We start from the raw sequence: 70,647 nt of genomic DNA on the forward strand, positions 1-70,647 counted from the left end.
CTTCAAAGAGTATGCTATAAAATATTTTAAATATTCTATAAAAATATGTTTTTAAATCAATAAAAATAGTATAAATATAAATCTCTTGGATTTTAACGGCATACTTCATAATTTTCACTTAAAAATAATGAGGAAAATAAGTAAGAGAGAGAGAGAGAGGAACAGTGGAGTATTACTACAGTGCCAGTAGTTGATATTTTTATTTTTATTATGTCTTAAAAGAAGAGGATTTTTATTTATTTAAGAGTCAAAAAAAACATTTGTTTATATTTTTGTTTGTGGAGCTTTTGGACTCTTGCATGATCCAAAAGGTTGCTGTGGCTTTTCTCCTCCTTCTCTCTCCTCTGAACTTTCTCTCTCTAGCTTTTGTTTTGTTTTGTTTTGCTTCTGTGCTTCCATGGCGTTTTATCTTGTGTTGTGTCGGCCATTGAGCTGTCGATTGAATCTCTGAACCACGACGAAGAAGATTCATTCACCGGCCAACCGAAAAAACAATCCAAAAGGTTGTAGAAAACTTCTGAGAGTTAGTTTTTGTTCTTCTGGAATTCTCGAGCTTGAAGAAGAAGAAGACGAATCGCTCGTGTTTTTCCTTTCTTGTTTCGCGTCTTATTTTTGGATTCTGATTTTGACGCGGATCTTCGAATTCGGTTTTCTGTAAAGTTTGACGACGAAATTGGAATTTTTTTTTTTTTTTTTTTTTTTGGGCGAAAGGAAAGATTCCGGTGGATTCTGGACTCGTTCAGTGAGGAGATACTTAGGGCTTTGGGGAGTGTTTCCATGGCGGAAGCTTCTGAAGAGAAGCAAAGTTCAGTTTTTGCGGTGTACTAATGGTGAGTGTGAGGAAGAAATTGACGCGTTGAATTGAGAAGAAACCGAGAAAATTGAAGTTTGGAATTTTTTCCCCTGTTCCGGGTGGAAAAAATGTTGGGATACTTTGGAATTATTACAGGTTTTGGATCTTCTTCTCTATAAGGTAAGAGAAATGCATCAAAAACTGTACTTCCATTTATTGAACTCATAATTACTTTCCTTATAAGAATAATTCTTCTATTTCTGTGATTTTCACTTTTTTTTCCATCATTTGTAGAATATGTTCTGACCATGATGAACTTTATATTGTCACAGACTTCTCTGAGATAGGAATCACAAAGTTAAAGGTGGATTTTTTTTTCTTCTGAGAGCTGGAAATTGGAAAACTACTGTTGTGATTGTACAAAACTGGTGGTTTGTCCTTTTTTTTTTTTTGGGTTGAGTGGAATTAAGAATTGAGATGATTACGTTTATGGATTCAAAAGAGAAAATGAAGGAGGTGGAGAAGTGCTTAGACCCTCAGCTATGGCATGCCTGCGCCGGAGGGATGGTTCAGATGCCTCCGGTGAATTCGAAGGTCTTCTACTTCCCTCAGGGGCACTCTGAACACGCCTGTGGACCTGTCGATTTTCGAAATTGCCCGAGGGTTTCGCCTTGTAATCTTTGCAGGGTTTCCTCCATTAAGTTCATGGCTGATCCTGAGACTGATGAGGTCTATGCCAAGCTAAGATTGGTCCCTCTTAGTTGCAATGAGCTTGGATATGATGATGATGGTATTGGAGGGCTTAATGGGTCCGAAACTCAAGAGAAACCAGCCTCATTTGCAAAGACTTTGACGCAGTCGGATGCAAACAATGGGGGTGGTTTCTCAGTCCCTCGGTATTGCGCGGAGACGATCTTCCCCCGTTTGGATTACTCCGCTGATCCCCCTGTTCAGACCATCCTTGCCAAGGATGTTCATGGAGAGACATGGAAATTTAGGCATATTTATAGAGGGACGCCTAGGCGGCATCTTTTGACCACGGGATGGAGTACTTTTGTGAACCATAAGAAGCTTGTTGCTGGCGATTCAATTGTGTTTCTCAGGGCTGAAAATGGCGATCTGTGTGTAGGGATTCGGCGAGCAAAGAGGGGAATAGGAGGTGGGCCAGAAACTTCGTCGGGTTGGAATCCTGCTGGTGGAAATTGTGCCATGCCTTATGGAGGGTTCTCTACGTTTTTGAGGGAGGACGAGAACAAGCTCTTGAGGAATGGCAATGGTAACGGCTCAAGCTTGAATGGTGGTCTGATGGGGAAGGGTAAGGTGAGGCCTGAATCAGTAATTGAAGCTGCAACACTTGCTTCCAGTGGGCAGCCCTTTGAGGTCGTTTACTACCCTCGAGCAAGCACGCCAGAGTTTTGCGTGAAAGCCTCGTTGGTAAAAGCGGCATTGCAGATCCGATGGTGTCCGGGAATGAGGTTCAAGATGGCCTTTGAAACGGAGGACTCTTCGCGAATCAGTTGGTTCATGGGCACTATATCTTCTGTTCAGGTTGCGGATTCCCTGCGCTGGCCTGATTCACCTTGGAGGCTTCTCCAGGTACTACCTATCTTGTCTCATATCAAAGTTGTCTGTATTTTTCGATCAACAGATTCCTTTTGTTTCTAGTTTAAAATCAGCTTTTCAATCCCCTGTTACAGCCTGTGTTTGCCGGTGTCAGTTCCAGCTAGAAAAAGAACAGAGAAAATTTGTGAGCATCAGTTTTTCATTGAACATTTAGGATGTTTCCCCTTACAGAATTCATACAGCAGTTTAATAAATTCAAAGCTTTCTGAAATGCATAGTTACGAGCTTCAGAATTTCGCTGAGCTAGTAGAAGCTTTTGCAATTCAGATCTGTTGCATTTCTTGAACTCGCGATAACAACTGTTTACCTTGATAACCTGTTGTTCTATATTGGCTTGTGTTTGCTCAATTTTCTCTAATTTGCGGGAGCATTTATCTGCAGGTCACATGGGACGAACCTGATTTACTTCAAAACGTGAAACGCGTTAGTCCGTGGTTGGTAGAATTGGTCTCTAACATGCCGGCCATTCATCTATCTCCCTTCTCACCACCGAGGAAGAAGTTGAGATTGCCGCAGCATTCAGATTTCCCCTTTGACGGCCATATCCCGATTCCAACATTCTCCGGGAATCTCCTTGGGCACAGCAACCCCTTTGGTTGTCTGTCCGAAAATACTCCTGCTGGCATGCAGGGAGCCAGGCATGCTCATTATGGTCTATCTATATCAGATCTCCACCTCAATAAACTGCAATCAGGTCTATTTCCGGTTGGTTTCCCGCCGTTCGATCATGTTGCTGCGGCCACAAAATTCTCCAGTAACACAATGAACTACAAGCCTAACTTGAATGAAAAAGTGTCTTGCTTGTTGACGATGGCACATGCCACACAGGCTCCAAAGAAGCCTGATGATGTGAAGCCAACACCGCTCATACTCTTCGGTCAACCTATACTCACAGAGCATCAGATTTCTTTGAGCTGTTCTGGCGATACAGTCTCGCCAGTTCTTACTGGCAATAGTTCATCAGATGGGAATGGTGATAAAACAGCAAACTTTTCTGATGGCTCTGGATCTGCCCTTCATCAACAAGGGCCTCTGGAGCGCTCATTGGGTGAAGGGTTCCAATGGTACAAGGATAATAGGCAAGAAACTGAGCCGAATTTGGAAACTGGTCACTGTAAAGTTTTTATGGAGTCGGAAGATGTAGGTCGCACCCTCGATCTCTCATTGCTCGGGTCTTATGACGAATTGTACAGAAAACTAGCAGACATGTTTGGTATAGAAAACTCCGAGACACTGAGCCATGCTCTCTATCGCGATGGTACAGGTGCAGTCAAGCACATTGGAGATGAACCATTCAGGTATTTAGCTGATTCCCATTCCCTTCTAGTTCTCTTCTTTTCAGTTTCAAATATTTTCTTTGCTGTTTTATGGTGTTCAAACTGTTTACAATTCCTTTATTAACATGTCAGTGACTTCACAAGAACAGCAAGGAGGTTGACGATTCTAATGGATTCAGGCAGCGACAACATAGGCATGTAAAAACAGACAAAACACTGATTCAATTTGTGCAGCTGGTTGATTTAATCCTTAGTTCCTATGCTGACCATTTACCCTTCTTGAGGAGCCACTCTGATTCGATTTTTGAACTTCCAACTTCTTGAGAAGCCACTCTGATTGATTTTTGAACTTCCAACTTCTTGAGGAGCCACTCTGATTCGATTTTTGAACTTCCAATCTAAGTCGTTCCTTTTCTCGCTTTCGTTCCTTTGTTCGGAGAAAAATTCTTCGAATCTCCAAGTTTCAATTTCCATTGCAGTTTTGTTGGCTTTGGCTTTAGGTTTCCCTACCCTTTACAAATTACAGCTCCCAAATCCTACATGTATAAGGTGGTTTTGTAGGACGTGGTTTATATTCTAAAAAGTCTTTTAGTAATTATTTCTAGTCTTGTAAGAAGGCAGTTTTTTGATTGGAAATGTAAATTTCTACAAGCAAACCGAGTTTTGAGCAAAAGAGTCCTCTTTGTTGGCTCTTTCTTTTATACTGTATAGTTTAAACTCGCAAGAAAGTGCATGCATTTACTAAAAGTCTTTCTTGATAATCTTATTTTAAGTTTGAACTACATATGCCCCTTTTCTTTTGTTGTTGTATTCTAAAAAACAGCGAAAGAAACCTCAACGAGAAAAACTTTGCTAAAGTTTGAACTAGAAAATTATCACTGTATACGAAATAAGAAAATTATTACTGTAATAAAAAAGTTTGAATTACGATTTTAATCTACAAAATAAGAAAATTATCATAAAAAGGTTTAAACTGCGATTTAAATTTTCAAAATAATTGAGACTAGACCATGATGCAATTGCTGTTTTCTGATGGGAAAAGGGGTGAGAAGAGGTTTGTTCCTGTCAAATAGTTATGTTTCCACAGAAGAGGGAAAGAAGTGATGCATCTTTTGGAAATTAGTTGTTCCGTGCATGACCAACAAAACTCATAAAGAAAAGAAACAACGAGTTAGTTACAGGTCTAATCATCCTATAAATAAAAGTGGTTGAGTTTGACTTAATTCCCAAGTGTGTGTTAAAATGGTATCAGATGTTTCACACGACGAGATTCTACCCAAATATTGTCATGATCTCAGTTGGACTTGGATCAAGAAATCAAATATTTTTTTTTGTTTAATTCCCAAAAGAAAATGAAAAATAACAAATAAATGATAGGTAACTTGTAAAATTATTTACTCAAGAGAAAAATCCCATCATGGGGATTGCAAAACAAAAATTGTCCAAACGCATCATCGAAAGGTTAAAAACTAACCCCCCGTTCGGTAACGTTTTTAAAATTATTTTGTTTTTACTATAAAAGTAAAAATGAGATTATTTTGAGAATCATTCTGAGATCAATTCTGAAATTATGTTTAGTTAGTTTTTTAAGAGATTGTTTTGAGTATAATAAAAAAGTGAAATCGTGTTTGGTTATAATTATTAATTAATACATTATAATATTATTGATAAATACTAAAAAATGAAAACATAAAAGAAAAAATAACTTTTAATCGTTTTTTAATTCCTTCACAAAAATTATTATCATTGTTTTTTTATTTTATTTTTATTTTCAAAATATTTACTAAACGAATACGGTTTATAGATCGTTTTTATTTTTATATCTTAAAAAACGTGTAAAAACGTTTTTAAAAATAAACAAAAATTAATTCTAAATGCACCCTCAGAGCAAATGCGGGGAAAAAGGAACAAAAATGTCAAAAACGAAGAAGTGAATAAAAAAGAGTATAAAACGACAGAGGTAAAAGAGGTGGAAAAGCAGAAAGAACAACAAACAAAACACATTCTGTATTTCTAACCTAATTTGCCGCACGTGAGAGTTGTGGGACCCACACAATGAGGTCAAAATTGGAGTTTTGGCAACATTCACGTGCGGGCAACGTCAGCTGAGACTTATTTGAGAGAGAGAGAGAGATTTGCATATGTTGCGGCGTTTTGGTGACTGGGCTGTTTCTTTGTCCTTTTTTTTTTTTTTTTTTTTTTTCCTCATTTTGGCAATTTCCAGTTCATGGGTTTGGAGCTTTGACTACAATAACGACACCCATTTGTCGGGTCGGACCCACTTACCATTTCTTAATGACTTTGGTTGTCCCGGATTTTCTGTTTTCTGTTTCTATACCACTTCTTGAATAAGTGAATTTTGAGTTTACTAATACATCACACAAAAAGAAAAAAAAAAAAAAAAACACTACGTAACAATTTTTTAAAATTTAAAAAATAGAGTGAAAGAGATCAAATAACAACTATATTTGACAAAAGGAGAGTTAATTTAAACTTATTGGGTTGCCTATATTTTAGGGTAAACGAATATCTATAATGCTGAATAATCTTTTCAACAATCTCATTGTTATCTTTTTCACTTTTTCGTTCTTCATAATGATCATGTGTTAAAATAATGAAAAAAAGAGAAATGGAAAACGAAATATGATTATCTTGTCAAACCTAATATGTGGAAATCAGATCTGCCACCAACCACTTGTTTGTATATTTTATTTTTACGTATTTATGTGCCTATATTCCAAAGGGAGCAACGATATATCAGAAGAAAAGAAAAGAAACCAAACTTCTTTAATTATTACAGCAGTTTTAATTCATATATATATATATATGTGTGTGTGTGTATATATATATATATATATATATATATATATATATTATAATGGACACCGACAAGAAACACAACCCAAAACACAGCATCTTTTGATGACCAGATCTTGAGTTGGATCATGTGAATCTGAAACCGTATGATCAACGGCTTCTCTTCTGTTATATTGTCGTCCTCACTAGAACAATAAGAAAACATATATTATTGTTATCATCCCTTTTCTTTAATCTAAATAATAATAAAATAAAAAAACTTTTCCTTTTCTTAATTTGAAAGAAATTTAACTCTTCTCTGTATATATATACACCTTAACAGTCAAGGAATTAAGATAGTAATTACAACGCGTACAACATGCATGATATGTGCATGCGTTAGCACAACATATAGTATATATCAGAACTCAATATATATCATGAGAAGATTTTGCATTTGAGAACATGCAATATATACATGTTTCTTATAATATATATATATATATAGAGAGAGAGAGAGATATATATAGTACTTATAATCAATATATACATCAAAGTCTTCAATAGTATTTTTTTAAACACCTTATAATTAATCTTCCTTTTGGCAAGTGGGGCGCATTTAGTTTCACACAGCTACATCGACATGACCAGAACAAACAAATAGTCAAACAAACCTTTGGTTACGCACAAACAGATAGAGAGAAATGGGAGACAAAAAACCATTCCCGAAACATATTATTATTATTTGGTTTTTTTTTTTTTTAATGTGTGTGTGTGTGTCTATATATATATATATATCGTTTACTTTGTTTTCAGTTCCCACAGTTTCCCACCACATTATAAGGCATGGTTTCTACCTAGAAGATCAATAAACAAAACAGTATAGTACTACGTAGTAACATGAAATTAATCAAATCGAACAGATGATCAAGTATAAAACAATATTTAATATTAAGCCTTCCCTAGGGATTACCTGCCTGGGATTACCTGCCTTTATATTTACGTCAAGAAAACTGTCAGGTTTATGGTGCACTGAAAAAGCTAAATATATTAACGTCCCGTTTATTTCACCGATTCGAGTTTAGAATTTGAGTTTTGCTACAGTAAAAAGTTCTCAGAAACAGTCAAATTTAATTTTTTTGTTACAGTAAAAAGCTCTCACATAACGTCATATTTTAATTCGAATTAAAAACTCGAATTAACAAACTAAACGGACCATGAGATTATAAACTTGGGATTTTCGATGGATCCATATGTCTCGCAAAAAGGAGAAATATCTTTGATATGCTGGGACATCTATATACGTCATCATCAATATATTGAATAATCTAACAATATTTCTTAAAACGATCAGCTTTTACGTTTGACTTTATCGCTTTTGATATTGCTATGCACTACCACGTCCTTTTCTGAATTTTCCACACCCAATATTTTCTATTAATTAAAGTTTATTAATTTGGCCGTTGTTAGTTCTATCTTCTATGTGAGAATGTATACTGTACATAGACTTATATTAGCTGATCTTCATTCCTTATCCATTATATAATTAAAATGCATTAAAGTTGAATTTAATATAAATATATGTATTCTTATAAATATTTGGTAATTACAAAATATTATTATACGCCTAATTTGTTAATGTCGATAGCAATAAAATTGTGAAAAAGAAAAGTGGTTGCAGGCATAACCTAGTGGTAATCATACCATATTTAACTTCACCACATGGTTAGGGTCCAAACCCCTCATTTCAAGTTCAAAAAAAAAAAAAAAAAAAAACAAACAAACAAAGAAAGAAAGAAAGACAAACATTAAATTACAAGAGCATTAAAAAATAAAATTTTATAGTGATTTAACATTAATGTGAAAGTTACGTCTAACCCACGTCTTAAATTTCACTGTGCTTTCTCTAACTTCTTTCCTAACCCTAAAATAATCCCCCCCTCAGTAATAAATAAAACTAAGGCAACCGGAATTAGATACGTGAAAAACCCAAAAATTTCCCAAACTATTTCAAGATAATGATTAGGTTACACAACTTAACAACCTTAGCCATTACATTAATATTTCTTTTTTTTTTTTCCTTATTCTATATTATAGTGATCGGTATTTGGTTGTGAACTAACAAAGGTATGGTTTTTTTTTTTTTTTTTGGAATCTGAAAGATGATGCATTAAAGAAGATGTGTTTGTATTCTTTCTCTGGGCGATTCGACAGAATAAAAAACTATTCGGGGAGGTTTAGATTAGAGAAGGAGTCATCCTTGCGTAGACTTATCAAACCTGGTGTTTTCCTCATATAAATAGTTATGTACTGTTTCCACGTCTGACTATATATTTGTATTTGTGTATATGCGAGTGTGTGTATAATATACATATATATATATATATATATCTGTATGTATGCATTCCAGCAATCATTTTCGAATGGGCTACATCATTGGGATTCATTTCCTTTCCTCTTAGTGCAAAGTTGTTATGTAGAGCTGCTGACAGCGGGTGCTATATATGGCGCCAAATAATTATGACAATATATCAAAATAATTAACTCCAAAATCTCATTAAGCAAAAAAGATTAATAGTATACCCTTTTACTCTAATTATAAGTGACTCAGGCATCGTTGACTTTGCAGATTCGAGTTTTCAATTTGAGCTGAAATGTGACATTTTCTTAGAGTTTTTAACTGTAGCAGAAAAAGTTAGATGTGACATTTTCTGAGAGTTTTTAACTGTAAAAATTTAGAACTGAAAACTTAAATCAGTGAAATAAACGAAGTCTCAACTTTTTAAAACGGTGTACTTAATTACTATTCGATCAGTTCACAATATACAAAGTATACATGAAGAAATAGAAAAATTAAGTTGGCAAGATGATCAATTCACAAAATTATCCAAATGTTCAACAAAAACCAGAGCTTAACATATATAGACTTTTTCTGGTTAAAGCTCCTTAAAAAAAGGTTATATATAAGGCTAACAATTCGAATAGTGACACGACTCGAAACCCGCACGAACTTAGTGAGTTTGAGTTTACTATAAATGGATTTGAATCATAATCGAGTTGACACGATTAATAAATGGGTTGGGTTAGTGTTGACCTCCTAACATGAAGTGACACGAATTGATACGATTAACTATGTGTGTCATCTGTAATCTAATGATATCTAATATATCATGAAAGTTTATACGACAAATAGCATACAAATAATGTGAATTTTAATATTTGTAGGTAAAATTCATTTAATAGAAAAAGAAAATTTACTAATATATATGTTAAACTTGTATTGACCGTGTTAAATAAGTCATTATTATATTAATTATTTATTTAATATATTAATTTAAACGGATTATACGGGTTGACAAGATCAATTCAATTAACAAATGGATCGTATTTTAATTAATATTTTTAACACATTTAATAAATAAATTATATTTAAATTAATATTTTTTAACATAATTAATAAATAAATTGACACGAATACAATTTACTAACATAAATTGTCACCCTTAATTATATTATGGTTCCATTCTCAGCACTGGTCGACGTGTATAGTTTTTCCTTTTTTTTTTTTTCTTTTTTCTTTTATATAAAAATAAATCTCTCTCTATCTGTCAAGGTCAAGTGGGTCTCTATCAGCTAAGGGTCCATGCGTGGACGGAGTGTGATGAAAAAGTCCAAACCAAAAATGGGAAAAACGACAGAGATTCGAATGACTTGGCAATGCAACAAGCCCACGCCCGTGCGGTGGGCCCGTCCGGTGGGCCCCCACACGGGCTTTGTGACTGTTTGTGTGTCGTCTGAATCTGAATCTCTCTCTCTCTCTCTCGACCGACATCCATTGTCTTACGTCACTCACTCACCTACCTTCTTGCTACTTCCCTAGACCCTCCCCATGATTACGACATACTACCAGTTATCAGGCTTGGGCTATGAGCTACCTAGCCCATCTCATACATGTTTCTGATGGACCCACTTAATAGGCCCAAGGCCACACCTAATGGGCCTATTTGAAGATAAAGTTGGGTTCTGACTTCGACTCCAGTACTGTCTTTTTGCATTTTGGATCACCGAGAGCTCGGGAATAGTCTTAAATGGATACACATTTGCTGGAGATTTTTTTTTTTTTTTTTCAAAAAATATAAAAGGGTAATAGTGGAATCCTCATGTCCCCTGCTTAACGGTTACTTGACAGTCTACTGAGATCACAGACAAAACATGGAAAAATTTCACTCATACTTTCATGAATTAGCATACAATAAGTTTCGAAGTCACGTAAGCCCAAGCCATATTTGGCATGTCAATAAGAGATATAGGACGCGTTTAGAACTCATTTTAAAATAATTTTATTTTTTGTATGAAAATGAAAATAAAAATGTTTTTAATCTCAGACGGAAATCATTTTTAAAAATGCATTTAGTAGTTTTATCAAGAGATTATTTTCAGTATAAAAACCCATTAATGTCTATATTTCTCTCTCTCTCTACTCGAGAGAGGAGAAAACGAAAACAAAAAATAAAAAATGACTAAAAGTCATTTTTTATTTCTCTCTCATTTTACACTAAATTAAAAAATCATTTTCATTTCCGTTTTTGGTATTTATTGCGCCAAACGCCGTTTTGAAAACGTTTTCATTTTTTTCTTGAAAAACGAAATCAATTCCAAACACGACCATAATTTCAGCCTAACAATGAATAATGTGAATTAGTTCTTAGATGATAGGTTAGAGAGCCTTGGTGGGTCATTTTTTATTGTTATACCACCACATTAGTGATTTAAAAAAAAAAAAAGAATCAGTGGTGTTCTCACGCCCTAAATTAATAGTCACTTGACAATCTATTATGACTTTTGGAGAGGTTACTAGTAATGCAAATCTACCAATCTTTATAGGCATTTTCACCAAGTTATGAAAAGTCTTCTTTATTAGGCTTGGAATAATATAATTTAAAACTTTGCTTTATTCATAGGGCTTTGTCTTGAGATGCTTTGCACTTGACAATTCTCAAAAGCTTTAAAGTCAGTCTAATATAATTGGATCCCTTATCTTCTTTAATCCAACAAAAAAGTAATGCTCAAGAAGTTCATCAAGTTACGCAATCTAGATATATAGAGAGGAAAGTGTTATTTATGATTCGGTAAAAGAAGAAAAAAGATTAAATAATTACTTTGCTTCTTACAAAAGAAAAACATGTACGATTACTTTTTTTTCTTTGTGAAACGAATAAAGAAGATAGGATAATATATATAATTATTGGTTAACTTTCAGAACGTAGAAAAGATTATGTATTCATTGTGGAGAAAACTTCCGCGAAGGTGCATTAACGATGTATGTGCATATATATATATATATATATATATATATATATATGCGTGTGTTTGTGTGTGTTCTATATATATATATATGCTTGTGTTTGTGTGTGTTCTAGTGCATTTCCGCTATGGATGTTATGAAACCCATAAAATTCGATTTCTTAGGTCAACCTCTCTTTAAACATTTTAGTCATGACCATTTGACGAAATTTTATGAGATCTTCCCAGAAGATGAAGCGTTTTGCTTTGCATGTCAATCGCCATGTCTTGGCGGTGCAGCCTATTTATGTCACATATGGAATTGTAAGTATTATTTTCTTGACCACGAAAAGATCATTGATCATTGTGAATCTTGTGAAAGAAATATTTGTTTGTTTGTTTTCAAATGTTCAGAATCACGCAACGATCATTGGAACCTGTGTATTGATTGTTATTTGCTGCCCAAACATCTTGACAAGTAGTATTTTCATTCTCACGATGATCATCCTAATCTTACCTTGTCCATGAGTCCTGATTCTGCACAGTTCACGTGTACCTTATGTCACATGAACAACTTCAAAAGTAGTACTCCTCCCCGCTTTGGATGTACTGAATGCGCCCTAACACCTCCAATAAAGCATGAAGGCGAAGGGCAATTTTGACATTTCACTCATCCGCATCCGATGACTCTTGTCAACGAAAACGATGATCGCGGCGGCAAAGATCATGATGGAGTTGATCATAAATATTATTGCTTTGCGTCAGTGGTGGAGCCAGTCTTTTACTTCAGTGGGGGCACGCTAAACAAATTATTTTATTGGGAGCATATAAAAAAATATATTTATTTTAATAGGGGCATATATTATTTCAGTGGGGGTTTAAGTATAAAATTTTAAAATTTTTAAAGGTAATATTTTTTAAAAAAAAATTTAAGTGGAGGCGACTGTCCCTGCTCATCTTCAAGTGGCTCCACCACTACTTTGCAAATCAGTTACCTTGCACATCAGGTCTAGCCCATTTCTCATGCACACAAATTGTAAATATTTTTTTTATTCATAAATCATGTGCAGAGTTGCCTCTAATTGTTGATTCGCTCGTCGAAGGTGATTCAGGCGAATATTACTGTGACATTTGTGAAACAGAAAGAGATCCAACAGTATGTGTTTATTACTGTCAAGAGTGCCAATACATAGCCCATATACACTGCCTTTATTCTCAGGTATGTCTATGTTTACTCTCTCTCTCTCTCTCTCTCTCTCTCTCTCTATATATATATATATAAGAATTTCATTTAATTACTCCCTTCTTCAAATAGTAGGTACATGTGTTAAACTTTAATTATAAATATGATTTTAATCGCTATATTCATAAATCCCATTCCAAGAACCATCATACTAAATTGCCAAGAAAAATATAGAAAGTGTACATGAATTCATAATAACAACAATCGATACTTTTACAGAATTACTATAACGATTGGTGGACCGGTTATTGTCTTCCTTTGTAAAATCACCAGAGTTTCTTCATGGGGTGTTTCTCTCTAGATGGAAAAGAAGAAAAAGCGGTCAAATGATTTGATGTATTGAATACTATAACCTATAAGTCTTTATATACTTATTGTTGCCTAAAATTGTGAATCTAGAATCTCGCAAGTGCACGAGTCAACAAGTAGTAAAATGATGAATAACCAAGTATCGTCCCACAGGAATTGAGTGTTTTTGAAATCAAATTACTAAGTTAATTCTATTCAAGTTTTTAAGAAGAAAACTAAAGTTGATTTTAAGGTATTAAAAACTAATAATAATCTGACTGTAAGAAAATGAACAACAAAAATAAAACTAATTAATAACAAAATGTGCAAATAAAATTGGCCAAAGTCACTGTGCGTGGCTCTCAATTGCTAAACTGTCTCCTATCAATGTTGCACGATGCTGCAGCAACGGACGGCAACAAAGACTTCTTGTTAACCAGATTTACTAAACCATGGATTTTCCAATCCTCTGTCTACCGATCTTAAAGCTAAATCCCACAAATCTCTTTGCAAATCTAGACTCTAAAATCAAAGAATGAAGCTCTAAATCATATGGTTATGCAAGACACAATATATTCCTATATCATGTGAATCAAAAATCTAAAACAAGATCTAAGAACTTGCACTATTCAAGCTGTGTCCACTCAACTAAATCTTTCCAGATCTAATCAAAGCTATACTCCCCTCTTATGATTTCCCAATCACAGTTAAGGCACAAATTCAGCTCACTTGAATAAACAAAGAAATAATCATCAGATCCATTCAACATCAACTAACATTTCAATATTAAACAACTCAACAATCTCAGCCAGCAAATCATAATCTCATAGAGTTATATATGGATTCGAGTTCAGATTTATAGAGGAACGTAAATATTCTTTAACAAAATAAAACAGAGTATTGAGAGTAAGAAAAACTAAAGTGAAGAGGGGAGAATCAGAATCCCCCTTTTCCAAGGTTTCTTCTAAACGCTTCCTTCATCAGCAATGGACCTTCCTTTATGTTCAACACCCTATGACGTTTCCTTCTTCTTCTTTCTAGTACTAGAGCTGGTACTTGATCAGAGAAATGGAGGTGGTTTCCTTTTCCAAGTTCAGCCGCCTCTACGTTACAAAATATGACCAAGGACACCTTCTTTCTTCTCAGCTGCAGGTACTTATTGTACCCTAATTCCACGTGGCAGCACATGAGAAAGCCTCCAATGAGTGGTTCAATCAGCACCCTTCACGGATAAAATCAGCCCATTAACCAGCTCAGGTCCAGCTGTCAGCAAAATACACGTATGGCCCAGCTTGTCTTGCTGCAACAATGCACAACAATGCTGACTAGGATTCCTTCATACTCCAAAAATGAAAAGCTGCTCAAAGCTCCAAACGACCACGTTTTCTTAAAGCTAAGATTAACCACAAAGCGCACCTGAATTAGCTCTTTTTAAATGCTAATCACGAGAGAGAGAATTTATGAATCACAAATAACTAAAAACAATTAACAAGATAAAATATAGGAGAACACTAATACTAATTACCCTATAGGTAATAATTTAAGCTTGGGAAATGCTCAATTAACTCTATTTTCATAGAGTTATCACTTATCCATTAGGCTCCCATTAAACTTAATTAGATAAGTATTGAGTATCCACTCATTTATCCCACATCTAATTAGAAGTCTTATTGAGCTTTCCTAAATAGACCACTTATAAAAGCCCATTATAGTATAATAACCTCAGTATAATTGTTAATTAAATATGTGGCCCACATTAAATATTGGGAATTAATCGTGAAAATCTAAACAATTTCACACTTGGGCTATATATTATTCCTGAAACAATTATATCACATGTTCCTTGAGCATACTTTATGTATGCTATTTATCCTTATACTTCACCTTACAATCTGGTCCCTCTACTATATTAGTATGAAATCATTGCGGCTTTCGTCACACTCAAACGTAACAAAACCTTCCATCGTCACCATACCAACATATTCATGACATAGATCGAGTATGGATGAGTGACATGAAAATTACATGCAATGTGATCTCCAACATGCCTATTTTCAACTGGTCCTGCTTTAGTCTTTAGTGAGATCAATCTAAAACTTTCTAAACTTAATGCAAAACTGCAAATAGAAAGCAAATAAGCTCAGAGATAAACCTAATCCATCTTATTTATTTTGCGAAAACAAACATAAAAATGTGTTTTAAGCAAAAGAACATCAAAATAAAAACTCCAACTAAAACACACACATCGTCAAATAAGACAGCACCTTTATGAGTAGTATGCTCGTGAAAGGTCTTGTACGGTACACCCTTAGTTTGTGGATCCACAATCATAGAGTTTGTCCCAATATGTTCTATAGACACTTGAAAACTCTAAGCTCTTTATTTAACAGCAAGAACTCAAAGTCTATGTGCTTTAACTTCGAAGAGTTCTTTTTGTTATTGGAATATAGCAAGCCCAAATTATTGTCACAAATATCGTTAGCGGCCTTATAATACCATTTACCACACGCATCCTAGTGACAAAGTTTCACAACTATATCCCATGAATGGATGCCTCCTAACAGGTTATGAATGTCACTATCGCAGTGGAATAAGCTATGAGTGTCTGCTTAACACTTTTCCAGAAAATAGCTCCCTCGACCAGAAGGTAAATATAGCCCTACATGGATCTTCTACCGTATTGGCATCTAGTAAAATCAGAAAAAGAATACCTAATGATCTCCCAAAGATCTAATTTTTGATAAGTGAGCATTTAATCATTTATTCTCTATAAATATTGTATAACCCATTTGGCTACTTTCCAATGATCCATTTCCTATGTTCCTTAAACATCTGCCCAAAACTCCTATACATACGCTATATCCAGACTCATACATACCTGAACACATACAAAACTTCATACTTGTCATGCCCCGAAGCCGGGGTTAGTGATGTGGAGGCTCGTTTAGGAGTTAAACGGGATTAGAAAGGTGATTAAACATTTATAATCATGATAATAAAAAACAAAAGTAAAATATTAAAGAAATTTCTAAATGAGCCCCATTATTTGGCTGAAAATAAATTACAAGAGAGTTACGGGGTCACCCACACTTTCTGATTACAAGAGGCTAAAACTCAAGCCTCTAACATCGTTCAGGGCTTCACCCACAGGATATGCAGTATTGTACATACATGAACATGTAAATAAAATTACAAAGATCAACCACAGTCTAGTAATCCAAAGTTCAGAGTTTACAATCCTTACATTTATGCATAAGGAGGATGCACACAATCCTCTCTTAATCAGATGGTAGCAATCTAACTCAGCTACTCCGCACTGCTTCTAGAGTTGCCTGGGAGGGGTTAATATTTATAAAATAGGTAAAACGTGAGCGAAAGGCCCAGTATGATGTAATTTGAAATAACTTTATAAACAAGTAAATAAATGAGTGAGCAAGTAAATAAATAAATGAGTAAGTAAATAAGACATTCAGTTCCAACACAATAGCCTAAATCTCACATCCTTTTTTTGAAAGGAAATATAACTGAAAATCTCTATATTACAGGCATCAGTAAGTAATTTATACTGTGATAAATTACTTACACAACCACAAGCACAAGCCTTATCACTCCCGGACTGAGTTTCGGGTTATGCCCCCAAGGAAACACTCTCCATATCCTATTTAGGTGATCATCCGGTTTACCGATTCACAATATCTCTTGTCTTAAGAAATCATTCATTAAACTTTCTGAAATAGTTCATTATGATTCCAATAACTAATATCAAGCTATTATTTTTGAAATGTTTTTCTTTCGCAAACATGCCCTTTCTTTAAAACATTTGAAAGGCCAAAACTCTTTTGAAAACAGGCTAACAAAGAAAGGGATAAGAAATCATGCCTCGTAAGTACCAAACATGTGGCTAGCGTTGATCTATTCCCGCTTTCGCTTCCTTAAGGCCTTCAGTCAACTCCTCAGCTAGCATTGATACAAAACAACACTTTAGGATCCATTCCTAAAGCAATTTAATCTCAATTATACCCTTTGATTTCCTATTAGTGTGCCTTAATCAAATTTCAACTTTCATAAACCATCTCATGTTTCAAAACATCATTCCACAGTTTTAATGCCAAAACATGGATTAAAGATGCTAATCCATCTACTCTAGATCCTCAAATGAAGCTAATTTGGGATCTCTTCAAAAATTGAGGTCAAAACAGGGTTTTTTTAACAAAACAGGGGTTTTCAACAAAATAGGGACAAATCCCGTGTACACCGGTCGACCGCTGATAGAGCAGTACAACACCACCAGTCGACTGGTGGTGTGCAATTCGGTCGATCGCACAAGTTGGCCTGGTGGAGTGCAATCCGGTCGACCGCATAGGTTAACCGGTGGAGAACAGCAATGCGAGGAAACTCGCTAAATCTGTCCAAAAACCTACAATTTTGAGTTCCAATTCAAAATATTTCAAGGGAGATCTCCCAATCCAGGTTCCAAATGACAAATCAAATCCAAAGAATAAAAAATCCCCAATTTCTACCGGGATTTTACTCAAAATCTATTTCGAGCCAAAATAGGTTTTCTAATAAACAAATCTGAGATTCAAGAGAGGGTTTTTTAGAAATCTTACCTCAAATCCTTCTCTTGGCGTTGAAAACTTCTTGAAATTCTTCTTTGGTTCGAAATTCGGTTAATTTGAAGCAAAAATAGGAGAGAGAGAGTGAGAGAACGAGAGAGAAGAGAGAGAGTATGAGGTGCACGGAAAGGAAAAGGAAAGAAGGAAAAGAAAAAAAAAAGGAAAAGAAAAGAAAAAGAAAACAGGTGTCACAAAATTAAAAGACAGTCCAGAAAGTGTCTACACCCACTTCTGGGGTAAAAATATAATTACTGAAAATATTTAAATACCTTTGAATTATTTAAATTTACACGTCAGAAATATTTATTAATCAATAATTAATTATTTAAACCAGGTTATGCACACTAATAAATCTTAATTACCTTAACTAATCTCATTTAATTTCTCGAGGTGTTACAATACTGCTGACGCATAAGGAATCTTTTGTATTTCTTTAACTTCAAAGTCATTCTTAGTGCACTGAATGTGACTGAACTTGTCTTCCTTAGCAAAGGGCGTATTTCATGGTCTATTTTCCTTCATGACGCTTATAACTAGAATTCTTTCAATATAGCTCTTTTGTGATAACCCAAGGATCCCTTGAGAGCGATCTCGATGCATCTATTTGCCTAATACAAAAGAGACTTTCCCAAGAAGTTTCATCTCAAAGTCGTTAGTTAGAAATATTTTGGTTTTGTGCAACAAGCCTATATCACTGCTAGCAAGCAGTATTCATCGACATATAACACCAGAAATATGTATTTACTCCCACTGAAATTATAGTATGCATAATTATTGATTTTATTTATCTCAAGACCATACGAGATGATAACCTAATAAAAATTGTGATACGATTAACGGGAAGCCTTAGATGAATTTCTTTAGTTTGAAACCCATATCATTTGAATTATCGGATACAGAGTTTTTATGGTTACACCATATGTATCGTTTCATCAATGTCGCCATTGAGAAATGTAGTCTTTATATCCATCTGATGTAGCTCCATATCAGAATGAGCCACAAGTGCCATAATAATCCTGAAAGAGTCTTTTGTTAAAACTGAAAAAAAGTCTCTTTATAGTTAATACCTTTTTTCTGAGTGAATCCCTTAGTTACTAAACGAACCTTATATCTCTTAGCATTACCTTTCGAATCTCATTTAGTCTTGAATATCCATTTATAATCAATGGGCTTCGCACCTACAGAAAATTTGACGAGATTCCAAACGTCATCTTCATGGATTTCTTATATTCTTTCATGGCATCAATCCACTATTGAAAATTAGAACTCTTCATGGCTTGATGGAAGTTGATACGATCATTTTCCTTTATACCTATATTAACCTTATGTTCTTGGAGAAAGACGACATAGTCAATCGAAATCGCACTTCTCCTTTCTCTAATGGATATCCTTGATGGCACTTTTTTATTGAGGCTATTGAGTTTGCTCATTAGGAGCAACTACTTGATTTAGGACAGAGAGTTCCTCATAATTGTCTTGATCCGGATCTGCATCTTAAACAATGTCAGGTATTGAAACCTGGTCATTATCACTAGCAACTAAAGGAAGAGAAACGAATTTCTCTTCAAAGACAACATCTATAGCTTTATCTCTCTCCCCCCAAACTCAACATCCATAAGGAATCTTGCATTTCCCATCTCGAAATTGGACCTAATCGTGGGACCAAAACTTGTAACCCTTTGACCGTTCAAAGTACCCAACAAAGTAGCAGCTTATAGTTCTTGAGCTACTTTCCTTTCATTCGACCTGTAAGGCCTTGCCTCAGTTGGATAACCCCAAATGTGTAAAATGCCTTATGTTAGGCTTCTTGCCTATCCTTAGTTCATAAGGGATTTTAGCTACCACTTTGTTTGGCACCCTATTAAGGATATATGCCACAGTCTTTAGTGCTTCACCCATAAGGATTATCGTAAAGAAGAATGACTAATCATACATCTCATCATGTCCTTAAGCATCTTGTTTCATCTCTTAGCAACAACATTCATGCTAGGTTTACCTAGCATTGTATTGTGGGACGATTCTGCATTCCTCTAGGAACTTAGCTAAAAGTCCTGGACATTGTCTACCTAATCCATCATATCTACCATAGTACTCACCACTATGGCCAGATTTAACAGCTTTAATCTTCTTGCCAAGTTGATTTCAACTTCAGCTTTTAAGGCCTCAAATACGTCCATAGATTTTAGCTTCTCATGAATCAAATATAGGTTATCAACCAAAGATAAAGAACTGGTACCAATAAGATTTGAATCTTGAAAAGATTATAGGCTCGTTTAGTTCGCTGATTTGAGTTTTTAATTCGAGTGTAGATGTGACTTTATGTGAGAGCTTTTCACTGTAGTAAAAAAGTTAGATGTGACTGTTTCTGTGAGCTTTTTACTGTAGCAAAACTTGAATTCTAAACTCGAATCGTTGAAATGAACGGGACCTATATTTATTATTTCTAAATGAACAGGAATAACCAAATCTGTCTAAAACAGAAATTGAAATCAAATTCTGTCTAGATGACGGTACTACATTAGTCTCTTTTCAAATTAAAAAATATCCAATCTTTAATGATAACCTAAAAGTCCTTACAGCCTTAACTGCAATTGTTTTGTCATCATCCACATAGATGAATGTTTTAGTATCTCTTCGCGGTTGGCTCGACATGCTTATGTAGACACACTTATGTGGGTAGTAGCACCAGAATCTATCCACTAAGTGTGTTTAGATATAGAGGCTAAATTAACTTAAAGCAAACCAATGTGAGAAGAACATCTTTCTTTACACATTAATTGGCATACTTGGGACATTCCTATTTCATGTGTCCAGCCTTCATGGAGAAGTAATAGGTAAAATCCTTATCTTGAGGGGTAGTTGCCCTTTATGCTATGGTGTCCCAACTGCAGCTTTTTTGTTTTCTCTTTTCCTTTTCTTATCTTGAGGGGTAGTTGCTAAATTAGCACATTTTGCCCTTTCTCACTTTAGTCTTTCCTCTTCTTGGACATTGTGAGAAATGAGCTCATCGAGAGTCCATTTGTCCTTTTGGGTGTTGTTACTCACTTTAAACTGACCATATTGTGCATGAAGAAAATTCAAAATCAAATGCACGAGCAAGTCCTAAGACAGCTCTAACTTGAGTGCCTAAAGCTTTAGAGTGAGATTAGACATTTCCATAATATACTCCTTTATGTTCCCTTTTTTCTTTATACCTTATTGAAACAAGATTGCTCAAAAAGCGTACTTATTTTAGCATTTTCGTTTCTTAGCAAAACGCTTATCAATACCTTAAGGAACTTTTAAGTACTTTCCTCCTCAGCATGGCGCCCCTGAAGGTTTCCGTCATGATCATTAGACTTATGTGATTAGAACAGTCCCGCTTCTCTAAGTTTCATATAGCCTGAGAGGAACTTCCAACAGTAAGAGTAGGAGAGGTTCTATCCGAAGCGCAAAGTCAAGATCTATGTAGCCGAGAACAATCATAATGTTCTCTTTCAAATTCTTGAAGTGATGTTGGTAGATATTATACAAGTAGAAATAAAAACTTAACAGAGAATTAAACAAAATAACAAGCTCACAATTTATATTAATCATGTCATAACATAATCATAATCAATCAATATATGCATACATGAGATAACCAAACAGTCTATATAATGGTGGGCCCTATCACAAGATACCTAGCACAACATTGATATCTAGACTCTGGACATAGACATCAACTTGTAAGTGGTACTCTCAACACAATACTCAATACTGATTATAAATCCTATCAAACAATAGTCGTTTTTTGGACCGACTATTGCTCACATGAAAAACTTTATAATTGTCACGTATTTATTACTATATGTGTATTTACAATTTTGCCAAACAGTAATCTTCCTTTAGACCGGGTACAATTTGCTTAAAAATAACAAACACATAAACATCTTGATATTTTCGTGTTTGGGTAGAAATATCCTCAGTAAATTGTACTTTCCGTATTGAATCAAATATTAACAATTACTCCTGTCAAACAATAAGCAAATATTGACAATTAGTCCTGTCAAATAATAAGCCTTTCTTTGCACCGGCTTATTGCTTACATGGAAAAACTTGATAATAATCACATATTTATCACTATATGTATGTCTATTATTTAGCCAAACAATAACCTTCCTTTGGGCCGATCATTATTCGTATAAATAATAGACATATATTTCTTAATATTTCAAAATAAATTATCTTTCACAATAGAGGTTATTTTGACAACACATTATTTTAATTAATTTATTTGAAAATATAAGACAAATTAGTGCAAAAATGGAGTAAAATATTAAATAAATAAAATAAAATGAAACCAAAATTTTATTTTATTTAATCTAAATATTTAATTTCTTTAATTAATTTACACTTAATTCTTTAATGGGTTAAAAGTACCCAAAAATACCAACATGTGCTTTAAATGCCCAAATTGTACAAAAATACCAAAATTTCTTACTAAGTCGACCTGCGGCCTTTCTTCTTGAGCCACAGGCCTAGTTGGGCCCGTGTAGTCCAAATAGCCAAAAGGCCTTTTTCTTTGGTTTCGTTCGTTTCACGAATTCGAGTTTTCAATTCAAGCCAAGATGTGACATTTTGTGATAGTTATTAACTGTAGCAGAAAAATTTAGATGTGACATTTTCTGAGAGCTTTTAACTGTAGAAACCTAAAACTAAAAACTCAAATCAGTAAAGTGAACGATACCTTTATCTTTTCTTTTTATGGCCGCAGGTTAAACTTGCGGCTCCTTCTTATTTAGTCACGAGCCCAATTGGGCCCGTGTTTACTTAATAGCCTACAGCTCTGGGCTTCAAAGCCCAGAGTTGCAAAACCTTAAGGGTCTCTCGACCCTTTGACTAACCGGCGGCCACCGCTTCCAGATGCCACAGTCGTTCCTCTCCAGCGCGGCCCAATGGCCGCGACAGGGAAATCCCGACGCCGGCAGTGGCAGGGGTTGCTGCCAGCCAAAACTTTAGTTTCCTAGATTTTTTTACTTTCTAATTTCCTTACACTGTCGCGGCCATCAGGCCACGGCTGTCCCCACCGGCACGGCCCAACGGCCGCGACAGGATTCCTTCGGTACCGGTAGCAACAGAGGCTGCCGCCGGCCAAGTTCTTTATTTTCTAAAGAATTTCATAATCAAAATATGTGTTAAATAAAATAATAATAAATCTGAAAATATTTTATTTTGATCAAAGAAATTCAACACCAATATTCATATCATGAATAATAACCAAACATACTTTTCTCAACAAAATAAAGCATGATTCATGAATTCCCATAATCAACATAAATACAGAAATCCATATTAACCGAAATATATATGTTAACTGAAATAGACCACTTATAAAAGTCCATTGTGATTAAATAGCCTCAATATAATTGTTAATTAAATATGTGGCCCACATTAAATATTGGGAATTAATAGTGGAAATCCCAACATGTGGTGAATAGATCTTCCTCACCATAGGTTTTATAGATATTGTTTGTTTGTTCTATGAATTAAGTGTACTAATTAAGAAATGATATGTGTCCTTTTTTTAGAAAATATAAATATAGAGAAAAGTATGGTTTGGTGCAAACCTCTTATTTATGTCATTTTAAAAAATTGGGTGTTGTTTGTGATTTTTTATTTTCTCTTTATTAATATTCATGAATAGTAATTTGTTTCATTTTCATCTTAAATAATATATTTTTACCATATTGAGTGGCATTTTTTTTATTTTTTTCATATATATGTGTGTCTGTGTTGGAACACTATTTAAGCCAACTATAAATGAAATTTTTTTATGATATATATTTCTGTTGAGCTATAAAAATTATGAAAACTAAAGTTTTAAAAACCACATTTGCCTCGTAAAGGAAAAATTTATTATTGCCACTGTTACTGTTACTACTATTACTAACACGTTCGATGGTATGTAGGGCTCAGTGGGGCTGCGATCTTTACTCACTTTTTCTTTTTAAAAATTAAAATTTGAACACTTAAAAAATTTTGATTTTTTATTTTAGCCGCATTGAAATTTAATATTTTCTTATATTCCTCACTTGACCTTTACCCTTCATATTTTATTCTCCAGTTTCTTTTGCAAACAACTTTACTCATTTTACTCATGAGCTATTGTAATGTCCTTATGATACCTTATATTTTGGACTACATCACTTTTTAAATTCATATTAAATTATTACCTTTCTTTGGCCCGAGGGTGATTTTGACTATGAAAACAAACCTAAATATAAAATGCACTAAACAGACCTAAATATACTACACATTATGCAATTTTTTAGTTTTTTCCCTAATTCTTTTATTTTATTAAGGACGTTTCAATTTGTTTTGTGGTTAACTTGATCGTTGATTGAAGAAAAATAATAATGGATCATAATTTTTAAATTTGAAACCATAAATGTGATACAATCTAAAATACAAGGTACTATTTTTTATATATCCTCAAAATACAAGGTGTAAAAATAAAAAAAAATAGAAATAGAAAAATGTAAGGTGTAAGTTGTAAAAATATAAAAAAATTGTGGTAGAGTATCCTTATCGGTAGTGCACAATTTTGAACATTAGATCTAATTAAAATTACATTAAAATAAATAAAGTAATAAAAATATACAAAACATACAATTTTTTTTTATCAAAACTCTAATTTTTTAAGATAAAGCCCTCGTGGTAGGGTAGCTTTTCATAATGTAAAATTTTCAGTATGTATCTATTAGTTGTTGAAAAACATTATAAAAGAATTTTTTATATATCTTTTTTATTTTTTATTTTTTAAGAAAAAACATGCACCTGTCCTAAGTAAAATGTTGACTCCGTCACACACACATATATATATATATATATTACACACCTAAGTTTTCACATATATACTTAATATTGCATGTTTGTTGTTTTATGATTTTTTTTTCCTTGTTTGCTTTTGATTTTAGTTTTCTTTATTTTTTTAAGACCTTTTTGTTTTTAATGAAGTTTTTTCTTATTAAAAAAAAAAACCAAATTGTGCAATATTGGAACTAATATCACCTCGTGTACGTCGTTTGATGAGGTTGTGACTTCATTAAGGGGAGATCTTGGGAACTTGAGGCTCAAGACCGTCAAAAATTATATTGATGAGGATCGTTTGGACTCGAAGGAGTACATAAAGGAAAAAGCTACAATATGATGACGAAAAACTTATGTTGTGGTGTGATTTTGACTTGAAATCATTAAGGGCTCATTTATTTCACCAATTTGAGTTTATAATTTTAAGTTTTTATAGTTAAAAACTCTTAAAAAATATCACATCTAACTTTTTTTACTACACTTAAAAGCCCTCAAAAAATATAACATCTCAACTCAAATTAAAAATTTAAATCCGTAAAACGAACGAGCCCTAAGTGATGATCTCCATCCACCAATGGATATGGTAGATATGTTTCGAATCCGAAAACTCACTCGTTTTTCCGAAGACTAGTTTGAAAAGTTCATTGATTGGCGTAATAGTAAGCTGAAAAGAAGTCTTCATAAGTTACTAGACTCCAGTCCTTTTGTTTCTGTTGACGGTTACAATGTACTTGGTAAATATGGAGTTATTAATAGCAATTATAAATCAACACAAGAGATAAAGAGCATCACCTATTCCTAGATAGCTTGTATGGGACTCCGGGTTAACGGAATCACTTGTGATCGTCTAAAGGAGTGGTATATCTACGTAAACTAATATGCTAAAAGGAGAGGCTTCGCCATTGAGTTTATATTTGATGGTCTAAAAGATGTGGCGCGCGCTTTTATCGGTCTTCAAGTGATGACATAAAGAAATGGATGTGGCATGGAGGAAATTGAAGCCAACACATCCAAGAGCTACAAAATGAACTCCATCTTATCAATTGAGTTTATGTTTGATGGTCTAAAAGATGTGGCGCGCACTTTTATCGGTCTTCAAGCGACGGCAGAAAGAAATGGATGTGGCATGGAGGAAGTTGAAGCCGAACACATCCAAGAGCTACAAAATGAACTCCATCTTATCAATTGAGTGGTCTAAAAGATGCAGCGCGCGATTTTATCGGTCTTCAAACGACGGCAGAAAGAAATGGATGTAGGAAGTTGAAGCCGAGCATATTTAAGAGCTAGAAAATGAACTCCATCTTATCAAGCTACAGTGCTAGCTTTGCCAACTGGCCGGGGAGTTTCTGATGGAATGCTTGAGTATGGCTCGGAGATTTCATGGCTACGCTCTTCGTTATTATGCTCCATTGCAAATTTTTTAGATTGAAAATGGGGTTATGATATTATTATTGGTTACAGTATTATCACTTGTTGTAATAATTGTGACTATATATATATTATTTATGAATAATGGGTATATACTTTAAGATAGAAACGCTAATAAAAGGAAAATGATCACATTATTAAAAACCAACTCTAATATTATAGCTATTTTAAAGTTTTGAAGATCTGTTTATGATACTGCTTTCACAATACATTTAATATAAGGAAAATTTACAGAAAACCATTAAAAAGGTAACACTATTTTATTTCTGTCATTATTTTAAAATTTATCTTATGTAATTAATAACTTGATCTTTTCGTAACATACATGTTATTATTTCGTAACATGTAAGTTATCTTTCGTAACGCGCATAATCTACAGGTTATCTGTTCGTAATCTACAGGTTACCTTTTTGTAACCTACAAGTTACGAAAAGTTATTTTTGGTAACCTGCAATTTATTTTTTTGTGTGGCATCAACATTTTGTGTCATGATATAAATAATGGAGTTGAAAAAAACAATGGTTAATCTTAAAATTTTCTCTTAATATAACGTGGCATCTATCTGTTGCTTAAAGATTGTATTAAAGGGGAAGATAAATAGAAAAATCTATTTCCGCATTTGCAAATTGTTACGGTTGTTTGCAGATACAATAAATTACATCAAATATTCGTATAAGAAATTTGGAACTGCTAATTTGCATACCAAATGTAATTTGTTATTCTAGTTAGCTGGAATTATTATACCAGAATATTCACTTATGCACATATATCAGCCCATTAGAGAAGAACAATTGAAATATCAAATAGCTTTTTTTTTATTCTCCTTATCTAGGTAGTGGTGATAGCTAGATTGCCTAACTTTTTTTTTTTTTTTTTTTAAGGTTCTCATAGATTGATTGCATCCGTGAATTAAACCTCATATTCAAATCAAAGAAAAAAAAAGCACGATTCAAATTAACCGTTACAATTCTGACATTTGAGGTTAGATATTAAAAATTAAAGATAAAAATAAAAAAGAGAAGGGAAAATAAAAAATTAATGTAGTTTGATATTTGCCTCCATCTAGGAACTAGAACAAACATAAGATATCTGACTAGTAAAGAGCTCTCATATAAATAGAAATTACAATTAAAAAATCGGGATTGTTACACAAAATTAAAATAAAGTAAATATTAAAAGAAATACAAATAAAGTAAAATTACTAATGAAGGCAATTGTATACAAAATCTTAATTTTTTTAATATTATATATAGCCTTCTCCAAAAGGTGTAATATTTCTCTAGGAATACAACAAAACTATTATATATATATATATATATATATATATATATTCTATGTACGTATATTGGGGAATGATGGTTGATTCAAAAGGAAAGAATGTGGAATTAACTTCTTCTTCTTTTTTTTCATTTTTTGGCATTTTATTTGTAGTGCGTTGGTTTTAAGGTGAGTTTGTTACGCAGTTGATCATAAAAAGCCACAATTCCTTTTCGGTAGGAGTTTCACTCTTTCATTAATATTTGGGAGTTGATGTGTGCTCTCTCTTTTGTTTTCTCGATCGCCTCTTCATGATCACGAGATTAGTGTTTGGAAGGAAGTAAAAAAGAAGAAATGGTCCACAAAAATATTAACGGTCTATATTGTATATTCTCCTCTCTTCTTCTCTATTTTGTTTTTTTGTGCGTAATACCAATATAGGAGGTGAGTAACGGTTAACCATTTCTTCTCATGCTATTGACATGCTTCCTTGCTAACCATCTATGTATATATATATATATATGTATATATATATATATGTGTGTGTGTGTGTGTGATTCAAACCGTCAACTTGTCAAAGAGAGAGAGAGAGAGAAGAGAGGGGGAGAGAGAGAGAGAGTAATTTTGAGGGTTTGATTGAAAATGTCTAGGGAAGTCGACGATGAAAGAAGACTATATCAGAACGTAAGAAAGTACGATAAAATAGTGAAACAGGTTTGTTTTGCATATATCTATCTATATACAAGTAATCAATAATGTTGTTACGTAGAACATATAGCCTAGCTTTTCAAGGAGGCCGCCAAAATAATTTTAACTAGACAAGATAAAAAATTTAGAGTTAATTACATAATGCAAATGCAAACGTAGGAAAATAATAATTAATGTTACTGTTTCTTAATTTTATGTACTTATTTATCTCTCCCTTGATTAAGAATAAATTGATTAAGCTCTTCTGTCATGTCCTTCTTTTCAGTTTGATGATCTGATTGAAATAATGAACTCGCAAACTAGGCCGGGGAAGAGACGAAAAGCAACCTCTAGTAATGTTAGATCTCTCAACTAAAATTTCCATTTTTTGCATGCTTTGCTTTGAAAACATGTCATCAACACTGCTTAGTTTTATGATATTCTTGTTAACATCCGGCCTCAATAACCGTCCTTTCATTTTTCAAAATTTTACCAAATATATTTTTCAAGCAGATTATATAAGAAAATAGTAAATATTACTACAATCAGTTTTTTTTTTCCCCTCCCTTTTTGGCAAGACAATTATACGTATGACTTATCACCCTCGTATGAAAAAGAAATTAATTATCAATCAATATTGCTTAATTGTATGATATCTAATTGTTTTTAACATCCGGCCTGAAAAACTGTCAACTTTTCAAAATTTTACCAAATTTATTATTTTGTGTTCCACAGAATTCAAGAACGAATAACGGTTCTACTACTAGTACAGATCCTGCGTCCTCGGTTCGACAAGACGACGACGAAGTATTTTTGCAGACGATAACGAGATTCCTCCATGAACTGAAGACCTAGCCCTACAGAAACATGTTTGCTCAACCAGCACTTGAGCTGAAGAACTAGTTATTTATTTGATTAACTGATGAATGGTACTTGGCCAACTTTCTTTTCTGTAGAATCTTAAAACATGCACGATAATGTAGTGAAGAATGATCTTCACAGCCGTGTGTATATATAACTATCTTCTAGTTAGTAATTGTAAGAAAATTATATATTTGTTGTTAAGTAATATGTACTAGCATAACTTGAATATGTTGGTCGTGTTTGGAATTGATCCCGCTTTTGTTTTTCACGTTTTTTGAGAAAGAAAAAATGAAAATGTTTCTAAAACAGCGTTTGGCGCAATAAAGACAAAAAACAGAAATGAAAATGATTTTTTAGTTTAGTGTAAAATGAGAGAGAAATGAGAAACGACTTTTAATCGTTTTTCATTTTTTATTTTCGTTTTCTCCTCTCTCGAGCAGAGAGAGAGATATTAATGGGTTTTTTTATACTGAAAACAATCTCTTGATAAAACTACCAAACGTATTTTCAAAAATGATTTCTGTCTGAGATTGAAAACGTTTTCATTTTCATTTTCATACAAAAAGTAAAATTATTTTAGAACAAGTTCCAAACGCGCCCATTATTTTTCTCTATCTTGAATTTGCATAAAGTTACTTGAGACAGAAAAATAAAGAATCGTATGTATCTTTTTGTTTATATACTTGGAATTATATCCTTTTTGTTGAAGAGTACAAGCTGACTGGAGTTTTATGCAAATTTATCTGGTTTGAAATTTAAAGAATATGTGTTTGTATTCTAGACACTTTGAAAGTGAGGACTTCGCACATTAAAACGATCTTGAAATTGGTTTCTTTTTCCTTTTTCAGGGGAGCATATTAGAAATAATTTAGTCCAGGATCTATTATGATAATATGGTTATTGATCTTTCGATGTTTATACCCATTTTGTTGTTGATTATCCTTAAGAAGTCCCTTACAAGATTGTTGTCGTTTCCTATGTTCCGTCGTTTGACTTCCATATGTCGTTTTTTCCTTATGTTGTCCTTTCCCACATTGCTTTCCTTTTCCTTGTGCATATTGTTTTCTTAATTAAATTTAGTCGCTTAACCTTTGATGTCGTTTACAGATATGGTTGTTTTTAACTGTCTGTCGTTTTTTCGTTTGTCATTTTTATGTCGTTTTCCAGGGTGATGGCTTCTTTCATCATGCGTTTGTTTTCTTTTTTCATTTATATTTTTCTTCTAGTTTTGTTTTTCTGTTTATTATATTTGAAGTCGCTTCCATATTACTACTTTTTTTCCCTGATTTCTATGTTATGTTGTTTGATTTTATTACGTCGTTTTTCCTTTTGCTGTCGTTTACTGTATTCTTGTGGTGTTAGATACTTCCATGTTCACGTTTGTTTGTTTTATTTTTATTATATTTTTATAGTCGCTTCCATATTACTACTTTTTTTCCTGATTTCTATGTTATGTTGTTTGATTTTATTACGTCGTTTTTCCTTTTGCTGTCGTTTACATCATTCTTGTGGTGGTGTTAGATACTTCGATGTTCACGCTTGTTTGTTTTATTTTTATTTATATTTTTATGAATACGTTGTTTGTTTTATTTTGTCCTTTGCCAGACAATGTTCCTGTCGTTTGTTTCACTGTGTCATTTATAATTTTGACATATGTCTATATTCTGTCGTTTTTCAAGGTCCATGCGGTTTGCTTTCTTTTCTAGTCTTCCATGCCTTTGTTATCGTTTATCATTCGAAGTTTATTCCAAGATTGTTATCGTTCTCCATAATCTATCGGTGTTTTTCCTAAGATTTTTTTTATCTTCTCGATGTCGTTTTTAATAATGTTGTTTGTTTAGTTTCTGGCAACACTCTTGATGCAGTTCCTTTCCGTTTCTGAACATTTTCAATTATTTCTCTTCTTTCGTTTGTCAATTTAATGTTGTTTCGGACAACGTTCTCGTTTTGTTCCTTCGTTATGTCGTTTTATGGGCGTTTATGATATATTCATAATTCATTCAAATAGTGTGATCTCTTTCACCGTTTATCCTGTGAATGATAAAATGCATGTCTCTCATATCGTCTAAATACAAACTTAATCACAATCATATAAGGATACTGGACCACCCCACTTAAACATGTTAACATTTTAATATGGAAGTCCAATACTTTATAAAGTGCAATTCTTCTCCCTCATTTCTCTCCTCAAACTCTAATATGACATCAGAGCACTTTACTCAAAGGAACTAAATCAATCCAACAAAATTAATGACTCCTAACGGAACACCATCTTGCGAGGATGTGTAAAGGATAAAATGCATATGTCCCACATCGTCTAAATACAAACTTAATCACAGCCATATAAAGATATTAGACCATCCCACTTAAACATGTTAACATTTTAAGATGAAAGTTTAATACTCTATAAATTATAATTCTTCTCCCTCACTTCTCTCCTCATACTCTAATATATCCTTCTAATGTTGTTTCCCAGATTGTTATATGTTCTTGTTGACGTTGTTTTTCTTCTTTATGTCGTCTCGGATATTATTATCATTCTTTCTTTGTTCCAAAATTAGACAATTGACACTCATACAACGTGTACTAAAAACTCCAAAAAGCAGACACAATTTCGTAAGCCTAATCACATCCTTTCCTGAGCTATAAACGCTTTCTTAAACTAAACTTTCCCTCTCCTCGTGACAAAGAAAATACAAGTCAAAAAGCATAGAAGGGGCACCCAACAGTGAAAAACATCGAATTTTCTAAAAGGCGTCCGAGTTTCTTAGCAGAAAACTAATAACAGCAACGATGGAGGAGCACAAGCATCTCCTCCAAAAAATTATCGATGCAAAAGCCATAGAACCTGGTTATTGGAAAATCAAACTCGATCTGTTAACGTGTTGCTAAGTTGAAAAGTCATCAATTCTGAGGTAAGTGAAGGATTCCATAACACCTGATATGTGCTCATCTATTGTGATTTGCACTTCAGCCTTTCAGCCTCAAGGTCTTGTTTCAAGGCTTCAACTTTTTCATGTAATTCCTTGTTTTCCTTCAAAATGAATTCATTATAAATAATAATTGAGACGAAAAACAAAATTTAATCAGAAGATGACTTCCAAATACTTTCTACAAAACCGAGCACCGTTTTCGCATTGAACAACCAATGAGAAGAGGATAGAGGTTAGAAGAATGTCTTTCCAACAAATCTTCTACTAATCAATACATGCAATTGAAAAAATAAGAAAAATAAAAGTTGTATTATGAAGCAAAGTGTTTTTTAAGTGCACCTGAGCTTAACATTTCTTGGCAACTTGGATCCTAAAATTTTAATTTTAGCAAATTGGACCCGAAATTTTTAAGGCCATTGCAATTATAGTCCATCAAGTAACAACAAAAGTTACCCATAACTTTCACACAAATAAACCCAAAACTTTTCGTCAGTTAGCAAGTTGGACATGGGACTTTTTAATGTTGGCATTTGGGACCCTAATTGTTGTCCATTAATTGATTATCGATTAAACTACATTGCCAAGTGTTGTCAAATTTAGGGTCCTAAATTCGAAATTAAAAGTTCAGAGTCCAACTTGCAAATAAAAAGAAATTCAAGGTGAATTGGTGCAAATTATCCTTCCCGGCAACAGTTGATAATCATCTGCATACTCCTTATGTTGCATAAATTTGGTGAATCATGAAAGAAGAAAGACACACTATAAATAAAGGAGATATTGGTACTTAAAGAGTTACCATTAGTAGTTTTTCCAACTTCTGGTTGATGTAAGTAGCATCATGATCCTTCTTAGAAGAATTCTTGAGCTGTTAAGGAAACAGACGCTTAATGAGACAGGCACGTATTTGCAAAGTCAAGTCAATTCTATCTTTAGGCATAAATGTTAAGAAGTACACGCTCTAATGCTTTACCTAGAGCAAGAGAATCGAAGAAAAAACAAAGAAACATACAAGATTAGTAGTGGTTCACTCTTAATATGAGATCTACGTCCACTTTTAGTTGGGAAAGGAGAATAAGTCCTCTTTTTTTTTTTTTTTTTAGTTGAGCGTGTTTGTTCACTGTATGACAGAAAATTCACTACGATGAATAAGACACTGATTACCGGAGAATCACATGCCCAACACCTCTCAGAATCGGTGTTTTTCTATAACCATAACACAAGAATAATTAGGAAAACCGATAAAACAAGAGTGAAATGTGAAAAACTACAACATAAATACAAGATTACCAGGTTTATCCGATGCATCAGGGCAATAATTAGGCTCTACATACTTGGCAATAAATGATTACTTAGTAGATAGTACCATCTGCTTAAAACCCAGTTTACTTGAATATGGCACACGATGGGTAGAAAGCATTCGTTTCACAAACTATATGTGCAAAGCTTATGCAAATCCGCATTAAGCAACTAATTTAAACTTGTGGCCTGACCAAAAAATTCCTCAGGAGAAAAAGAAGAAATGGTAGGTTTGTAGGAAAAGATTAAGACAAACACCCACTATAAGGATTGAGCGCAAAACATTGGCCTATCACCTATAAACTCGACCAAATTGCTTGACTAATATGATTAACAAGAACATATTATCAAAACATAAAAAATACAGAAACAAGTGTTAAAAGGAACAAATTGAAACCAATGCACCGCAAAGCTGTGACGAAGGATGCCTTTAAAACATCATTAGTCCAAGTTTCAAAAGAAATATAAAGGCACAAGTCTTAGACATCGGATTTCAGTTCCGGTTCTAACTTTTTAACTAACATAAGGAGAAAATTTGTATGAAACCAGTACAACTTATACTTAAAGTAAAATCAAATTCAAAATAACGACTTTCTTTTTCCAGAGAATTACAATAATAGCAGCTCCATCTCAGAGTTTCATAGCTGAAATTCTATAAGGCTACGGATTTAACACAGTCGCTACTAAATAAACACCCTAATCCTTTTTAAACAAGAGAAATAAAGGCAAGAAAGCACACACACAAAATTATATTAGCAATAAAGGCAAGATTACAAACTTAAAAAAATACCCATCTGCTAACACTCCATTATAATTAAGCTCCACACACCCAACACAACAAACACAGATTTTTCTTATGATAATCAACAAAAACATGTTAAAATAGTGAATTGAAAAACCCCCAAAATAAAGTTTTGAACGTGATAAGGCTGATGATGGAGATCTGGGAAAAACCTGTTTGAGTTCAGTGAGACATTGGGAAGTCCTCTTTGCTTCCTCGTCGTATCTCAACCTCCACTCCGCAGACTCATCCACTGCTTCTCTGTTCGCCAGATCGAACTGTCGTCTACAAACATGAAATTTTCACAATTTATAGGCAAAACATTCAAAAGGCCTTGATTTGCTTTCGCAAATGATACCTCAAGAGCTCGGTGTCGTAGGAAGAAGCGGAGTAGTCGATGCTCCAGAGGCGGAAGTAGACGGCGACTCCCAAGAACATCACGACCGCCAGACTCACCAGGATTTGGTTTCTCCTTCTGCCTCCCATTTTCTCGCTGTCGTTTTTGGTGTCACGACGCCTGTTTTGCCGGATATCGGATAAACGCTGCTGCATTTTGAAGCTTGTACGTTGCGTTTGTACGGACAGGCCCTAGTTGTTCGTTTGTGTTGGGAGATTTTGGGAAATAGGCCTAATTAAAAGGATTATAAAAATAATTAGCTAAAGTTTATAATTAGTCAGTAAAGAACCCTAATAGGTATAAATCCATATTCACACTTAATTAACATTTTTAAAAAAATTAATTAAAAAAGAAATGAAATTTTAAAATTTACTCTGGCTCTCTTTTCATGCTCTTTCTATCTCCTCGCTTTCTACATTATAAATCTATGGTTTATAAATAAACACAATGTATGTTTTGATGGTAAATCATAAATTTATCATGTAAATTCAAGATTTATGAAGAAGCAGATGTTGTTAGGGGTGAACATCAGGAGGGTTGGATGGGTTTTTGAGATTTTTCAACCCCTCCAATCAAAGTTTGGGTGGGTTAATTTTAAATTTTCCCGCCCAATCAACCCAAAATTTAAAATCAACCCCGCCTAATTAAAATTTGGGTGGGTTGGTCGGGTTGAACATAGAAAAGAGGTTAAAAATAAAAAATAAAGCTAATCATTCAACCCAAAATAAGAAATATATGAAAAAGAAATGTAATTTTCATCATAATATTAGTCTTATACACCTCTAATATTGTATCATAAGTTATAAACTAATATAAAAATAAAATATATGCAAAAGAAGTTCAAATACATAAGTTGTAAACCAACAAACAAACAATAATAAAAATTCATACAACATGAAACATAAAAGATTGTAAAGTAATTAATGTAAAATATAAGACAAATAAAATATATAATGAGGTAAAAATATATTTATTTATATATATATATAAATATATTTGGTGGGTTCAGGTTAAGTTGGGTTAAGAAAAACTCAACCTAAACCCACACAATTAATAGTTGGGTTATGTGGGTTGGGTTGATCTCTTGATCATGTTGGTCGGGTTCGGGTTATAATGGGTTGGGTTGGGTGGGTTAATCGTGTTCGTCACGTTGTCGGGTTTTTTGTTCGTCCTTAGAAATTGTGTTCACACGGTGAATTATAGAATTACACTGTAAATTTACAATTTATCTATGTTCTAATGGTAAATTATGGGTTTATCGTACGGTAAATTTTAGATTTATGAGCATAACTAAAATATGTTTATCTTATATTAGTGAAGTTAATATAATCAGTATGGTAAATTCAAAATTTACAAATAAATACAGTATGTGTTCTGATGATAAATACTATATTTATTATGTAAATTCAGGATTTACAAATGAATAAAAAGTGTATTCTGATGGTAAATCCTAGATCTACACTGTAAAAACATGATTTACAAATAACATAATTTGTGTTCTAATGGTAAATCTTAAATTTACCGTATGATAAATTATGAATTTACAAGCATACCTAAAAGGATTTTTCTTAGAATGGCAAAGTTTTGAATTTACAGTGTAAATCCAAGATTTACGAAGGAAACTAAATTGTGTTCTGATAGTGAATCTTAAATTTACATTATAAATCCATGATTTATGAAGAAACACACAACTATGTTTTAATGGTAAATTCTAAATTTACACTATAAATCCTAAATTTATAACTGGCGATGAGGGAGAGAGAAGAGCATACCCATAAATGAATGATAGAGAGAGAAGAGAAAAAAGAAGATTGGGAAGGAAAGAGAAAAAAAATAAATAAATAAAAAAAGATAAAAAAAAATTAAACATAAAAAGACCTATTAATTTGTATACATTGATAAATTAATAATTTACTAACATAAATTTTAAATCTAGGCCTATTTTCTACCATTTGTTGGTTGGGTTTATGCCTTCATGGAAGGCAAAATGAGAGTTGTTGAGTTTAGAAAAAGGAGAGAGGGAGAGAGAGAACAGTGGAAGGGAAAATATTACCTTACCTTTCTTAACAAAAAAATCACTTTGATACCTGTATTTTTTTTTTCCCTAATATTATAGAATGGCAATTTGATTCCTTCAAAAGAAAAATCTTACTTTGATGTCTTAAAAATATCATTTCAGTTGTAACTGGTTTTTGGAATATAAATTTTTTTTTCACATAGTTAATTTCAATTGAATCTGATACTGGAGTTGAATTTCTTGTGATTAAAAGAACACAGAAATAGTTTCAAGCAAAACAAAAGGAAAAAAAAAATACAAAAACAAAAAGAATACCGAAATAGATGTTGTGTGATTAGACAAACGCGTCGTAGTCTCAACATTGGTAGATTTTTTATATATGGGTTAAATATGAAAGAAATGTTTATGCCACCAATTATTATTATTATTATTATATGCAGGAATTATTATTATTATATTTTATATTTGGGTTAAATATAAAAGAAATGTTTATGCCACCAATTATTATTATTATTATTATTATTATATGCAGGAATTATTATTATTATATTTTATATTTGGGTTAAATATAAAAGAAATGTTTATGCCACCAATAATTATTATTATTATTATTATTATATGCAGGAATTATTATATTATTATTAATGACATCTAATAATGCTCAGCATAATAAATTTAAAAAATAAGAAAAAGCTATGTACCGGTATTATGTTTTCGGATCTCATAATATATCGTAGCAAAAGGATTAAAATTGTCAAGTCTTATAAACATTGATTGGAAAATGTATGAACACGTGATGAAACCTTCGATATTGCCTTTCTTTTAGGGTCCTTTAATTTAATTACTACTAAAATGTATAAAATATTGTGTTGCTCGGCTTAGACTTAGGTATGTTCCTTAATAAATAATTATATAAAAAAAAAGATCTTAGTATAAGGTATGAGATTTAAGGTCCGTTTAGTTCGTTGATTCGAATTTTTAATTTAAATTGAGGTGTGACTTTATGTTAGAGCTTTTTATTATAGCAAAAAGTTAAATGTGACTGTTTCTGAGAACTTTTTACTATAACAAAACTCGAATTTTAAATTCAAATCGGTGAAATAAACGGGGCCTTAGTAAGTTATAGTTTTCCTCCATATAATAATAATCCTTGATAGCAAAGGTTTTAGTATTGTATTGCATTATGGCTCAATTTTCTCAAAAGCATTTACCCAACGCATAGTTAAATTAGCCTTTAATTATGAACAAAAAAAAATAGTATATTTTGTAATCTTCTAGAGTCATGTCAAATATGAAATTTGGGTCAATATAATTAGCATATGGAGTTAGGGGTTTCATTGGACTAGGACATATGAGATTCAATCTATATGAAGCCAAATTTGCATATTACGACAAAGTATCAAAATCATATGCATGTCTCTTAGATTCTTATTTTTGCTGGACGGAGGAATAATGCTCTCTCACGCATCTAATTCCACTTGTAAGGCATTAATTGGAGGCGCAAGAAAAATTTTTTTTTTTTGAAAAAAAAAAAATGTGGAGGAAAAAAAAGGCTCCTTACACATATAGAAAAATTTAAAATGGTAAAATAAAATATAATAAAAATTTAAAAAAATTATAGAAATATCAAAATTTGATATCATTAAAATTATATGAATATATCATTATATAATGCAAAATGTTGTATCATTATGATTATGATTATATAACTTTTGCTGTTTTTATAATATTTAATTTTTAAAAAAATTACAATTCACAATATAAAAATTTTATCATGTAGTGTAATTATCTAAAAAAAAGGCCCACATTACTACAAAAGGAACAAGCAAGTGAAAGTTTTCGCCACCCACAATTCTTCTTTTACAAACCTCACATGTTTCAGCAGACATGAGAAAAGGCTCATTTTTTCTCTAAAGGGAAAACTTCTTTTTCTTTCAATTTGCTCATGATGTGGAGGCAAACTTTTAGCCAAAACCTGCATTTTTCTTTTCTTTTCTTCTCTTCCCTTGAAAACTATCCATACCGGCATATATACCATGAAAACCAACGGCAGGCGTAGTTGTTTTGATCCAGGTTTGATCATCTTCTTACGCAACAAATCTCATAAACCCAAAAAGAAGGCAAAATATGTAAACTTTAAAGAGATTCAAATTATATTTATTATCGTGTGCCTGCGAAAAATTCAGCTTTAATTTTTGCCTCTAAATTTTATAATTTTTTAATGGGAAATTTAAAAAAAAAAACCATCAAAGAGATTACACTAATTTATTTTTGTCATTATTTTTAAAATTTATCTTATGCTACTAATAAGCTGCATGTTATCTTTTTATGGTAGTATCAATATTTTGTGTAATAGCATAAATAATAAAATTAGAAAAAATAATGGTCAAATTTAAAATTTTCTCTTACTTGCTTTATTCCCTCTGTTATTTTATTAAAAAAGTGTGCCTACTAACATTTTTTACTTCTTAACTTCTGCAAACAAAATTTTTTAAATATTTGTTAAACCTACATTTTGTCCTACTAAATTTTCAGCTATACTATTATAAGTTTTTTTAATTATACTCTTATTGTTCCAAATTAAAATTTTAATTACACCATAAACTGTTAAAAACTATTAGTTTTACAATCTAAAATTACTTTACACTGATCAGTTACATTTACATGGTCATGGACTCATGGTACATCCGTAGAAAAAAAAAATAGAGAAATAAAAAGAGAAACATGACTTAAGAAGAACGTTTATACCGATAATGTGTATGTACATACTTCAAAAAATAAATTAAATAATGCATGAATGTATACGCTGTTGTTGTTGTTATTATTATTGTTGTTGTTATTATTCTTATTATTATTATTTATGAAATCTGAACTTTTTGATATTTGGTAATTCAAATTATGAAATTTTAGTTTTGATACATAGGACCACAAATTTGAAAATGCTTCGACAAATAGTTAACAGAGGTTAATTAATAAGCGGAAATTCCTTGTTTACACAAATAAATTCGTCATAATTTAAGATTTTGTTACAGTATTATCTCTCATAAAAATTTAAATCTAATATTTTCTATTATAATTTTTTTTAACTCAAGTTCTTAACTTGAAATAGTGAAATAAACGAGGTATACTTTTACCTATCGATTAGCATGCAATAACGATTGGACTACATTGTCAATGACTATTAAATTTAGGATCTAAATGTTAATATCAAAAGTTTTTAAGGTCTAGTTTTGAAAATGACGATAAAAGTTCATGATGTATTAGTGTAAAGAGAAATGTTAATATAATTCTTTTTGATAATATTTTTGTCAATCTTTATATTTACTGTTTGACACGTAAACTCTAATATCTCATTAATTTTTATATTTATTATTTAACACATAAATTTTAATATCTAATTTTTTATTTAAATAATAATATATTAAATTATTAAAATTTACGTGTCAAACAATGCATGACATTCTCTTAGTGCAGAATACAATGTATCAAAGCAGGATAGAATGCTGGATAAAAGGAATCAAGCAGCGCCCCTTGGTTTGGTAATTTCATTACAAGCTAATGCATATTAATTGCTTTGTAAGGAGTCTTTTCGTTATTGCTTTATTTATTTATTTCATCGATTAGCTCCGTTTATTAATCATATTTATTTCATAATTTAAATTTTATTATAATAAAAAACTCTTAAAAATAATCACATCTAATTTTTTTATTATAATAAAATTTTTTTACATATAATCACATCTCAATTTAAATTAAAAACTTAACAAATGAGTCAATTAATTACTTTATAAGGAGATTCATACTCTGATTCGAATAATAATTCATTACTCATTATAATATTTTTTCTCATAAAAAATACACATAAATTAAAAATAATTATAATCTCATAATTTTAATTCATCCACCAAACGTCTCTTTATCTTTTGTCTCACTCTTTTCGTTATTGCTTTATTTATTTATTAATTTATCTATCCCCTCATTATTGTTATCACTGTTTTGTCATAAAGGCCAAAGGGATTCTGAACGGGTCAAAAGATGAATTTAGACACAAAAAGTTTTATCCTTTTATCTTAATGTACTTTATTTCAAAAATAAAGTAAAACAAACAAACAAATAATATTTAGTAAAAACGCCAAGCAATAGGCATTTGTTACCTTGAGGGACAAAATGTTTCGTCCAAGGTTTGTTCTAGATGACCAGTAGCTTTCACACCTACCATTAGCCCAATGGCTTTACGTCACTTGCCTCATCTTCGTCCTCCAATATCCACACTTCCAAAAAATTTAAATAAAAAAAATCTAATTTTTTTTTTTTTTTTAGATGAAGATTAAGTAGGTTTTCAAAAAAAAAAAAAAAAAAAAAAGAGAGTAAAATGAATCATGAAACCATGAAATCAAAATGATCAAAACTTCAAAACAAGAGAGATCTTTGAACTTACAATCTCAAAGTTAAGACAATGGACATATAACATATATATATATATATTTATATATATCGATAAAAAGAGGTCCTTCCATAAAACTCAGACACCCAAAACGATATCAACAACAATATTCAAAAACTACAAAAAAAATAATAATAAACAAAACGCATAAATTAGCATTTTAGAGAAAAAACCTTCTGGACTTCTGGTGAAGAACAACCAGAAGATGGAGGGAAGAGAAAGGAGAGAGAAACTATTCATCATAATCAAGTCCTTCTCCGGTTTTCCTACCACTACCAAAATTTTCCATCTGCAAAATCTGTCTGTGTTATAATATATGTTTATATATGTACTATAAATATATATTTTCTCTCCCTCTCTGTACTTTTCTCTGCTAATCCTCGAAACCGACTTTTTTCCATATCGCATTTCTCACGCGGCGCAAATCCCTACCCTTGAGAGTCCTCCCGACGCCTTCGTGGACGGAGAGAGACGCGCCTCGAGTCCTCGCCAGATACTCGTGAGGCGGAATCCGATCGCCGAGATCACCATTTCCGCCGTCGCCGCCGTCATCTCCGTCGTCGATCTTGCGGTGATCCTTGTAATCGTCCTTGAGAATCTTCGACCAGTCCGGTATGTTTACCGGCAACGACGCCGACGCCATCGGCGCCGCCGCCGTGGAGATCTTCCTCATCATCCCCAATTTCTTCGGCTCCCTCGCCGCCGGAATCCACTTCTTCGCCTCCAGCGACGACGGTGCGACTTGGTTGGAACTCGTATTACTCCAAATCTCCGACTCGTCGAATTCGAAGAGAGCGTCGGAGGCCATTGAATCTGACGACGCCTGGTAAATATAATTAGGTTTTGCGTGGTAGCTCTTCCTTGACGCCATTGAAGAAGACGAAACAACCTGGGAAATTTTTAAATTTTTCTTTTTTGGTTTTTGTTTGTTTCTTTGTTCTCTCTTGTGATGTATTGAGATAATAAATCTTTCACACCTCTCACTCTCCGTTTTTATAATGGTTTTTGTACTGGATAAGCTTTCCTTCTCTGCTCGTACCACCTCATTACTTACTTAAAGCCAAAACGACGATAAGGAAAGAATACAATACGGGCGTCCTCACACGGTTAGCATGAAACCCCACTTCTGATTCATTCATTTACGATGTTTTACTAAAGAAAACGGTTGACGAACTTTTTTTTAGGGTGAAACAGATAACATAATAGGCTAATCAATTTCTCATTTGGAGATTCTCTGGTACCTAGCGTATCGGTACATTAGATTTTTTTAATCGTTAAATTTATATATTTTTAATTTTTATGTAATTTTTTATAAATTTAACGGTTAAAAAATTTAATTTATCAATACGTTAACGTATTAAAAAATATCTTTTTTTCATTATATTTTGTGAAATTTATATACAATTTTATTTTAGTGTGTTAGTGATACTCTACTGTTAGAGCACATCCAATACAGTGCCAAATCAAAATTTTTAAGTAGAAAAATTACTCTCTAATTAATAGAATGCTTTTTATAGTGCTGAATTTGGAATATATGTCATACTTAGTACAAAATTTGAATATAACATATGGTAAATTTTAGCATATCATTATTAGTTGATCTATTCATTTTTTCATTTGATCATCACCACTGTCATTTTTAAATTGCTTTTATAGTTTCTAAATATTAGTGTGTTAATGCATTTGGGGGTGTTTCACAACTCAAATTAAGAACTTGAGTTGTATTTGTAAGAGAAAAATACTGTAATAAATATTGAAATTTAAATTTTTATGAGAGAAAACAGTATAACAATTGAACTTGAATTGTGATTTTAATCTCTTACTCATTTTCACTTTTTTTTTTGTGTGTGTGCCAAATATTAACATTAACATTGTCATTTACATTGGTGATGTTATTACTTATTGTAAAATCTTCGCAGTCCAAAATATAATGAACAATTTGTAAGGGATAAAATGTTTGTATTAAGAGAGCCGAATAGTTATTTTATGTCTCTATTAAACAAATCCAAGTTAAATTAATGATAGATTCTTGAATAACAAGTTATTCCAATTATATTTCTCGAACACGGAAAATACCAATATATTTACATACTTGTGATTACCTATGTGTAAATATATATATATATATATATATATATATGAGCACCATATTCTATGGATGAGAGTTGATATATTTTTGTTACTGGTTAAAGACTTCAAAGTTCAGTAGTGATTACCAACGATGATATCGATCAATGGCCACGATGAATAAAGAGTTATTTGGCTGAGAAATTTGTATCCCGATTTGAATTAGGTTTATGATTCGTTATAATATTTTTTTTCATAAAAAATATACATAAATTAAAAATAATTTTAATCTCATAATTCTAATTCATGAAATGTCTCCTAAGATCAATTAAAGACCATCGCAATCACTATTTTGTATTTTATATTTTATTTTTGAAGTGATTAGTGACCACTACCGGTGAACCTAGCCATGCTCTCTGACAAAAATCATAAAAATTTCAAAACGCGGTTTTGAGTCAACACCGTAGAATAGGTGGATATGCTTGCATGGAAGAAAATCGTTTAGACAGCCGAATGACACGTCGGAAAATAATGCTAAAATGACTTTTTGCCAAATATAAAAAAGAGACAAGCGAAGAAAGAGCAAAAACAAAAATGACACGTAGGAAAATAATAAAAAATTTTAACACTTCCGTACGTGACAGGTAATAGATATGGACGAATTTAACCATTTTCACAGAAGGAGAGTGACACGTATGACGTAAACCAAAGCAGCAAATTTCTTTATTCAACCACTCAAATTCAATATGCTAAATAATGCCCAATCATACCACGACACGTCATTCCGTATAGAGGACTCCAAGCAGACCAAGCCTCAGAACCAATTTTCTGCTGCTTGCTGCTGCAGGTCAAGGGCCGTGGACCCCACCGCCCATCACCGTTGCAGTGAAATTCGAATATCCTTATCATGACACGTCATCGAGAAGAAAAAAAAAAGTTGTATTCCTAGTTTTGGTTAAATGTGGGTTTTGTGGCGACGTGGAAATAGAGATCTACAAGGAGGGATAAATCTGCTGTGATTACTGGAATGGCAATAAGATTGCAAGCTGTTGGGATCCTTTCCATGGATTGATGATGTCTTATTATTATTTGTATTATTATTTTCTTCAAAATGGATTTTCTTGCTATTTTTGTCAATTGGTCGCTACTTTCCCGGAGACGAGGAATAGAGACTTTTATTGAGTAGATTTTTGACTTAAACATGTTACTTAAGTTGCTAATAATTCCTTGCACAAAAAAAAAGTTGCTAATAATTAATCACATTTTTTAAACTATATATAAAGATTTAGGTAGAAAATACTATGCCGTGTTTAGAATTGATTATGTTTTTGTTTTTTATGTTTTTTGAGAAAGAAAAAATAAAAACGTTTTCAAAACGACGTTTGACGCAATAAAAATAAAAAAACATAAATGAAAACGATTTTTAATTTAGTGTAAAATGAGAGAAAAATAAAAAATAATTTTAAGTTGTTTTTTATTTTTTTGTTTTTATTTTCTCATCACTCGAGCAGAGAGAGAGAAATAGAGACACTAATGAGTTTTTTTACACTGAAAACAATCTCTTGATAAAACTACCAAACGCATTTTCAAAAATAATTTTTGTTTGAGATTGAAAACATTTTCATTTTCATTTTCATACAAAAAAATAAAATCATTTTAAAACGAGTTCTAAACGCGCTCCTAGTGTTTCTTTTTTCCCCCTCTCCCGGATAAAATAACGTTTTTGTTTCATTAGTTGCTTTAAACTTGTATAATAATTTCATTAAAAAACAACCCTATGTAATCATTTTACTTGTGTCATTTTATCCAATATTGTCACATTTTTTTAACCATAAACAACGTAAAATTGTAAAAAAAAAACATAAAGCAAAATCAGAAGCGTGTGATCATCATATTGTTCGTTCTACATATGGGTTTTGTTTTGTGTCATAAAAATGTTCGCTAATATTATAATGCAAATGGAGGAGACTAGAGTACTAGACCAAAGCGTGTTAGTATACAGTGAAATTGGACTTTTCATGAACGTATGTGAAAAGAAGAAAAACAAAACAATAAATTTTTTTTTTTAAAACGCAATCCTTATCCAAATAGTGAGTGCTAAAATTAGAAAAAGACATTAATTTCGACCAAAGTTGGAAACTTATTTGTCTCCACATATATGTCCATCAATTTCGCAATTTTAACTTCTTGCAACTTTCTACATTGTTTCCCATCAACTCAAAAAAAAAAAAAAAAAAAAAAAAAAAAAAAAAAAAAAAAAACAGATCTACAAATTTATTAAAATTCAACATTCTTAATTATCTGTATTATCGTTATGATATAAAACAAAAATGTACATGGTCCGTATTATCGTCAAAATAACAAGGTTTTGGATATCCTTCATGCATATATGTCTGTCTACATAGGGTTGGGGTTGTGCATGATATTATTGTCCCCTAGTTTTGGATAAAGGTTAAGGACATAATTGTAATCATGATGAATTATTTCATTGATATATACTTTAATTAACACGTATCATATATATTTTGGCCTGCATAACAATGCAAAAAGATATTATTAATACTTTACTTTAGGCAAATTATTGGATCTAATGTGGCTTTGATCCTATATAAGCCTTCCACGTTAGTTCCTTAATTAAAAAGATCATAATAAATCAAACTAAGGTCCACAAGAATAATTAATAATATTCTTAAGAATATTTAATTTAACTATAAGATCTTGGCGACAAGAGTTTGGCCCCAGTAAACTCGATTCCTATACATAAAATAATTGGCTAATAAGAACTTTTTTAGTTTGGCCCTAACAGATAATAACAAATACAAATACTAAAAGTGAAGCGCTTAATTAAGTAATGACACATTGGGTTACATAAACAGGTAAGAGTCACGTTAACATATACTATGTTCTGTACTATTATTTGATCATTTCAACCACATCTTTGGGACTTAAACTAGCGATCTCTCGAACCTTAATGATATTGTATAAACAATATATATAATATATTGGATTAATTTATTTATATGTAGGACACACACACACACATATATATATATATATATATATATATATATATATAGTTACACACACTCTATCTCGTCAACCATTATTTGTGCTTTGAAAACAACAAGCTGATCTATATATCTATCCTATCCAACAAAGCCGCTTTTCATTTGTCTATATATATAATGAAAAGGTAAGATTCTTTTACCATTATGGAGTCCTTTCAATGGTTAATTAACATTAAAAAAAAAAAATGCATAGCGTCATGCTCGAATTCCCTCATATAATGGATCATAATACCTTTTGCATCTTAAATCACTCTTTTCTAAAAGAAACAATAATAAAGGTTTCGGACAAAGCGTTAGTAGTTTTTTCTTTATAAATAATGCTATTTGATACGAGTAATGTTGAACACCGTCAATTAATAAAGAGTGGGTTCTATAATATGAGGTTTGCAGGTATAGTCCATGACCTCCTATTAATTGTGGTGCTTAACACTTCTAAGCATTTGTTGTTTTTTTTTTTCTTAAATTTTAAGCTAACAAACAAATTGGAGAAGACATAAATGAAGTGAGAGTAAGCTTGGTGCTTGATGTTTGGTCGTTAGTGAGCTTGGAGTGGAAACTTTGAGTGCGTATGGAACTCGTTTCAAATGATTGTTTTTTGTATGAAAATGAAAATTAAAACGTTTTCAATCTCAGATAAAAATTATTTTTAAAAATGCGTTTGGTTCAAGAGATTGTTTTTAGTATAAAAAAATTTATTAATGTCTCTCTCTCTTTTTCTCTGCTAGAGAGAGGAGAAAACGACAACAAAAAATGAAAAACGACTAAAAATCGTTTTTCATTTCTCTCTCATTTTATACTAAATCAAAAAATCATTTTCATTTTCATTTTTTTGTCTTTATTACGCTAAATGCCGTTTTAAAAATGTTTTTATTTTTTATTTTTAAAAAAATGTGAAAAATAAAAACGGGATCAATTCCAACACGAGATTTGTAATCCTTGTGGGCTGTGGCCACACATCCAAAGAGATAAGGACTTTTTTTTCCCCTTATAATTACCTCGTTTAATTTTGATATTTTTTTAATATATTTTTTCTCTTTATTTATTTATTTTTTTCCAATTTATAGATTTGCCCTAGGATGGTCCCGGAGGCCACAATGGAGTTGGTCAAAGATTAATCTCTCCAAAATTCCGTCTAGAGCTTGAACCATGATCATATTTTTCGAAAGTTGTTTTAAGGTAAAGTTAAAACGAGAAAAACGTGGGCACATATATAGTTTGATTCGGGCGTATATAATTGGTGTCGTGATCATTTTATACAATAATTATAAAAAAATAATAGCCAAGTGGTGGAATCGGCATAAGTATTTCAACGAAGCAAGCGCACACGCTCATTGTAAGCCTAACTTTGCTTTTGAGATGTTTTTTAAACGCAACACCAACCAAGGAGGCAAAGGAGTACCGTTTGCATAGGCAAATACTTGGTGCGATCAATATTCAAATGTTACTTACTTTAATGTATGATTAGGTAAAAGATTAGGTAAAAGGTGATCGATCATTCTATCACGTGGGTTTAAAATCAGCATAGATAAAATTATAAGTCACTAAAATGACGAGCTAAAGAACGAATAACATATATATATTGGAGAGACACCACATGCGAAACTGGCTCAACACATCTCAAGAGTTCAATTTAACCCAAAAGATTAACCTATTTAGTCTTGGGTCCTTCCATGCATATAAACCACTTAACATTCTTATTCACTTTTCATGTGAGACAACACACATATGCACTTTTCTCAACAATATATATATATATATATATATAAAAGAATAATACAAGTAATTCCATTAAAAAAAAGAATAATACTAGAAATCTCAATTATTAGGACAATTAATATTGTGAAGTAAATTGACATTCTTCTATAACCGGTAAGTGCTACGCCTCCTAAAGATTTTGTGGTGCATCTGTCCATAAATTATGTAAGTTCTTTCCTTCTATATTAATGAAAAGTGCTATTATCCAATTAATTTGTTTATTCCATATAAAGCATTGTATTTTTATGAGTTGATAATTCACTTATTAAGTGCAATGAAAAGTAAATCGATTTCGGTACAAGAATTGAGATTAATAAACATACCTTTTCGCTTTTACTAAAAGCATACAAATAAAGGAGCAGTTTATTTATGCTAGATAAGAAAATTGATATTAGTACAAGAATTGAGATTTTATTGTGCGCCCTGAATTTTTTTATTTATTTAATGCTTCGTCACTTTTATTTTTCAACTATTTCTTTAGGCAATTTAGTCCTTAAATTTTCAAAAGAATAGCAAGTAATTCCAGTCGTCAAAGAGGATTTAAGTTTATGGAATTCTATGATTATTTCAAGGACGAATTTAGCAAAAACAAATACATACTAAAATGCCAAAATTATGAAAAGTTTAGAAGACATTGGTGCTATAAAAATTATTGATATTCCATTCAAAAATAAACCCCAAGGACTTAAGTGTTACTATTTTGTAAATGGGAGAAGAGACAAATACTTATAGATTAGAGTGCACGAGTCTAAATTTTTACTATTTATTTTGCATTAATATTTTTTTAATGAAATAACTAAAATAGTCAAAAGATATTAATCAAGAGTAAATGATCAAAATTAATATACGTGCACTCTTAAATATAAGTTCAGTAACTTTTTCTTTTGTTGGGTTTGTGTGGTAAAATATAGGATTGTACATAAACCCGAACAACCCGCAAACCCAATTCACCTCACCCAACCCAACTTGAAAAAGACAATTTATAGCATTATTTTTTATTTTTCAACCCATTAAATGTCTGGCCCAAGGTGCTTAGGGCGGTTTGTGGGTTAGGCCTATAACAACCTGCATATCCCAACCCAACCCCGACAAACATGTCTGATAATTAAAGAGCCTATGAGTGTTGACTGATAAGGATGGTTGCTGTTGCAATACTTGTTTTGGATGTATTGAATTAAGCCTCTAATTTATGTTTGCTTTATGTTTGATGTTGGATGGACTACTTGGCTTCACGTTTGATGTTGGATTGAACTTTGAATTGCTATCTATTTGATGATGGACTGATCAGTATTATTCATATTTAGTGATGAACTTTGAATGTTGGAGTTATGTTTGATTATCAGTGTTATTTCTATTTGATGATCAGTATTATTTGATGATGAATTTTGAATATTGAAGTTATTATTTCTATTTAATGATGAACTTTAAATGTTGGATTGAACTTTAATTTTCTAAATGATGAACTTGACCACCCACCCCGCCCCGCCCCAACCCAAACATCATTGGGTTGTGAAATTTTTCTAACAACCCGCACTCTTTGAGACGGGGTAATAAAAAGTCCTACATCGCACCAACCCAATCCATGTACAGTCATAGTAAAATATATAGCTAGGTGTTAGACTTAAAAGTACCCGTGAAAAGGCCTAAACCGGTGATAGACATTGACAAGAGAGGCTCTAACATTGATAGGTAAGGGCGAAATCATCATAAAAGGGGTAGATTGAGACTCGAAATGACCAAGCGGTCGAACCTACGAGCTTTTACGGCAAGTTCATCATTTTTTCGCTCGCTTTTACATGAATTGCACCGGTCATTGTGTTCATGTCAAAAGTGAAATATGCCCTGAAAGAAAGACGAGCATATCGCCTTTGTTCGATATATGTTTCGATACCAATACAAACCACTAACTACACCAAAGTAGTGTTAGAGATTATTCTGTGCATTCAAAATCAACAGAAAATCTTACTGGCACCACTACAACCGAAGCCCAAGAATCAAGGAACTTTAAAACCTCTTGACTTTGTGTAATTGATAATGTTTAGTTTTGAATTTTGTAAAGTTATTTTATTTGTTGTAACTACTGAGTAAATCTCGGTACCCACGTGTAATACGGCAAACAGCCACAGAGCTTATTTAATCAGCTCCTTTGTGCAATATGAATCAAGGAAGCCATTATATTCATTTCAATAAATTTAACATGGTATCAGAGCTTTCTCTCCAACGAGCTTGATGTTGGTCTTTTATTTATTTATTTTATTATTTTCTTTTTCCTCTTCCCTCTTGTCAATGGCTTCTCCTTCCTCTGATAGTAATCCTTAGGTCATTGCTACTGTTCCTTCTACCCCCACGACAACTTTAATTACCATAAATGATGCTGCCCAATTGCCCTTGAAGCTTACTGCTCACAATTATTTGTCTTGGAAGGCACAGTTCCATGCTCTGTTTTTTGGTCTTGATTTACTTGGCTATCTCGATGGCTCTTTTCCGTGTCCCTCACCAACAATCACCACCGACAATCAATCTGCTTCCAATCCAGCTAATCTCATCTGGCGTCGTCAGGACCAACTCATCCTTCATGCTATCCTCGCCTCTTTAAGTGAGTCTGTCATTCCACTAGTCTCGTCTGCAACCTCAAGTCAAGAAGCTTGGAATCGTCTCAACCGTCTCTACGCCAAATGATCTCATTCTCATATTATTGATCTGAAGGACAAACTCTCAACCATTACTTGTGGAACTTCTTCTGTCACCGAATTCCTGATCACAATAAAAACACTTGCTGATGAATTGACTGCACTTGGTTCTCCACCAAGCGACGAGGATCTTCTTCTTTACAGCACCCGTGGACTCGGTCCCGCATACAAAGAAGTCATTGCAGCCTTGTGAACCAGAGACTCAGTTGTCCCATTTGAAGAACTATTCGATAAGCTCATTGACCATGAAACTTTTTTGCGTCATAATGAAACACACCATACTGTACCCACCCCACCCACTGCAAATGTTGCCAAACAATCCCATTATCCTCCAAACTATCGCTCCTCAAAACACAAGTTTTCTAATCTTGCACCTAGTATACTGCCCACTCCCTTCCCTCTTAGAGGCTCTAAATCTTTCTCTCCCAATTCTAATCCGATTGTGTGTCAGTTATGTGAAAAACATGGTCATGATGCCCGTAAATGCTTTAAGCTCTTTCCTAATCTTCGTCCCAACTGTCCCTCAGCCAATCACATCACCACTTCCTCACCCTCACATGGTAATTGGATAATGGATTCTGGTGCATCACACCATGTCACATCTCATCTCTCTAATATGTCTCCACATCAAAACTACGAAGGTCCTGATGATATTATCATCGTCGACGGCTCCGGTTTGAATATCACACATACTGGTTCCATACATTTATCTCATCGCTTTACTTTATCAAACGTGCTTTATGTTCCTTCAATAAAACAAAATCTCATATATGTTTTTCAATTCTGTCGTGCTAATAATACGTCTATTGAATTTTTTCCTCTTATTTTCTTGTTAAGGATTTGCAAACGGGAATGTCTCTGCTCCGCGGTCAGAATCGCAATGATTTCTATGAATGGCTGTTCTTCGAGTCGCGTAATAAAGGACGTGTTGCAGCTTACTCAACTAGTGTTCACAATTCTGCTTCTTTGGATGTTTGGCATGGGTGGCTAGGTCATCCTTCAATAAAAACCATTCAATTTTTATCTCATTCAGGCTTGCTTTCATTATCATCTAGTTTTTCTTCAGATTTTTATTGTGAGTCTTGTTTATGTAATAAAAGTCAAAGGCTTCCATTTAGCACCTCTAGTTTAGAGAGTCGTGGTCCACTAGATTTGGTTTACACGAATGTTTGGGGGCCTTCTCCTATTAAGTCTATTGATGGATTTCAATATTATGTTATTTTTGTTGATCATTTCACCAAGTACATTTGGCTTTACCCCTTAAAATTGAAATCTAATGTTTTTCTAATTTTTCATCAATTTTAATCTGTGGTTGAAATTTTTTTTAATAAACCCATTGTTACTGTTTATTCTGATGGCGGTGGGGAGTACACTGCACTTAAAGATTTTCTTGTTTCTATGGGCATTTAACACCTTAAAACACCTCCGCACACACCTCAACATAATGGTACTGCAGAAAGACAACATAAGCATATTGTTAATATAGGATTGACTCTTCTTCACAAAGCAAAAATGCCACAAAAATATTGGTTGTATGCATTTCAAACTGCCGTTTATCTCATCAATCGACTCCCCACTCCAATTTTAAATTTCTCTTCTCCTTATGCAAAATTGTTTCAAAAGACACCCAACTATAACAAACTTCGTGTTTTTGGGTGTTTATGTTTTCCATGGTTAAAGCCATACAAATCTCATAAATTAGAATCTAAATCATCTCCATGCATTTGTCTTGGTTACTCTTTAAATCAAAGCGCATATTTATGTCTTGATCCTACTTCTCACAAGATTTACATTTCTCGTCATGTTCGCTTTATTGAAACTGAATTTCCATTCTCCACGTCCACAATGCCTCCCTCTGACTCTAAAAATTGGTTTTCTTTCACTCCTGCTCACACACAAGCACCTATTTTACTTCTACTCACAAAGGATGATTCGGCCCTCATGTCTACTCCTGCGACTATGCCAATTGAATTAGCTTCGACACTCCCCACACAAAGCTCTCAAGATCGGCCTTCTGTAGAGCACTCAGCGCCAGATTCTACCGCAGGGTTAGGTACTTCTTCTTGTCTCCCTCCTGTGATTCCTATTATTACTTCCACTAACTCTATCCCTTTAGCTTCTATAACTCCAATTACCGTTGGTTCATCTTCTTCAAGTTCTTCCTCCACTTCTCAGCCTGTGTCCACCACTCCATCCATTCCACCAAACAAGCCTTCACCTCTACCATCAGCTAGTCACCATTTACCCCTTCCTAATGTCATAATAATCCGATCCAAAAATAATATCTTTAAGCCAAAACGTCTTTTCCAAGCTGCCACAAAACATCCTCTCTCCAAATCTATTGAGCCTACTTGTGTTACCACTGCCCTCAAACATCTTCAATGGCGCCAAGCTATGTCCAATGAGTTTACCTCACTTCTTCGTAATGGTACCTGGGATCTTGTTCCGCCTGCGGCTTCACAAAATGTGGTTGGCTGCAAATGGGTGTTTCATATCAAACGGAATCCTGATGGTTCTATTTCTCGAAATAAAGCAAGACTAGTTGCTAAAGGTTTTCATCAACGGCCCGGTGTGGACTATCATGATACATTTAGTCCAGTCATCAAACCCACCACTATCCGTGTCATTCTAAGTCTTGCCTTATCCAATGGATGGTCTTTAAGACAAGTGGATGTTAATAATGCATTTCTTCATGGCACTCTCTCCGAAGAAGTTTACATGCAACAACCTCCAGGTTTTGTTGATGCCAATAATCCATCCTTTGTTTGCAAACTTCGCAAGGCTATTTATGGTCTTAAACAAGCACCACGGGCATGGTACAATGAACTCAAGGGATTTCTCTTATCCTATGGGTTTATTAATTCTAAAAGCGACACATCCTTATTTATTTATCATCATAATGCTGTCACTTTATATTTCTTGGTTTATGTAGATGATTTCATTGTCACTGGCAGCAATAAAGACTTTCTCGACCAGTTTCTAAGTGACTTAGCACAAAGATTCTCTGTCAAGGATCTTGGTGACCTCCACTACTTTTTGGGTATTGAAGTTCTTCCCACATCATCTGGATTACTTCTTACACAACACAAGTACATCCGTGATTTGTTAACCAAAACAAACATGATTGGTGCTAAGGAATGCTCTACTCCTATGTCCTCTACCGACTCTTATTCTCTTCATGATGGTTCTCCTCCAACTGATGCAACACAGTACCGACAAGTTATTGGTGCACTCCAATATCTCTCTCTTACACCTCCAGATATTTCCTATGTTGTTAATAAGCTTGCTCAATTCATGCACTGCCCATCCGAAACTCATTGGACTGCTACCAAACGTATCCTTCGCTACTTGAAGTATACTATTCATCATGGTTTGTTTCTAAAACGCCATCAACGTCTTCAACTAACGGCTTTCACAGATGCCGATTGGGCTGGTAATAGGGATGATCGAACCTCTACTTCGGCACACATTGTCTACCTTGGTGGTAATGCTATATCTTGGTGTTCTAAGAAACAAAAGACAGTTGCCCGCTCTTAAACTGAAGCAGAATATCTTGCTTTAGCCTCCTGTGAAGCCGAGGTCCTTTGGTTAAAAAATTTATTAGGTGAACTACATGTCCATTCGTCTCCTCCTCCTACTATTTTCTGTGACAATGTTGGTGCAACATACTTATCCATCAATCCTGTTTTTCACTCCAATATGAAGCATATCTCGATTGACTACCACTTTGTTCGCGATCATGTTGCTCCAGGTTCCTTTGGAGTATCTCACATCTCTTTGAAAGTTTAACTTGCCGTCGCTCTTATGACACCTCTGTCATCATCTACGTTTCAACAGCTGCGCACCAAGATTGGTATCTCCAATGGGAGCACCGTCTTGCGGAGGGATGTTAGAGATTATTTTGTGCATTCAAAATCAACAGAAAATCTTACTGGCACCACTACAACCAAAACCCAAGAATCAAGGAACTTTAAAACCTCTTGACTTTGTGTAATTGATCATGTTTAGTTTTGAATTTTGTAAAGTTATTTTATTTGTTGTAACTACTGAGTAAATCTCAATACCCACGTGTAATACGGTAAACAGCCACAAAGCTTATTTAATCAGCTCCTTTGTGCAATATGAATCAAGGAAGCCATTATATTCATTTCAGTAAATTTAACAAGTAGAAGCACCACTATAGAAGCAAACAGCAATGGTATTGTAGTCTACCTAAGAAAAGCATCATAATAACAAGAAAGGTACTTTTATGAATGAGATTTTATGTAGCTTTAAGGATTAAATTGCCAAGAAAAAAGTACAATGACAAAAGCACCAATACACAAGAAGTTCACGGGCATAGGAACTAGAAACCAAAAGAGAATCATGTAAATTAGGCAATACTCCACTTTGAAAAACTAGTTATCTATCTAGTACACTTTGATGTGAAATTAAACTTAAATTTTCCGCAAAGTGGTTGCAATTAAAATCCAGCTTCTAGAAGTGGTATTTCTATAAGAGTTAATAACATACATGCCCATTATCCAGAATATGAAAAAATGAATGTCCATGAGTTGTGGTATTTACAAGTAAATTTGTAAAATAACTCGTAATAACACTCTTATTCATTATTAACCATCCATAACCACCCACACGAAAAAATATATATTTTGAATGACATTATTTTAATAACTGTAAAATAAACAAATTAATAATATTATTAATTTAAAGACATATTCTAAACATGCAATATAAAAGTAATCATTTTGCATAAATACTTCTTCCTATAATCCTTTTCAATTAGGAGAAATTCACTAATAGTATTCCTATAAGAGTTAATAACATACTTGTCCATTATGCAGAAGATGAAAAAAATAAATGTCCACAAGTTGTGATATTTATACGTAAAATCTGTAAAATAACCCGTAATAACATTTCTATTCTTTATTAACTACCCACACAAGAAGAGTATATTTAGAGTAACATTATTTTAATACTATAAAATACACAAATTAATAATATTATTAATTTAAAGACATATTCTAAACATGCGGCATAAAAGTAATCATTTTATATAAATACTTCTTCTTATAATCCTTTTCAATCCGGAGAAATTCATTAATAGTATTCCTATAAGAGTTAATAAAACACATATCAATTATGCAGAAGATACATTAATGAATGTCCATAAGTTGTGATATTTACACGTAAATCTGTAAAACAACCCGTAATAACATTCTTATTCTTTATTAACCACTCATAACCACCCACACTAAAAGAGTATATTTAGTATAACATTATTTTAATAACTATAAAATAGACAAATTAATAATATATAATTTAAAGAGACATGCAGTATAAAAGTGATCATTTTGCATAAATAATTCTTCCTATAATTCTTGGGACCTTTTTCGATACGCCAACATACTGATAAGTCAAGTTTTTTATCCGTCAAATCTGCATAAAATCACGTAAAAGTTAAAAAATATTCAGATCGAACTGTTAAAAAACTTAGCCTACTAATATACCAGACGTATCAGAGAATCTCTCATAATCATTTTCAATTAGGAGAAATTCACTAATAGTTGGCTGAAGAAGTCCATCAGAATATGGATAATCTTGATAAATTCTCCTTAAAAATGCATGAGCCATAATTTTTACGTATAATAAAAAGATATTTTTTAAGAGTAAAAAATAAGAGTATAGATCGTGAATTCTCCATTTTTTCTCGGAGTATTCATGACTTTAGCTCCAAGATGTCAAAGGATGTCCATTACATTTTGGGTTCTAAAAACTAACCCATTAGGCCCAAAAGGACAACACCCAGCCCAACAAAAGAGATCAAGGGCAAATCAGTAGTTTCAACAAAAGCAACAAAACCCTAATAAAATTTCCATCAACCTCTAAAAGGCCTCCATTTCCCTTTCAAGCCTCTAATTTCTCTCCGTCTCTGTCTCTCTGTGCTGCGCAACAACCCAAACCCTAACAAAACCCTAGAATCCCCCACCAGCCATGCCGCCGAAGTTCGATCCCACCCAGGTCGTCGACGTCTACGTCCGCGTCACCGGCGGCGAGGTCGGAGCGGCGAGTTCTCTCGCGCCGAAGATCGGTCCGCTCGGTCTCTCCCCCAAGAAGATCGGAGAAGACATTGCCAAGGAGACCGCCAAGGACTGGAAGGGCCTCCGCGTCACCGTCAAGCTGACGGTCCAGAACCGCCAGGCAAAGGTCTCCGTCGTCCCGTCGGCGGCGGCGCTGGTCATTAAGTCGCTGAAGGAGCCGGAGAGGGACCGGAAGAAGACGAAGAACATCAAGCACAACGGGAACATCTCGTTGGATGACGTCATCGAGATCGCGAAGATCATGAGGCCGAGATCCATGGCGAAGGACCTCTCCGGAACCGTGAAGGAGATTCTCGGCACCTGCGTTTCCGTTGGCTGCACCGTCGACGGGAAGGACCCCAAGGATCTGCAACAGGAAGTCACGGACGGTGATGTTGAGATTCCTCAAGATTGATGATTTGCTTTTTTTTTTTGGTTTTTCTACTCTCTTATCAGTTTTGGCTCTCGTTAAATATCAATGTCTCAGAGTTTTTAAGTTTCTATAGAGCTTTGAAATGAGGTATTCATCAATTGTGGAAGCTTAATTTGATGGAGGAGAATGTAAGTTGAATTTTCTTGTCCTTTCTTTTTTCCCTGGATAATGTCTGAACGTATATGCAATTTTTAATTCAACAATGTAGTTTTCTCATTGAAAATGTTGGTCCGAACTCACAACTTTTTTTTTTTTGGGTTTCTGATAGCTGTTTTTGTTTAAAGCCCATTGCTTGTTTCTTAAAGATTGAACTTTTTTTTCTAGATGCTAATTAAACTGAGATATGCATATTGCAAAAGTAGTTCAAAGGGGTATTAGTTAAATTTTTATTTGTTTGGATTAAGAATGGATTTTGGTTTGAATGAATGCAAATGTGCACGGTTTGGCGTTGGTCTTAGGATTTGGCTTGGACTAAGGGCTCGTGATTAGCAAATAAGTTGTGTTATATAGTTAATTTTTTCTTGATTGATGGCTATGGTTTTGACTTTAGATTGAGAAATTTGCTGAAATGACTTAGAAAGTGACTTTGGTCTTTTTTCATTTTATACTGAAGTAGGTGATCGGGCTAAAAAGTAGCAGTCTTAAAAGCGTATTCATTTTGCAAATAAAAAGTTTTAATGTTATTTTACAAATGAGTGTTTCTCTTAAAGTCAATTTTGTTTGCAGACCTACTCTTTCCTTTTGGAGATTGGGGTTTTAGGTTTTGATCAATTGAACATTTTGGTTTGACTTGAAATGTCGCATTGTTGTGAACAAAGCTTTCCAATAGTTTGTTTCATAGGTTCAACTACTATTCAAACCTTTTGATACAATGTTTCTTACAAAATTTAAATTTATGTTTAAACTCATAAACCAAACGGGCCCTTTGTTACTTACATAATCAGTTTGAAGTGTTGGCTATGGGGTCAAGTATTATGGTTGTAAGAACTAATCATATAGGTCTGAGAAAGCCAAGGAGCAATGCTTCTTAAGTTTGTGGTGGTGCTCTGCGGGCCTACAAGACTTGGGCCTCGTTTGCTTCGCGGATTCTAGTTTTCAATTCGAGTTGAGATGTGATATTTTCTGAGAGTTTTTAACTGTAGCAAAAAAAGTTAGATGTGACGTTTTTTGAGAGCTTTTAACTGTAGTAGAAAAAGTTAGATGTGACGTTTCTGAGAGTTTTTAACTGTAAAAACTTAGAATTGAAAATAAAATTGAAAATTTAAATCGGTGAAATGAACGAGGTCTTGAGTTGCAGAATCCTTATTTTTTTTGAACTGTGTTATAGAAAAGCTAAATGCTTGTTTTGTACGAGGTTTTTTTCCCCTAAGAACAAGCGATTAGGTTTTTTATCCCAAGAACAAGGGATTTGCTTGTTAATAGCAAGATAGCAATTTATGATTCATTTACAAATTTCATTTCATCTTGGTTCTAATATGGTTCTAAGTTTGTATCTTGCATTGCTTCTTCATCTGTCCGAAAATATCAAAACTTGGTTTCTTTTTCTTCTCAACTGAAGTCATCACCATCGCAAAAAGAATGTGTACACATAACTAACTAAAGAGAACAGACTTGAAGCATAGAAATTTAGAAAGCCTTGATAGACCAATGCTGATATAAACATGTATCCCACAACTATACGTCAATGATGGTTGCGCCTGAAAACTGTGGATAAGCAATTAAAACATGAAGAATATTAGACTAGGGCAACGAATATTTGAGCATACGACGATGCCAAATCTAACGAGTAAGAAGATGAAGGTTCTTATGGGAGCTCGATTTCGATTCGGGATTAGGGCTTTTAATATGTTGCACGTTCTGAGATAAAAAAATTAGATGTCCTTTTTTTGTGTTCTTGACCAGTTAAATTACGAATTAATAGAAAATAATAGGGATTGGTTTAGTTATAGTGCAACAACATCACAATGACTGCAGTCTTAAGATTGCGTTGTGATATATTGGAATCAAATATTGGTTTATGAATTTCCTCAGCAAAGAAGAGGAGAAAGGGAGGAATATAGAAGGAAGATGATAATGGCTAGGCCACTCGAGTTTTGTCGTTTGGAAACTAAAACCACCAAGGGAGTAACGGGAGTTTGGTAAGGGGGAATATGCAATTATCTTCCCTCTTAAAGCAGCAATTTCTTTTTCACAAAGTTTTGTTGGTTTGTAAATTTTATACGTAGCTAATATGAAACACTTCTTTGGCCACAAAAAGACCAACAAATAAAAAAAAAAAAAAAAGAGCATTATATCCTCGTTGTTGTCCAAATTAAGGAAGGGAAAATGAAAGGAATTAACATAGAAAAGGATATTGGAAATCTGTTCTCCTAGTTTCTGTACACGTTTCACGTCTTTTGTGGTCTAAATACTTTCCCAATAAAGCCGGGAATGTTAGGTTTGGTTTTTCTTATATAAGTTTAGGAGTTTTGCCTGATATTATGAACGTCCATTTACCGGCATTTTTCCAAGCTTTCCACATGGACTCTTTGATTACCGTCAAATGGCTTTTGATTGATAACTACTTGTGCCCTCCTCTTGATATTTTCTTAATCTTCTCTTCCTATATAACCCCCCTCTTAACTTGGCATCTCCGAGTCAGTTTCTTGTTCTCTCACATATACAAAAAGCCCTTTGCAAAGATCTTTTTGGGATTAACATTTTGTCTCTCTTCTTTCTTGAACCAAAAAAAAAAAAAAAAAATCAGGAGGAAGAGAGAAAAACCATCAACCATCCCAATTAAGATCTACGCTTTGTGCAAAAGATAACCGCCTCTTTCGCTTTGTTCAATTGCAATATTCAATGGCTAAGGAGAGGAAAAACTTGAACTCATGGCTTGAGGTGGCTCCGGCTCCCATAATTTACCCGCAAAAGCCCTCGAATTCGCCCGGTTTGGAGACAATCGCCGAAGAAGCTTCTGAGGAATGCGAAAACAAGCCGGGCATTGGCCGCCCTTCTTCTCGTCCCTCGAACTTTGGATCTGTGAAAGTGAAGACATGTCCTCGTTTTTGAAGGTCTCCTCATAGGAATTCATCAAGCGTGCCTTGGTGGTAAGAAGCAATATGGCTAAGACAAGGGTGGCTTCAATTGGATGATGAGAAGAAATTGAGCCAAGTTGAGAGTGGCATTGTAAATTTTGTAATTAGTTGTCCCCTTTTTTGGTATCCAAAAAATGTAAAAGAAATCTCTGAGGCTAATGGAAGGTATCTATTTGCTTTTAAATGCCAGAATTTGTTCAAGTAATGGAATTAGTGACATTAATTTAGCACTATCTGGCAAAATTATAATTTCTTGATGTTTATGAGTTCTTTTGGTTTTATTCATGCTATTTTCGGTTCTAATTCTTTAATGCTGGGGACATCAATGTGTTGCTATAATTAGTACTTACGACGGGTTAGTTTACTAGTTTAGATACCAATTCTCAACCAGCCAACCAACTTATATTCGATTTTTTTAGGGAAATAAGGCCACAAAAAAAAAAAAAAAAAGTATAAGAAAACACTCAAGTGTTGCTTAGATTTATATAAGATATGATTTGATGTTTAAAAACTCACATTATGACTAACTATAGAAGTTGCATAAATATAGCGGCAAGTTGGATTTATGATACGTTTGGTTTATTGATTAGAATCATTTTTGATTTACGTGTATTTTTTTGTGAGAGAAAACGCTGTAGCGAACCATGAATTATGATTCGAATCAGGGTACGAATCTCCTTACCAAACGTCACATAGTATATATTAATTTCTTATCTTAGTAGAAAGTTTCAACTAAAAACTCCAATACCGAATGTGGATGGAGAATTATCACCGAGCTAAACTTACATACAACCATAATTCATATGTTATTTTCTTACTAATAGGTTTTTTAAAATCCTAAACCAACATCAAGATCAATTCTAGGTCCTACTTCTTCAAGATTATATTGTAGAATGTGTATCGGCCACTAAATTCTCTCATTTAACACCACATAAAACATTTGTTAATTAATCTCACATTTTACCCAAGTAATGATTCCTTGATGCAACGGAATGGATAAATAGAATTTTACCTTCCTAAGCCGAATGAAAGATGTAACATAATATATAAATTCAATTAGAGAAAACTCACAAAGAGAAAACCTAAAATAGAGAAAAATAATCAAGTCTAACTATTACAATTGATAATACGATTATTTATAACTCACACGATAATAAAAAAAATACTTAATAAAACAAACGACATACTAAATAGATAAAATAATAACAAAATTAAAGCTAATTAGATAAACCATAGTGTAACAAAATATAATATATTATAATAACAAAAACAGAGCAAAAGCAGGGAATCCAATTCCACACACAAAAGCAAGACAAAACAAAGCACGCTTCCTAGTTTTTAGAGAAGAAAAGATAGAAACCTAAAATTTGGTGGGATTTGGGAAGTTCTTTTTGTTTTTTTTTTTTAATCTCCGCTTTTTTGCCGTCTAATAAATTTGTTGGGGGGTTACTTAAGAAATCAGAAATAACCCAAAATGTGACACGTGTCATTCCACGTTTTCCATACTTGATTTGAGCTCAAACCACATTTTCCCAATACATGTCACGTGTCACACTTTACCTTATGAGTGGGACAAACATAATAAACATTACATTGCTGCCATGCCACTCCACTTGGTATAGAGAACTTTCTGTTTTTGTTTTTGTTTTTCATTTCAAGCATTATAAAGGGGCCAACCCACCAAACTTCACTACAAGTGCGAACTACATATCTCACATTTCTTCTATTTCTTCTCTCTCTAGATATTTCTCTTTCCAAAACAAAACACCAAAAACACCAAAGTTTTCTTGTCGTTTTAGAAAGACAAAAGTTTTTGTTTTTGTGGAAAAAATGGCAAAGAAGATGAGATGTTTGGATGCTTGGATTGAGGTTGCTCCAGCCCTTTTGATTCCCCACAACAAGACTTCCAATTATCCTCGATTGGAGACGATTACAGAGGAAGAACTTGAAGCTGAGGAATACGACAATGAAAGAATAGTCATATTTTCTTCTTGTAACTTGGGTGAAGTATCCCACTAATATTTTTGTGTAAGTTTGGAGATTGGTCATTTTGATGTATTGAAAATAGATTCAAACCCTTCTGGTTGTAGCTCAAGTTCACAAATCAATGAAATTGTTTTGTTTTGTTTTGTTTTTTTTTTTTTTTTTTTTTTTTTTTTTTTTCCCATATGCCATATGGTTTGTGTTGAAAGTCCTCTGTTTTTTGAGTTACCTATTTCGTGTCCCCTCATAACAAGTCAAGTAAATTATTTTAACTAACGTGATTTTTAATTGACTGTCATGATATTTTAATTGACATGTCAATAAAATTATTAAAAAGACGCGACGCGAAGGGACAAGAATAAAAAGAATCTAACAAATATATGTCGTTTCTCGAATATGAAGGATGTTTTGGGTGCGTTTGGTTTCGTTTCCAAAACGTTTTTTGCGTTTTTTAAGGAAAAAAAAATGAAATTGAAAACGAAACGGTGTTTGTTTAATAAATGTTTTGAAAATGAAAACGAAAATAAAAATAATGAGAATGATTTTTGTGAAAGAATTTAGAAAACAGTTAAAAATTATTTTTATTTTTATGTTTTTATTTTTTAATATTTATCAATAATATTTTAATATATTAATTAATAATTATAATATTTCACTCTTTTATTATACTCAAAACAATCTTTTAAAAAACTAATTAAATATAATTTAAAATTATTTTTAAAATGATTCTCAAAACAATCTCAATTTTAATTTTTTATTAAAAATAAAATTATTTTAAAATTAATTCTAAACGCACCTTTATTTTTCTGGGTGAACCATATACAGTCTGGAACCAATAACAGTGTTCTAGTTTTGAAGAATAAGATCACTTGTGATTAGCACTGTTTTTTCTTTCTTTTTTCTTTTTTTTTTTTCACCGTGAAATGACGTGTAGTTCAAATCTATGAGTAGTTATCCTATGAGTAATGTGTACTTTTTTAAAATCTCTAAACGACACAAAATAATTGCTTGTAGTCATTAATATATAGATTTTTAGGGTCAGGATTCAACTAGTTCTGCATGTTACTAAATGTTAAATCTCATCAAAATTGGGACTGTTAGTTAAAATCAAATGAGATTAAAAGTACACAGAATTAATAATTTTTTATATAAATTTAACACTTAAAAAAGATTAAAAAAATAAAATTATCAGTAATTTATTTTTTTAATCTTACAAGAAAAACTCCTATTAAAATAACATTATAATAAAAAGATACATAAAATTGAAAAGAAAAAATCAGATATAATTTTAGACGACTCACAACAAAAATTTACCTCTAAGTATTTTTTTCACGCCCTACCATAAAATTTCCTGTTTACATTTGTTAAAGAGTTTACAATGGTTGTTGAATTCTAATATAGTTAGTTTACCAATTCATCTCAAAAGTTTTAAGTTGTTAAGAGGTGAGCCAATAATAGTTTTATATTTTAACACTCTCTCTCACGTGTAGGCTGGACAATGGACAATCGTGTAGGTAAATTAATTAGAAAGCCCAACACGTGAATATTTAAGCTCGATATATATTAAAAACTTAATACATGATAATTTTTAAATGGGGATAAAGAGTGTAATTACGGGGGTTTAAACTCAGGATCTCCCGCTCTGATACCATTTTACAGAAATAAAAGGATATTAGGCCTAACTCAACCTAACAAAACCGGTTTGTTAAGAAAAAATTACTCTCACCTTATTAAGTAGATCATGCTAATATCTCTAACTAACGTGGAATTCTAATAAATATCTTGTATAAAATTCTTTTCACCCAATGAATCATGAACAAAGATCAGTGAACAACGTATCATTTGTTTTATCTTGAACAACAATATCTCATAATAGTAAAATCTTGTAGGGATTTTTTTTTTTTTTTTGGTGCTAAATAAAAACTTGTAGAGATTTTACTTAAAGAATCTAGCCAAAAGAAGTGACACGTGTCATCCATATTTTCTCAACTTGCTCTAGCTCGGACCACATTTTCCACACATGTCACGTGTCATTATACTTTACCTTATGAGTGGCACGTCATTATTCATTACATTATTGCTATGCCACGTCCTTGGCCCTTCATCGTCTTCAACCTTTATAAAAGAGGGCATCTCTACCAAACTTCCCTGCAAGTTATCACAAATAATCTCAAAATCTACCCTTCTCTCTCTAGATTTTCTCTTTCTAGAAATAAAGCACTAAACCGACAACCATTTTAGTCCTTGTCTATATAGTCATTTTGTTTGAGCGAGACAGAGATTTTGGTTTGTGGGGAAAAAAAAAAATGGCAAAGGAGATTATGAGATGTTTGGATGCTTGGATTGAGGTTGCTCCAGCCCTTCTGATTCCTCACAACAAAACTTCCAATTCTCCTCAGTTGGAGACGATTACAGAAGAAGAACTTGAAGTTGAAGTTGAGGAATACGACAGTGAATAGTCATATATATATATTAATTTTGTTGTAACTTTGGGGTAATTTTATTGATGTTTGGTGTACAAATCTGTGGATTAGCGATTTTGATGTCCTGAAAATATATTCAGACTGTTCTGATTGTAGAGCTCACAAATCAATGAAATTTTTTTTTTAGATGCCATATGGATTATATTGAAATTTCTCTGTCTATATAGTTGTTCTCAAAATTTAGTCTAAAAACGACACGATTGAAAAAAACGACGCGTCGTCTCAAACTAATAATTGGCTCTAATCTTAGATCATAGAGAATAAAAAGATGATTTTTTGAACAAGAAAAAACACAAAAAAGATTGGAACTGGCGTGTTCTTTTTCATTTCCCGGAAAACATGTCGTTTGTCCTTAAAGAGAACACCGTTTACTGTAAACGTCGTTTCGAACGGAAATACGGAATAAACTTTGACAAATGACATATTTATGAACATAAAAACACTTTAGTTACGTTTTTTTTGTTTTTTTTGTTTTTTTGTTTCTTTTTTGTTTTTTGTTTTTGAGATAATGTGTAGTTCCTATTTAACATAGTAGGCCTTACGAAATCAAGATGGTAACGCCCCTCCGAGTCAGCAGCTAGAGAAATAATCTCTACATCATGTACAAATCTCTATATCATCTCTATATCATGTACAAAATCTCTATATCATGTACAATTCTCGAAAAAATTTTAAAATTTATAAATTATGTTAAAAAAAATCTCGAATAAATTCTAAAATTTATAAATTATATAACATAAGATTTTTTCTCAAACTCGTCATGGGACTTGAACCGCTGTCAATTGAAAGTTTTACGGAGAGTTTACATGCATCACGAGAACTATATGAGCTAAAGCTCAGTAAGTAAACCGTAAAATAATTTCCACTTTGAAAATACTTTTCTTTAAGCTTTTAGAGCCCTTCTGTCTGACATTCATTTTGTGTTATTGGAACCTCTTTATCTTCTATCTAGTGACTCATGTCTCGGAATCTCTTGTTCCTCAAGGATTTGACCCTTTTACTAATTGAGTCAGTTCGTAATCAACACAAGATTCATATCATATTCTGAAAACTAAAAGACTTTCTAAATCTCATGAAAACATGTAAAATATATACATAAATTGACAATTTTCATAAACTGAAAACTTTCATGTACTGTTCAAGTGATGCAGTAGAAAGTCTATATAAAAAATTCGCTGGTTGAGAGGATAATCCTTCTCTTAGTTTTCTCTCTCTTTCTTTCTTTCTTTCTCTCTTCCTCTATTTCTCTTTTCTCTCTTTTTCTTTCTCTCTAACTTTCTCTCTCTAGCTTCCTCCATATAATGATGGAATCAATCCATCACCAATTTATAATATGCCATCTTATATTTTAGCCCTTGGATCAAAGCTTATGTGGATAGATCCTAGCCACTGATTCCTTATCTAGTATCCACCCGTGGATTACAAGCGTTTTTTGCTAAATCTTGGCCACTGATAAAATTTTAAGTGTCCATAACTTCAAAGTGTCTTTTAGAAGACAATTTAATCTTTTCTTCTTTCCTGATCTTGAAATGTGTCTACTTAAAAGAAAACCTGAACTTTTCTTCTTTCCTGATCTTGACACGTGTCTACTTAGTAGAAATCCTAAACTTTTCTTCTTTCCAAATCTTAACACGTGTCTACTTAGAAGAAAACTTGAACTTTTCTTCTTTCCTAATCTTGACACGTGTCCAATTAGAAGAAGATTTGAACTTTTCTTCTGCATCTATATGTTATCTGATAAGGCGGTTATTATAATCTCTCATCCTTATAAAATTTCATCCTCGAAATTTGTTGATTCTAAAATGAACAACTGTCTAGTAAATATGAGGGTTTAACTATTCCTCAAAAGATTAATCTTAGGTTAACTGAGTTCTTGGCCCCATGTCACGTCTTGTCTACTATATCTCCAGAAACGTATTGCTCTGATACCAAAATGTAACGCCCCTCCTGAGCCAGTAACTAATAACTACGCCAACATGAGAGAAACGTTAACTTACTTTACTATATTACTGTTTAAATAGAGAAATAATCTCTATATCATGTACAATCCTTGAACAAATTCTTAAATTTACAAATTACATAACTTAAGATCTCTTTACTTAAACTCGTCATGGGACTTGAACTGCTCTTGCTCAATCAACTGGAACTTCTACTGAAAGCTTACCTGCATCACGAGAACTATATGATCTAAAGCTCAGTAAGTAAACGGTAAAATAATTTCCACTTTGAAAATATTTTACTTTAAACTTATATGGCCCTTCTGTTTGACATTCATCTTGTGTTATTAGAAAATCTTTATCTTCTATCTGGTAGCCCATGTTTCAGAATCTCTTGTTCCTCAAGGATTTGACCTTTTACTAACTGAGTTGGTTCGTAATCAACACAAGCTTCATATCATATTCTGAAAACTAAAACACTTTTTAAATCTCATGAAAATATGTAAAATATATATAAATTGACAATTTTCATAAACTGAAAACTTTCATGTACTGTTCAAGTGATGCAATGGAAAGCCTACATACAAATTCGCTAGTCGAGAGGAAAATCCTTCTCTCAGTTTTCTCTCTCTTTCTTTCTTTCTTTCTCTTTTCCTCTATTTCTTTTTTCTCTCTTTTTCTTTCTCTCCCTAGCTTCCTCGATATAAAGGATGGAATGAATCCATCACCTATTTATAATATGTCATCTTATATTCTAGCCCTTGGATCAAAGCTTATGTGGATAGATCCCAGCCACTAATTCCTTATCTAGTATCTACCCCTGGATTACTAGTGTTTTTGCTAAATCTTGGCCATTGATGAAATTCTAATTCTCCATAACTTGACAAGTGTCTTTTAGAAGACAATTTGATCTTTTTTTCTTTCATGATCTTGACATGTGTCTACTTAGAATAAAACTTGAACTTTTCTTCTTTCCTAATCTTGACACATGTCCACTTAGAAGACAATTTGAACTTTTCTTCTTGTTACGAATTATCGCAAACGCAAGTGCACGTTATCGTATCAAGTAGTAAAGTTTGTAGAAACGAGTATCGTCCCACGAAGACTGAAAAATATTAATTACCAAAATTGTGTCAATACTAACTTTATTTGAATGAAACAAGCAAGTGAGAATTTTTATATAAATAAAACTAAATAATCTAATTAACAATTTAAGTAATTATCAAAATTCAATATTAACAAGCTCTAGGGTTTCCAATTTCACCAAACCATTCCACCTTGAATTATCTATCTAATCAATCTTAAATTATTCCCCTTAATTAACAGTCAAAAATCCCTAAATTAATCGATACTCCTTTCCGAGTTACATCAAAAATCCCCTTAATTGCTAACCCATTATATTCCTATGTGAATTTCAAACAATTAAAGAGTCATTAAGTTTTATGGATTTCCATGTAGCAACCACACCAACCATGCAAGTATATCCCTATCTTACATGCAATCAATGGAATTCAACACAATGATTGAAAAACATAAATCTCCTTCCGGTTTCATTATGAATTAACTAATCATCCAATTAGTGGCCAATTAATTAGAAGCATTAAGAACAATGATGAAAACTCAACTAGGAAGAATAATTCTTTGATTGATATGATAACATAATTCAAAACATCATGATCCGGCTACATCGTAGCCCTAGAATAGGAAACTTAGAACATAATGAAAAGATAAAACATCTTAACAATATTCTTAAACATGAGAAGAGAAGGAGAAACTATTTTGACGAATTGAAGCAGAATTCTGTTCCCAGGTGATTCGTCTTCTCCTCTGCAGTAGAAAAGTTCTCCTTCCTCTTTTCTAAGTCTCAGCCTCACCTAATTGAGTCTAAAAATTCCTATTTATAGGTTCGGGGTCGTAATGGCACTTTTGGTAAGTATTTAGAGATTAAAACATGAAAATCCTGAACTGGAGCCGTGGTTCTGCTTCAATGGCGCTGCGGCGTCATAACACAGGCCTTCAGAAATTCGAAGTGGTGCCATGGCTCTGTCCCTGGGCGCCATGGCGCTGCTTGGCAAATTTACGATTTACGATTTTCTTCTCCGTAGCGCAATGGCTCGACTTTATGGCTCCTAGGCGCTTTGCTCTTGGGTTTGTAGTACTGGAGAACTTGTTTTTGGCGCCATGGCTCCACTTTATGGCGCCTAGGCGCTTTGCTCTCGGGTTTGTTGTACTGGCAAACTTGTTTTTCCTCTATCTTCAAAGCCTAGGTGCCCCTTTACAAAGCCTTAGCGCCCATTCTTCAATTTTGCTCCAAAAATTCCCAAAAATCACCAATGGACTCCAACTAAAACAAACCTACAAAATAAATTGAAAATACATAAATAACTCCTAAAAACACCTAAAAACTTACAAAATAATGAGTCGAGAAAGCGAAAATGTAAATACAAATTCAACTCATCACTTCTCTCCTGATCTTGACACGTGTCTACTTAAAAGAAAACCTGAACTTTTCTTTTTTCCTAATCTTGACATGTGTCTACTTAGAAGAAAACCTGAACTTTTCTTCTTTATTGATCTTGACACGTGTCTACTTAGAAGAAAACCTGAACTTTTCTTCTTTCCTCACTTAGAAGAAAACTTGAACTTTTCTTCTTTCCTAATCTTGACACGTGTCCACTTAGAAGAAAATTTGAACTTTTCTTCTGCATCTATATGTTATTTGATAAGGCGGATATTATAATCTCCCCTCTTTATAAAAATTTCATCCTCGAAATTTGATGATTCTAAAATGAACAACTGTCTAATAAATATGAGCGTTTAACTATTCCTCAAAGGATAAATCCTAGGTTGACTGAGTTCTTGGTCCCATGGCACGTCTTGTCTACTATATCTCCAGAAACGCATTGCTCTGATACCAAAATGTAACGCCCCTCCCGGGCCAATAGCTAATAACTACACCAACTTGAGAAAAACGTTAACTTACTTTACTATATTACTGCTTAAATAGAGAAATAATCTTTATATCATGTACAATCCTTAAACAAATTCTTAAATTTACAAATTACATAACTTAAGATCTCTTTACTTAAACTCGTCATGGGACTTGAACTGCTCTTGCTCAATCAACTGGAACTTCTACTGAAAGCTTACCTGCATCACGAGAACTATATGATCTAAAGCTCAGTAAGTAAACGGTAAAATAATTTCCACTTTGAAAATATTTTACTTTAAACTTATATGGCCCTTCTGTTTGACATTCATCTTGTGTTATTAGAAAATCTTTATCTTCTATCTGGTGGCCCATGTCTCAGAATCTCTTGTTCCTCAAGGATTTGACCCTTTTACTAACTCAGTCGGTTCGTAATCAACACAAGATTCATATCATATTCTGAAAACTAAAAAACTTTCTAAATCTCATGAAAACATATAAGATATATATAAATTGACAATTTTCATGAACTGAAAACTTTCATGTACTACTGTTCAAGTGATGCAGTGGAAAGTCTACATACAAATTCACTAGTCGAGAGTAAAATCGTTCTCTCAGTTTTCTCTCTCTTTCTTTCTTTCTCTCTTCCTCTATTTCTCTTTTCTCTCTTTTCGTTTCTCTCTCTAGCTTCCTCCATATGAAGGATGAGATGTAATAGGATATTTATTATTTATTTAATAAAAGAGTTTATTCATTATTTTATGTGCATATATTTATGAATATTTTATGAATATCAATGAAAATTCCATAATTATTTATGTAACCTTAAACATTGTATATAAGTGTTATATATGAGAGGATAATGTTTAAGGATAATAATCAAAAATCAATGTTCATAATGAATTTAATTAAAGTTCAGAATCTTTAATTAAAACATTATTAATACATGTCATTCCCATTTAGAATGGAATGGTGTTATCCGCACTGTTAATATGGTGAGATATTGAATGAGTGTATTTCGCATAATGAGATTATGTGGAACAAGGACACAGACACAATATGAATTTCTAATAATTTCCGTTAAGTATAGAAATTCTAATTGAGTCTACCGATGGTCATATACAGAATGATCTTAATCTTGAGTTCTTAACAAACTCCTATTTATGGATTTGTGTCTTTTGATTTACTCGGTACAGATTCTGAGATCCTGAATCCTATTCCTTGTATTTTGGAGACATGATGAAGTAGGTAGCCGGGAATGTTATTACATGAGATGGAATCCATTCCTTCTTAA

At 32.9% G+C, this 70,647-nt stretch overlaps 4 protein-coding genes across 4 annotated transcripts; 2 read left to right on the forward strand and 2 right to left on the reverse strand.

Annotated features, from left to right (window-relative positions):
* The first annotated feature begins 288 nt into the window (after positions 1–288).
* Positions 289–4,349, forward strand: LOC21407127 (auxin response factor 18). Its single transcript, XM_010109230.2, has 4 exons — positions 289–973; positions 1,126–2,389; positions 2,798–3,714; positions 3,826–4,349. Exons 2-4 carry the CDS (start codon positions 1,271–1,273, stop codon positions 3,893–3,895), a joined length of 2,106 nt encoding a protein of 701 aa, XP_010107532.2. The 5' UTR covers positions 289–973; positions 1,126–1,270; the 3' UTR covers positions 3,896–4,349.
* A 27,159-nt stretch (positions 4,350–31,508) lies between these two features.
* Positions 31,509–34,573, reverse strand: LOC21407130. The gene is made up of 4 exons (XM_010109233.2): positions 34,355–34,573; positions 34,170–34,281; positions 32,716–32,784; positions 31,509–32,020 (listed from the first exon to the last, which is right to left on the reverse strand). Exons 1-4 carry the CDS (start codon positions 34,546–34,548, stop codon positions 31,940–31,942), a joined length of 456 nt encoding a protein of 151 aa, XP_010107535.1. The 5' UTR covers positions 34,549–34,573; the 3' UTR covers positions 31,509–31,939.
* Positions 34,574–40,921: 6,348 nt separating this feature from the next.
* On the reverse strand, positions 40,922–41,862 carry LOC21407131. The gene has a single exon (XM_010109234.2). The coding sequence runs from the start codon at positions 41,723–41,725 to the stop codon at positions 41,228–41,230; it is 498 nt and encodes a 165-aa protein (XP_010107536.1). The 5' UTR covers positions 41,726–41,862; the 3' UTR covers positions 40,922–41,227.
* A 14,451-nt stretch (positions 41,863–56,313) lies between these two features.
* LOC21407133 (60S ribosomal protein L12) lies at positions 56,314–57,199 on the forward strand. The gene has a single exon (XM_010109236.2). The coding sequence runs from the start codon at positions 56,426–56,428 to the stop codon at positions 56,924–56,926; it is 501 nt and encodes a 166-aa protein (XP_010107538.1). The 5' UTR covers positions 56,314–56,425; the 3' UTR covers positions 56,927–57,199.
* Positions 57,200–70,647: the final 13,448 nt, after the last annotated feature.

Source organism: Morus notabilis, unplaced genomic scaffold (genome assembly GCF_000414095.1).
Source record: "Morus notabilis unplaced genomic scaffold, ASM41409v2 Scaffold342, whole genome shotgun sequence".
In the NCBI taxonomy this organism is placed as follows: domain Eukaryota; kingdom Viridiplantae; phylum Streptophyta; class Magnoliopsida; order Rosales; family Moraceae; genus Morus; species Morus notabilis.

Coding starts and splice junctions, on each gene's coding strand:
- LOC21407127 (XM_010109230.2), top strand. CDS start 1,271: ATGATTACGTTTATGGATTCAAAAGAGAAAATGAAGGAGGTGGAGAAG. Junction 2,390..2,797: donor CACCTTGGAGGCTTCTCCAG/GTACTACCTATC, acceptor ATTTATCTGCAG/GTCACATGGGACGAACCTGA. Junction 3,715..3,825: donor ATTGGAGATGAACCATTCAG/GTATTTAGCTGA, acceptor TTAACATGTCAG/TGACTTCACAAGAACAGCAA.
- LOC21407130 (XM_010109233.2), bottom strand. CDS start 34,548: ATGCAGCAGCGTTTATCCGATATCCGGCAAAACAGGCGTCGTGACACC. Junction 34,282..34,354: donor TACGACACCGAGCTCTTGAG/GTATCATTTGCG, acceptor TCATGTTTGTAG/ACGACAGTTCGATCTGGCGA. Junction 32,785..34,169: donor GTCTCACTGAACTCAAACAG/GTTTTTCCCAGA, acceptor TTTCCTTAACAG/CTCAAGAATTCTTCTAAGAA.
- LOC21407131 (XM_010109234.2), bottom strand. CDS start 41,725: ATGGCGTCAAGGAAGAGCTACCACGCAAAACCTAATTATATTTACCAG.
- LOC21407133 (XM_010109236.2), top strand. CDS start 56,426: ATGCCGCCGAAGTTCGATCCCACCCAGGTCGTCGACGTCTACGTCCGC.